Consider the following 55761-nt stretch of genomic DNA (forward strand, 5'->3'; position numbering starts at 1 on the left):
TCCAGCTGTGGAATAAAGCTCTCATGGAGACATCGTCCTGGTCAGTGCTTGGGGTTGGGAATGGCTGCCTGGGTCAGTCTCTTCCAGACCTTCTCCAGACCTTTTTCAGGGCAAACCCAGGTTATGGACCCTGTTAAAAGGTCACTCCTCCTTTTAACTGCGCTCAGTGGCATTCATATCTCCCAGCATGCAATCTGGAGCCAGCTTTCCAATGGAAACATTGTTCTGAAAACATCAGGTGACAGGATGGAAACATCTCCTGCCACAGTATGTTTGTTACCTGTTAGATATATATGAGCCGGATCAATACAATTTACCAAATGGGATGGAAAATAGTTGGATGTACATGAAATTTGTATCATGCCTGTTAGATTTCAGATATGAAGCAAGAACAACAGACAGACACCAAGGATTTCAGGGAAAGATCATTGCTGTTGAGGAAGTTAAACGATCAAATGTAACAGAACACAGGCAGTTTTAAGGATGGGCTTTTTCTGAAACACCAGATCCTGAGTTCAGAATGTAGTGTAAAAGGCAATATCGATTCACAGGCTTACTAATTTCTCTCCTTTCCACTTACACTTCAGGAATTTTTTTTAATTTCATTTTGAAATGTCTGAGATCTGCAAAACCAGGTGATTCAGGGAATAAATGGGAGACTTACATAACATCTAGATGATGCTCATGTCCTGCAGAATTGCTTATTTTATTGGAACAAACATGATGGCAAAAAGAGGGGTAGGCCCCAATATAGTACAGATACAGGTCCAGAGGAGTCACTTTGCAGCTCCTTTTGCAACTTTACATTGAATTTTTTAAACAAACAAAGATTATGTAAAGTACTAGGGGAAAAAAAAGAATAAAAAGGAGATGGCACCATTTACAGGAAGACTTAATTTTCTTTTTGCATGTGTGTACGTGTCCAAGATCTTTCCTACCAGAGGACAGCCCTGAAACATGTATGCCTCTTCATTGCTTATTTTCTGTCTTTCCTCTCTGGTTCTTTGTCCTTCTGGGTTTGCTTTTCTTGCTAAACTGTGAACAGCCCCGTTGTACAGCTCTGGGGACTCTGAGAAATGCGACTGAAAGAGGACATGAAGTTCAGTGTTGCACATTTTTATAGAAGTACAATCACAGTTCCACTGTCAAGGCTAAACTGAACTCAGAGCAGATACCTAAGCTCTTCATTAAACATATGAAGTTGCTCCTTATCCTCCCTATAACACCTTTTGGGAAGTAGGCAAAAAAAGGAAAAGGTGCATAGATTTTTAATGACGGGATGGTTAACAGCTGGAGCAAATGACTGAAAGAAACAATTCTCTATCTCATCCTTCTCCCTCCTGCAGCCCTCAGATCAAGGCTTGATGCCTTACTGAGGGATCTGCTGCTGTCACACACAAGATATCAGGCTCAGCACTAAATTGAGGAGGTAAAACGCAATGGCTGTAATAGGAAGGCGCTCAAACAACTCGATCAAAGGGTGCCTCCTACCCTCTCATTCAGTGACTCTATTAACCAAAGATAAGCAATATTTTAGAGGATTTTCAACTCAGTCCTCCATTAGCTTGTAACTCATTAAAAATGGAGTCCTTAAGAAATGTAGCATTTGGTGTATTTCGTGTTTTAAATGAGCTTATCAGTCTTCTAATTTATTATTAACATTCACTAAAATTTCAGAGAGAGTTGCACACTGGAGGAAAATAGCTCTCATATCTATTTGCTGAGATTAATTTGCAGTTAGCAGTATATTAGGAATTTAAGTTTGCACTACAATTCTCCTTTTCATTGATTGCTACACTCGTTCTATTTTATTTCTCTAAGAAACTAAGTTAGAATGATACATTTGAGTTCAAAACTCATAGTTTACAGTTTTGAATTTCAAGAGTAATAATTACATCTTTCAGATAGCACACTCCCACCTTTTTTGGAAAGGCACTCCTCAGGTGAGAATCACAGAATGCTGTCTCCTCAAAAGGCTCACACTGCAGGGAAATTACATTATAAAACTGAAAAAAAAACCCTGAAGATGGAGGCAACGTTAAGGCTACATGGCAGTGATTTACAGTAAAATACATTACAGAGAGAACGCCATTATTCAAACCCCAAGAATGATAAACCCTGGAAATTCTAAGGTAAAATTAAATTTAACAGGAAATCCAAATAATGCATGAAGAAATGAAGAGTTAAATATCTAGACAATCTTAATTATACTTGGAGAAAATCTCTGATAAATCCCTAACTAGAAGTCACAACTTTTTTTGCATAATATATGTGTGTTTTTATATATGTACTAACACACACATGCTTTTGAAGATGAATCACACCTTTCTACTTTATACTGTGTAACTGAAAGTTCATTAGAAACCTCTCTCTGTTCTGCAGGGAAGGGCAAAGAATACAGCATGCCTTTAAAAATCTCTTAATCTTATCCAAGTTCACAAATGCAGAACTATCTCAATAGGAACTGTATGTTTTTGCCTGGTTACAGTCACCACAGTAACACCCATGTAGCTGTTAAAAAGCTCATCTCCTAGAAAAGAGAACCGGGTAAAGCATAAATTAGAGAGCAATATACATACCAGATATCTGCAATGCATCACATGAACCTCAGCGGTACCTTACGGAATCTGACAACATGTAACAGGTCAGCGCAATGAGCACATCGGAGGCTACGGCTCTGTTGGCTGCAGACTGATGCCTCTGCAAGTCTGGAGACAGAACGGTTAGAAGGACAGTCAGAGATTTAAGGCCTCTGTGACAGTGGCAGCTGCCTGGGGATGCAAGGACTGGAGATTCCTGAGCTGTCAGTAGGGCCGTGTCTCTCTGGCCCTCTGAGAACAAGAAGACGTGCTACTGGGCTGAAGGAGCACATGCGTGGTGTGCAAGGAGTCAGCCAGACCCGGATCTACGGCAGTTCCAATCCCATGACAGGAACTTCCCTAATCCTTGATGCCATGTCAAAGACTATCCAAGAGGCAATGTAAAAAATGTTAAGCAGTTACTAGATCAAAATGGTATCCTGAAGGCACATTAGGACAACGGCACAAAAATGCCAACACAAAATGACAAACTTCACAGAGGCCACTAAATAGAAATAATTGGTCTGCCAAAAGGAGGGTGGAAAGGGTGTTCTTAGGCAGTATCAGTTGCCCAGTTTTGTGGCCTGGTAAGAGACCTGCACTGAGAAAACTTAAACCCCCACCCCTTCTGTGCCATTAACAGCTGTGCTTTCTCCAAATGACTACAGTGCCAGCTAACGCGTCCCCAGCCGAGATGCAACACTATTAATTACAGAGGTATTGCTTGTGGCTCCCATAGGGAAAACTGATCTTATGTGTTGCCCTCTGTGTGCACATTAGACTAGTAAAACTAAGTATATTATCCCCAAACTTAAAGTACGACCTTTCTGAGTAAAAGATTCACACAATAAGAAGTTACCTGACATCTGCTAACTAATTCCTAGTACAGGAGTCAGACTGCTTAATCTTAACTTGGATCAGCGGCCAATCCCATTTTGCATTAATCTCCCAAAAGTGCACATAGAGGAAGAAGCCTCGTTCTAAGTGGGAATAAAAATAAGCTGTGTCTCTCTTCCTTTCAACACAACATTTTTCATATCAGCCTGATTTACTGACAAAAAGCGCGGTGAGCCTATTTCCCTGGAAAGAATGGCATTTCAACCACTTTTTTTCTGAACTGCCAACTTCTCATAGTTGATGATCGAACCACAGGCTGAGTGCACCGAATCTCTGCTGCCATGATATTCCTGCCCGAATCATGAAAAAAAGAGATTCCTTTAAAAAGCCACAGGCTCTTCATGATCTTGAGAGTAGAAGACCAACACAGAGCTTCAGTCACTGTCAGTTCTGGCCCACCACAGCACATCTGAGATCAGCATTCCCAAGAAGCTCCCAAACGGAGACCTCACATTGCTCCTGCAATGCTACTCATTTCCCCAACATCCAAGGGGCAGGAACATATTGAAGCCTACAATAGCCATTCCCACTCCCCTGGGTCTATAATCAGCTTTCTTGTTAACTTTTTCTTTGCTCAAAGAACTGGTCATCAGGCTTACCCAGACAGGAATTTTTTTTCTTTGCTATTGTTAATGGATAACTCTGTCATGGTAGTTAATAAGGCACACATGGTATGAGTCAGCAAGAGAAGGTGACACACATGGAGGACCTGGAAATTCTTCTCTGTTCCATTCTGCCCATCTTTTGAAGAGCCTGCTTTGGTTAGCCAAGTATCAGGTGGTGCATCAGAGAAAGAACCAGGTGGACTAAGGCATAACTTGTCCCAGGAAGACAGGGGTTCATTGCTCTGCTTGCTGCTAATGAGGAAGGCTCAGAGCTGGCAGCCAGTTAAGACAGCAAGACAAGCTCCAAGAAGGTGAAAAGAGCTGAGGGGAGAAACTGAGTGCCATTGAGCCCACCGTGTCTCACTATGCATTTTGATTATTAATTCTGCTTCAAAGTGTAACTTACTGTTACAGCTCTGAAATACAATGAATTTTGTAAGTCAGACTCACTCCTAGAGCCAGTGTTTTGAATGTGTCTAAATGATGATTTTTAATCAAGTAGAGGCTGAGCATGCATGTAGGGAGCACATGTAACAGAGATGCTGTAATGATCTCAGAAAATTATAAACTTAAATGCAGTTTAGATCTGCATACTAATGAAGAGATGCCTATACAGGCTTCCAGACAACTCAGTTTAAAAGACATAAAAAATGTCAATTTATGGCAGTGCAGAGTTTTGTTATCCAATTACGCAAAATATTAAGCATCTCATCATAATTAAAGCGTTTTCATCATTTATCTCATACAGATTTTTTCCTAAGTATAACCCTAACTCTTTTTGCTTTATGGTAATTCTCCTGGGAGTAATTACTAAATTTCCATAGCAGTAACTTGGGTAGTGTAAGAGCATGTAACCTCAGCCTCGCTCCCTCCATAACGATGAACGTTTTGCCTAGAAACCTTGTTCCCCTTCACGTTATGTAAAATACGACACATGATCAATAATATGAAACTGCAGAAAACTTTCTCATATGATAATTCCATTGATTTTTAAAAGAAATAATTAAACTAACTGTTAAGACTGAGTTCATCAATACCATCTGACTCCTTTGTTCCCTCCTCTTGAGCTGGAAAAATCAATCAGGTTCTCCTGGTTAGCATAACCAGTTTCCTGGAGCTATTACATTGCTCTGACAACATACTGAATAGCCATTTCATACCTTGTTCTCTCCTTGCTCTCACATCCACCTGCACACATCCCCCCAGCTCCAAATCACACCCTTCTCCTGAATCTTCTCAATTGCATTGTACATTCCCAAGAACCTCCATCTCTATTCCCTTTCACATGCTCCCTCAGTTTACTTCTTCCTACATCAGGTTCCTTTGCAAAATAATGAACACCATTTCAGGAAAGACATATTGCATTTTTCACAGATAACAGAGATACAGTGACAAATTGTGTAAAATGCCAGATTTCTTTCCACTTTGACAACAGAAGCATTTCTGCAAATTAGCACCTCTGCTCAGACTGTACTTTAACAACAGGACTTTACCACTAACTAGTTCTCTGCGAGGCAAAGCAGGCCCCTGGTAGAATATGAAACGAGAAAGCCAAGAAAAGCCTCCTGGGCTTCCTCTGAAAACAAAGCAGCTTCTTCATAGGGATGGGCTGGCTCCGATTTGAAAATTTTCTCTTGTATTCAGATGCCCTTTAGTCCTGTGCCATAGTCACAATAAAATCTCTCCACCTGTGAACGTGCATATACCTCAAATTCTCTGTTGCTTCCAGTGATCCCACCAACGCCCTCATCAAGCAGCTGGCAACTTGTGCCGCCACTGAGAGCTGCTCCTGCACCCAAGTGGCTGGAGAGAGGAATTTCTTCTCTGGCAGAGACCGATCGTAAATCTAGCTGTACAGGATTGGCGACTGGGGAGGTTCGCCACGGACACGTGCAGCTGGAGATGGGATTCTTCAGCGTTTCTTGACGGTCATGTAAAACGTTCATGAGTTTGGTTGTATTCAAGGGACACTGCAGCATACACGTAGGTCCCAGATGATACTCTGATTATCCACCTTTGCAACAAGTGAGGAAAAGTCTTCAAAAGCATAGGTTGGTAAGACTCAAATTTAATACAATCTGCAAAATGCACTCTTTACATGGAACAACAGATTCAACACATTAGCAACTGTTTATGCTGACGAAATGGCTGAACACTGTGGAAGAATTACAGAAAATGGAGCAATTCAGACACACTTAGCATGGTGGGGCACAGCAGCCCTAGCAGATGCATTACTCCCCACTCAGCAGAGCCACAAACGCTTCTTTACCTACAGAAACATTCATCCGCCACATTCCTAAGACCTATTGGTGTTTGCAAGTTGCAGGATTTTCCTGAGAGGAGTAGGAATTAGGGTGTGCCTACATTTGACAAAGTTACTTCAAGTCCAAGATAGGTTACAGTTAATTTATAAATCTTGAAAAACAGTGCTCTTCCTGGAGTTGCTTATACCTATTCGACAGCCATGCAACTCGATGGCCTGAGAAATTACTTTCTACAAATTATTTTATTTTAAAAATAACTTTTTATATGTATTTCAAAGGCTTATTTACAGTAAGTACAATTATTAACTCTCTTAGGTACACGAGTAGATGTGCAGATCAGCACACACATGTAGGTCTCAGGTTAATGTTATTCTAGGCTGCTTACATAGTTCCAAAATCCAAGATTTGTCCCAGTTGACATAGCTCTAACAGGTGAAATTGGAACAACAAACGCGTCACAGATCAGAACAATATCAAAAATATTCATCAGTTCTGTGTCCACACTTAACAAGCCTTCATCCTACCAATTTACACTGTACATATCACTGCAATGCATGAGCATCAAAGAATAGCAGATTCTCTTAAATAGGTGAAACTTGATACACTAAACTCTGTAAAAGCATTTATTTTTCATCATGTTTAAAAAATAAAATTACATGTCTTGGCTGCTTTTCAAGTGCCAAGTTCAAACCCCAGCACATGCACCCAGCTCCCATTAAAAGCAATGAGACTCTTCAGTTGGCCTTCACTAAGTGAAAGGAAACATAGAAAAGAAAAAAACCAAAAACACACAAAACCAAAAAACAAACAAACAAACAAACAAACAAAAACACAAAAAAACCAACCCACCCAAAAAAGCAGATGTCACTAGAGGTTATACAGCAACAGAACCAGAGGTTGAACTCAGGAACCCTGACTACCTCTCTCAGACATGTTAAATAGCTGTTTGTCAAAATATTTTCATTAAATACACAGATGCCATGTTTGCCTCTAGTAGGTGTATTTCCTACTACATACAATGGCCTGGGTGGCAAGCTGATGTTGAGGAAAGACAACCCTTCTCTTTACTCCTCATCCATCCTAGCCCCTAATCACATTTTCAGCTGCCTCAAAAATATTATCACAGAGCATTAGTTACTGAATGCGCTTGGCAAAACCCAAAAGGCAGCTATGATCATGCCCTCAGTGTTTTGAAACAGAGAAATAATTCAAATTCCATATAAAAGCCGTACAAAGACTTGAGACTCACCATAGGGCAGATTCTTCAAAAATGAACTGCTGAAGTTGCTGGCACTTAGAGCATAAACCAGAAAGGTGCTGTGACTGTCCCAGAATCGGACATCTCACATCTAGGTGACAACCAGCAGCTCACCAGTGCAGTCCAGCACAGCCAACACAGCCCTGCTTCCCAGCGTAGAGGCGGGCTCAGAACAGAAGACTGGAATGGACATTTGGGACAAAAAGAAAGGAATCTGGAAGACAGCAAGAATGTGTATGTCCAACCTCCTGAGCTCTATTTGTCCTTTCTGAAATTACCAAACACTCTAATAAGCTGAAAGACCAGACGACATGTTTTTCCCTGCTGTTGGCCTATTTTGCATATGCCTGAACAAGGCCCAAACATATTTTTATCCTTAAATACTAAAAGCGTTCTCCACAGGCTTCAGATGACACTACCTCCCAACGAATTCCATCTTCCTGACTACCAAAATCCCTCCTTCCAGGGCTTTATAAAAATCAAAGCTGTCTGACACACTTTATTCCCCTAAAACAGCATTTATCAAAGCCTCATTTTAAAAATCTGACTGTTGTGAAACTACTGCTAAAGAGGAGAAAATGTGGCCCTGGTCTCAGCAGTTACAGCTATGCATCTGGAGAGGGACCAAGCAGAAGCCCTGCTGGTGGCACTGAAAAAATTCATCCCTCTAAGGGCACCAGAACAGATGGATCCACACAGCAGAGGGTTGAATCCACTCCCATGTCCTACAAAAGGTCAATATCAGCACTAATCAAATCAGAAGGAAAACACACACAGAAAAGGTTGCTTTGCTTTTTCATTCCTCAGTACTCAAGCCTTTTTTTTGCATTCCACTTCCCAGCCCCAGTCTTGGAAACAGCCATCAACTGTCCACACCCTCCATCACTTGACAACTAGAGCCAGCTACAGGAGATCTGCATCCCTGAGGGCTGCGTCTGCCGAGGAGGATGCAAGAGGCAGAGAAGGGGCATTACGAGCTGCGGCCACAGATCTGCTCGATGTGGTAGATCTCCTTGGGACAGTCGGCAGACAAGATGAGAGGCACATCCTCTGTTATCACAACATCGTCCTCAATGCGCACACCAATGCCACGAAACCTCTCCGGGGCACTCACATCATCCTCAGGGATATAAATGCCTGAAAGAAGAAAGGGAATTAAAACACACAACACTCTCCAAAACACCACCGTTCTCTTACTGCACCACCATGAGAGCAAGGCTGGATTTTCAGCAACATAACATGAGTTTGATCCTGAAAAATTTTAATAAGGAAAGCTGCTCTCTTTCCTCTCACTCATGGCAGTTGGTGGGCTAAGAAAGGAAAGTGTCCCTCAGTGCCTGCATACACTAACATGTTAATAAAAACTTCCACAATTACAGCTGGCCTTTCTGCACTTCTTGCTCCCAATGATGCTTTTAGCAATGTTCTGAACAGAGAGAGAGAAGAGCAAAGCGTTAAGTATCAGTTTCCAGCTGACAGCTCCAAATCCAGTGACAAGCAGAAAGAAAGATTCATCACAAAATGCCTAATTTGCAAAGCTGAGCTGTGAATGCCTGTAACTGCAGACTGCAACGCTTGAGACTTGCACTACCAGTGACTGGTAGTAGTTTAGTCATAGTAACACAGACCATAGCACAAGTGAATTGACCCTGCTTCTCTGCACTGCGATTGACCTGTGTTGCTGTGGGTCAAACACCAGCAGTCTGAGGTCTACACTACTCTCCCTTCTGCTGCACAGGCACTTTCTGAGAGTTTACTCCCATAGTTTGTTACCTTAGCTGTGTTTGGGAGGGAAATAATGTTTTCTAATACTGTAACGATTTTGGGAGGGAATAACTTAAGGTTTTCTAATAATTTTCAATTTCACCAGAAAGGACCTGAATGCTTTGGTCTGAGGGATCAATTAACTACTTAAAGCAATACTGTTATCCTCAGTGTTGGCATGTTTTTGTCCACCACTGAGTGCATCTCTTTTTACCTGGTTCAATTGTTATGACCATGCCTGGTTGGAGCGGGAGTGATCGGGATATATCTGGGGTATCGTGAACATCCATGCCCAAGTAATGGCCCACATGATGTGGACAGTACTTTCGAACAGCCTAACAGAAGACAAAAAAGTGTCACAGAGCAGTTAAACACAGCCCAACCTCTTGTTCCTACACAAAAGGTGGGGAGAAGAAACAGAATAGTTGTGTGCTTAACTAGCAATCTTACTGCCATGACTAGGTCACCTTTACCAGAACTGATGGCCCTCAAAACCCACCCATACCAAGTGCCTATTATGAGTATATTGCAGACTGCCTTTCCCCCTCACTAAAAAGAACAGCCCAAGCCCATCACCACCTCGGCATGTCAGGCAAGACTTTAGTTTCCAGCTCACTGAACTTTGCTGCCCCATTCCTTTCCATCCCTTAAACATCCAAGCCCTGCCTTGCTCCCATCAGCAGATCCTGACAACCAGCAGCAGCTGATACAGCTGCTACGTGATGTGGCAAAGAGGTCTCGTATGCACAACAGAGTGGATGCTGGGCTGATTTCACGCAGCAGCTGGAGCAGAATTTTAATCCACGTCTACAGGGCACTGTCACTGCCCTCCCCCACATCATCCTTATCCCCCTCCCTCCAGAAAGGAGCTCCCTGACAGCAGGAATCAAAGAGCTAATTCCTCCTTTGCCTCACACTCCTCACATTCACTAGAGACTGAGCTGCAGACACTGGTCTCATCTGGCCGTGCTGCCGCCTGCCGAGAGAAATCGGCAGGGTAGCCTCTGATCACAGGCAAAAACACGTGCTGTCATGGCACTGACACTGCAGGACAATTAAATCTGGCAGAAATCTGTACTACTGCCAAAGGGGTAGTTCTGTCACCTGGTTCTGCCATCTTTCTTGTATCGACACCAGCGATCATGCGAGTTTGCAGTGAGTGAGATGAGACAAACTTCTCGAACTGCAAACCAATCTTATTTTATCTGCAGGTCCACCTCTAAGGAAGACCAGTTACCCAGTCTGTTCACTGGATAGCTCTGTAAATCCCAATACTGACATAAACAGTGCAGAAGAGGCAGCAGGTGGAAGAACTGAGAAGAATGGGGCGCATCTTTTGGTGGCACTGCAGATTTATGCTATGTTAAACGGATCACTAAACGGTGACTAATTGCCTGCAGTCAGCCCCAGACCCAGAATTTTGTGCTAGCGCCAATGTCTCTATAGGTTCCTTCAGACTGTCTGTACTCTAAAGCAGCATCCACACTAAAAAGTACTGCAGACCAACAGGAATGGATCTGCAGAGTGAAACAGCAAGTGTTGAGGAACAAATATTCACACTATGTGTGTATAAGTCTGGGGGGTTACTTCAGACCAAATTGTGCGCTGAATGGTTGAAACATATCTTGAAGTTCAATCTTGTTTGAGAGAAATCCAGTTCTGTGCTGAGACCAGCCCACAACATGAATGGAACTGTAGTCAGTGGGGACAAGATTAATCTCAAAAGCACATTCCTGTGCCAAACTAAAGCCACTAACACAAACCCAAGGAGAAAAAAGTCAGGCCTAGTAGGGGGGAAGCTAGTGTAAAACAACTTCAAGTACCTTGAAGAAGTGGCTGTCAGTGATGCTGCTCTTTAGGACTCCCAACTCTTTCAGTTTCTGTCCAATAAGACTCAGCATGAGGCTGTAGATATTTTCTAGACTCATGCCTGGGGAGCAGAGGCTCAGGCAGGACTTCTGGATATCCAGGACAGCCTGGTATAGTTCTGCTTGGGGTTTGGTGAACCTGAAAATCATTGAGAAAAGGAATAAAGGACATTTCTCACAATTAAACACAGACCCTGTTTTGGGTACAGATTCAGTTCAATGTTGGAGCAGGGAAAGTCAGAAAGGAAAGCAACTGGCTCCTTATATGAAAGGCCAGACAAGGTATCACTGCAACATGCCCTTCAATACACCAGGTAGAGGCAGAGTTTCCCAGCTGACAACCTGACCTGAAAGCAAAGCAAGACAAAAGTACTGCAGGAAAAAGAATACACTTGAGCCAAAACATACAGCAATCAAACACATAACCACAATAACACCACACCAGCAAATTCACAACTGATAGTTGTCAACTAAACTTCAGGTCAACTAAACTTCTCTTACACACAACCACAGTCAGCCACAACAGAATGCACAAAAGCTGTCTCTGCTCATTAGGTGTGCTGTAATAGCTGAAAATAGCAGTAATCACACATATTCATGCAGTAATTAATGAGGCAGTGGGGAATACAGCTTCTCGTCCTGAAAGATTGGTTTATATAATTTGATTACTCTGAAGAACCACAGAATGAGACACGTTAAAACTACTCACACAGAGATTAAACACACATACACTCAATCCATCAATTATTTAAGAGTTTAAAGTTCTTGAAAACAGCCCTATCGCAGCATACCTTCCATTGACAGGCCAGGTACGCGTGATGTCACTTACGTAGCAGGAATACTCACATCCACCATCTAGTAAGACCAATTCACCATCCTGGAGAATAACAGGAAAAAATGCCCTGTGAGTCAGTCCAGCTATTAACTGAATTGATTTCTCTGTCTGAGAGCAGGAAAGGAGATTATGCATTTATTTTTGCAAAGCAGCTGCAAAGATGTGAATTCCCAGAACGACAGAACAACACCCCAGTTGCTACTATTTATAAATAGGCTACTCCAGTTGGATTGTTTCTCTGCAAGGTAATCTCTGACTGTTATGCTTATCTACAGCCTGAACTCCTAACACGCTGATTTTCAAACACTTTGAGATAAAAAAAAAGACGTTTTCCTTGAACTATTCTGTGCTCTGAGACATCAGTCCCATTCACATCTGGATTGTTTACTCCAGCAAATTACACCAGTGACTGCTTTCACTAGAAGTTCTCTGCTAGTGACTGAGACAGAATGGTTTTGCAACAAAACCATAGATTTCCGAGCTACCCACAAGATCACTAACAGCCTGGTCATAAGGTAGGAGGATCCAGCAAAATCACTTCTCTGACAGTGTACCACTATTGTAAATGCGCTATTGAATAGTTTGTTCCATCTTCCCTGTTCTCGTCTGGAAGTTTCTTGACTGCTCTAAGATATACTTTTGAATCTATCTGGTGATGAACAAAAAACTTTTGGACGTGTGAATCTCGAATTCAGTTCAGCAAAACTGTTCCATGTCAATTGAGTCACTGACTGCATGCACATCTTCCAAAAGCCATGAAAAAAAGACAAAGGGCCAGGAACAAAACCACTGTCTGCTTTCCCTCCTTAAAGGGTCTATAAACAGAGCAGTGAGATCTGCAAAAAGTTTGGATTAAATTCTCTATGGATTTACACTACATGTATTCCAAGGCCTTTTATAGAGATTCACTCCACAGATCTGCGACTGTGCCAGCAGCCATGATGTGGAATGATAAGGAATAATTCTAGCACGTTAAGAGGAAGAATAATAATAAGAATTTCACTGCTAGCACTACTTCCAGTGTTAGCTACTATCATTATGTACAGTTAAGTGCCACAACCACTTACACAGGTAGATAAAGTAGCAGTGAACAGATCTCACTATCCCACTGAATAGTCAGGCTATTAACTATTCATTTAAATTGTATTTTTAACTTTTTCAGAATAGCTGATTCAATTCTTTGAGTAAAATATGAAATTATAGCATCTGCCCTCTTCCAAGCAATTAAACAAGCTAAGTAACAATTTATTGGCTAAAGGAATTCAGCCTGTGGCTTGACTGTCCAGTAAATGCCTTATGTCATGCATCTTGTCCTCTTTCTTTAAAGCTGAGTCCACTAAGTGGTGGACTGAATGAAGTCCATGTGAGGCATAGCAGCCTTCAGATACCTTCCAAATTAGACACTTTGTTTGCCTATTTGGCTAGAAGATCTGTAGGAAGTAGCACACAAAGGAAAAGAAAGAGTCAAGTTTACGGATTTAACCTCCTACTTAGCAGTTTTGAAAAAAAACAAGTGACAGACATTTAAATGAACAACTTTAACAGAAGCAACTGGAGTTACATGAGCGCGCCTGACCTTGGATGACAGTACAACAAAGGAGGCTTCTTTCTGCCAAAAGCAGACTGTCATATCTTTTGTACATCTGTCTCTGCAGATCATTTCAAGGTCTGCTAGCACGCCAGCCTCAAGAAAAGATAATGCTAGTGGGAAAGTTTCATCCTGCATTAAGACAGAGGAAAAATACGCTCCTCTGAAAAGTGAATTGTGAGTAGAGTAGTGGAGGAATACTGCTCTTGGAAACACTTCTCTGAATCTAAAGGGGTATTGGCAGGAAAGCTGGAGAGGGTTCAATTCAGAAATGCGAATCTTCAAAACAGGACAAGACATGTTAATTTACCTACAGCCATCTAATCCATCTCTCAACATTTAACACTGATCCCTTCCCTCCTTGTTCCCTTTCCCTGCTTTGCTGGCCTACATGGAGTCCGAAATGCTTTTCAGCTTTGCCAGAGCAGGAACGCACTACTGCACCTTATGTTGCAAAGCAAGGCCAAGCAACACCAGTGACGGCAGAAGACCTCCCACAGTGTCTTCACTCTGCCTTCTGCAGCAGTCCCTCTCTTTTGTGAGGTTAGCAACCCACCCAGCACTGCACACTGCAGCACATGGCACAGGAGCAGACATGCTCGCTAAATGAAGTGATTTGCAAGTCTCTTTGCAAGTCCTTCCACTGTTCAGAAAATACTTCAACAAGTGCAAAGAGGAGAGAAAGAGACTAGATGAAATGAAGTTAATCTGTCATTGACAGTAAAACTAAACAGGGCAGGATTCCTTTCCCCTGCTCACTTGAAAATATATAGTTAAGTGTTTTGATCTGTTCAGTCAAAACAAAGAGCAGCTAGGGGACACATATGGGGACGGTGTGTCACAGCACTGCATTTTAAGTTAACGGACAGCATATGGTTTACCTTGATGAGCTGATTGTTCTTCACATAGTGCAAAGTGTTTGATCTGTTGCCACCAGCAACAACAGGGGGGTAGGCCAAGATGTCAGCACCACGAGCCCGGCACTCAAATTCAAACTGGAATACCAATTCAGAGAGGAGGAGATAGTTAGTGCTGATTCAGGTGATCAACTGCCCTGAGGCTATTATAATTCATGTCCTACAACTGTTTTCTTGATTTGTACAACACAAAGTGAAACCGGAAAGCGAGTTCACTAAATGAAAGCAGCTTTGAAGGTTTCCCAAAAACACTGGAGAAAAAAAATACAGAACTATCCACTTTTTAAGAGAGTGTTTTAGGTCTGCATCTGGTCTCATGGAAGATCTTTCTGGTGCAAGCTGTTCAATACTGTATCAAACATTCATTACGTTGTCATAAATCCAGGTGAGGATTTGTTCTTACATAAAGTAACGCTCTTAGTCGCCATATGACTTTGCAAATTTTCAAAGATCCTAAACGTCAGCATGACAACAGCCGTGTTTTGTTATCTTTTAAAATTACAAGGTACCAGCATATTTACAGCAGAATCTACTTTCATGACTGTTGAGCTAAGAAGGTTTGAAAGCATGCACTACCTTGATGTCTGAGGGAAAAAAAAGGGAAAAAAAAGGCACTATAAGTCTCAAAATCTTTACCTTTCTTGAATGTTGAAGCTGATGAAAGTATGGAAAAGAATAAACTTAACATCTATAAAGACCCTCTATATCCTCAATATATTAATAACATGTCTTTTCTATAATTACCAAAACCACATGGGACAGAACACTCCAGGATGCCTACACGTAGTAAAGTAGGCTTTACGATCCTGATCTGGAGCGACATATTGATCGTAAAACACACTCTAATTAAAATAATTTTCTTTACAAGTCAGTAATGCTGCTCAGTGCCATCTCAGCACAGGCCCATCTATGTCATAACAGAGGGTCAAATCCTGCAGATGTTTCTCAAACAGGCATCTCACTGCAATGGTTTACAAAATTCCTTACCAAATGTGCAGGCCAATTAGTCCTTATTTTGTAACTGAGAGGCGTCTACACTGCTTCAAGATAGCTGTGGTAATCTGATGTAGTAAGAGGCTAGAGTCAAGACAAGCAGGCTTTACAAATAGGTGTTATAACTACTTAAATTCTGTACGATAGAACCCTAATACAGAATAAGATAATAACTATATCTCTGATTGTTTAGCAGAGTTTATATTTAAATACAGAGGAAAAAAGACATCAATAGCAGATAAACTTAGACAACCAATACGTTCCTTAAATAAGGGTATGGGGAGTATAGCTGAAGAAGTCCTCACACTGACTTTTCTGCTTGTCCTAGGAACCATAAGAGTTGCGTGAAGGAGAAATGTGCTACAGTGGGAGGAGGCACATTACAGAGAGATCTGACATTTCTAGTTTCCTGGAAGAATAAACAATATCCATCCCTTCTATCTCACCTCCAAACACGAAGTACTCACCTTTGCATACAAAAAGGCTTCATCCACGGGGGATTTGCTGGCAAACATTGTCTCTGTGAAAGCCTATGAAAAAGAAGGGCCTTTCAGTTAGCAAAGGAGCCTGAACTGGAGGGAAGTTCTTTTTTTTCACCCGCTGTCTTTTGAGGAAGGCCTAAAATCAGCTGGCCCAGAACACGGAAACCAGAGGCAGCTGAAAATGCAGACCGCTGTCAAGACTAGAACCTAGTAAGCTCTGTTCCGCATGAAACTCTATTTAGGTGCTGACTGACTCTAGTTTTTCAAAAAGGGTTGGATGACTGAAGCTGATCCCATGGGTTTGCATTTTATGAGTTGTCTCACCTATGGATCTCCTCACATATAACAGGAGTGCCTTATGCAGCTCCTCCTTCAGAGAAAGACAAGCTGTGCCTCTCTTTTCTGTTTGGCTATCTATTTTAATAATGTTTACAAAAACATAATTGCATTTGAGGTATCTGTCAGATTTGTTTAAAATTGGCCAATAGTTCAAAAGATATTTGAGGGAGAAGGGGGAATACGGAGACATACCTAGGCAATGCATTCACAAAAATCCTGTTTCCTCAAAATCAACAGGATAAATGGGAAAGAAAATGGCATGGGGAAGGAGAGGGGAAGTTGGGAAGAGAGTGAAGAGGTTACCTCTGCTCCTGAATAGATACTGCTCTTAAACAAAATCTAATGACTGTTGGCTTGTCTTCGATGGAGATACATTTATTGAGAAGCTGGTAGTCCAAGCAGTCTTCCTGTTTCAACTTGTCACAGGGAGGGAGCTGAGCCCAGCCGATCGCTGAGACACAGCAGTTCAGTAACAGATGAGACCAAAGCTATCCTTCCAACCCATGTCACCCCATCAACAGCCCTCCCCCCTTTCTTCTTTAAAGGAATATACTGGTTCATTTGGAGAGCACACAACCCATACCTCTGCTGTCATTCGCCCAGCTATCTTCATCCTTTCAATCTCTGCAGGAGATTTGATGAGCCGAAGGTTTTGCACTAGATGTCGGATGCCCTGGATCTGGTTTTTCTTCCGAGCTTTTATCTCAGCCAGGGGCTGCATGTAGTCAGAATGCAGGTCTCTATGCACTGGTTTTCTCAAGTCATACCAAACGATGCTTGACTCACCTGGAATACAAAATAAAAGCTGACACAGCCTGTGCCCTCGATGCTGTAAGGCAATTTACCTTTTACCCATCACATAGAATCAGGGTCATTGTCAGCTACACTTCAGAATATCTTTGGGGAACAATTGCTCATTTTAGGTATTCAGAGAAGATGAACTTACTGGGGACAAACACATTTACCAATGTGGAAATTTATTTAGAACATCAGAATTAGCACCCACATTTTCCCCACAGGAGCATTTTAAATGTGAATGAGTAGAAAAGCCATGCTGAGTCACACCTAATGTCCACCTAGGCCCTCCTTCTTTGGTGACAGTAGCCATTAGCAGGTGATGACAAAAAGTGTGTAAGAAATTGGGCATTTATGAAAGAGTATTTCCCTTAGCATGTCCTCTCTACTTCTTTATTTCTTCATTTCAAGGCTGCATCTTCAGAACTGTGATTAGTTGCTTTTCAAGGACCTCTCCCCCATGGAACTAAAAATTTTTGAACCCATTTATACTTTTGACATACCTAACCTTCCATGAATGATCTACAACTTAAAACTTAAAAGGTGTCAAAACCTGCCATGTGATCATTTCATTCAGTGTTGCCTTTGTTTGTAAATGACGAAAAATGGCAACTAATCATTCCTACTCATCCCCTCTGCACTTTCCATAACCATACACATCTCTCATACCTTACCCTCCATTTTCTCTTTTTCAAACTGAGGTTTGTCCAGCATGCATCTCACACACACTCCCTACTTCCCATCATTCTTGTTGCCCTTTCTGTGACTTTCCTATTTTCAATGTATCCTTATTTGAAACAAAATAACAAGAATCCAAGATGGTATTTAAAACTCTAGCATTCACTCTATTTATTTGTGTAATCCCCCAAGCATTTGCCCTTTTTATATTGTCATAAGACTTCAACTTCATTTTATAATGCACTAAGTTCACCCTGGATTACAAGTATTGAGGCCACATGGTGATGTTCGAGCAAAAGAACGTATCTAAAGGACATCAATGTTTGTATTTCAAAAGTAAGTTAACATGTAGCTAAAAAAGGTGAGTGGACTAATAAGTTCCCTGTGTGGATCATTTTCCAAGTCTATTATGAATAAAACACCTTCAAGTTTCCTATGCTTCATCTGGTTCTGGGTCTGTCAGCAAGACGATATGACCAAAACAGTTACACGGTTTGCAATGCTGTCTTGCTTATCCTGTTCCTTACATTTCACAGATGTGCACACTGGCGTGTTCACATAGGTACACAAGAAATTCAGAGAGGAGGAAAAGCTGTTATTTTCAAAACTACATGTCCACTGATGACCCTCAAGAAGCTAACAAGAACTTCCAATTGTCTTTGTCCTACTGTCATACCCCCTGCACCTCCCGAAGTTCACAATAGTCTTGGTGTCACAGACCACCTTCCAAACCCATACCACTCAGACCCTGCAAACCATGTCTCATTTCATTCCCCCTCCATTTTTTGTTACCTTTCAGCTTGGCCACCAAGTGGCTGAACTCCTCGATGGGGTAAGCTTCATCTACTCCTGTGAGAGCAATTGCCCCATCTGCACCTGATCTGGGCCCATCCCACAACTCTCGGCTTGGATCTCTCCGGGGCACAAAAAGTATGGCCTTGTGGGAGGGCAGTGCCTTGCCAGGAATGCTCTGCAGCACCAGGATGCTGTCAGGCTCCTGGAACCCACAGAGGTACAGGAAATTAGTGTCCTGGTGGAAAATATAGGGGATGTCATTGCTCATGTAGTATGTGGGGTTGGATAGCAGAATCACTGTGTGGTCCAATCCATCCCAGCCATGGGCTTCCTTCTGGATCAACGCCATCAGTTTGTGTCGGCGAAGAGCATATTCCACCTGTGACAATCCTGGGGTTACCTCTCCTATGAATACAAAACAAATCAGATTGAGAAATTCAAAGCATTTACGATATTTTACTAGTTGCGTGCCCGATTCCTGCCTACTCCCTGAAGCCTTTTACATACGTGGTTTCATTGTGGCCCCTCATTAACCTTTCCATTACTCTCTCACATATCTCTTGAGCTTCCATCCCTATAGCACATCCTCACTCAATCTGCTCCTTCAACAGGCAAAGACAGAAATTTAGTTTAGCAAATCGAATTTTCTGTTACGTATTTCCATGTAACAGCAGAAATCACAAAACCTGGTACATTTAGACAAACATCTGAACAGATGGGTATTTTCAGAAAGACATGTAAGAAAAGGGGAAGGAGCAACGCAAACTGAACTTTGACTGATGAAAACTAATGGGTTTTATGGCTTCTGGACATTGAACAGAAGATTACCTCACGAGGTTGAGCACTAGTTTCCCCAGATAAAGCTAGAATGTCTATTCAAATACACACTAAGTCAACTCATTAAGTGACTAGTTCTAAACCATAAGGGGCGATTGAGTGTTACAGATACTGAGAGATCAGCCAGAAACACAGAGGTTGCAGAGTCTAACCAGTCACAAGGTTCCAGGCAGAAAGAAACCATGAACTGCAGGCTGGCAGCAGACTCTGATTAAGAGAAGGAATCTCTTCCAGGGCAGATGTAGCTTTTCTCAATAATTAATAATTTGGATTTTTCCAAAGTTAAATACTATATTCCTAATGACTCTAAATAAACAAATGATCTCTTAGTTAAAAGTATGTTTTAAACTGCTCCAGTCACGAAGGATATGAAGTATGGCGATGAAGATACTCACCAAAACCAGACTGAAGTTGAAAGAACTGACAACAGCTTAAGTATGTATTTTTAAAAATGTGAGATTCCTTAACTATGATTTAAATTAATATATGAGCCTTAATCAATACTTTGGCCAGTACCCTACTTTAACATAGATTACATTTTCTTGTTGTTAACTTTCTACTTTCATAATATTTCCTCCTCTTTATTGTATTACGCAGTGACAATTCTAGAATAAAAATTTAAATTTAACTTGTACTGTAAGTGTATTCTGGCATGGGTGGGTGGGAGAGGAAAGTCCTATCCAGAATGTTTTTCCTTGACGAAAGAGACTTTAAGAAAATCTCATATGTTGTATTTGTATCAAACTTTATACCTTTTCAACTCCATACATCCTCAACACCCATTTGGCATAAAAGTCTATTCTTTTTTTAAAGACAAAAACAAACCCACCAGATTTGTTTTACTCTGTAGATCTAGAAATGACAGAGAACACAGAAACTGTTTTAATGCAATCTGACTCCACATTTCTGCAATATTATATTGCAAATCTCCTACACTCCGCTGCATTCCAGTCAGCTTTCTAACTACTGCAGTAGGGTGGAACATGGGAATCCCATTTGTCTTCTGACTGCAAGGCCTGGAAATTTTCTTTGCCTTAAAGACACTTGCTTTTTAAAACAATAATTGCAATAAAACAATGTATTATTTTAAGGAAAACACCACTCTTTTATTAAATGGAAAATTACTATGGGCAGCTGGAATTAATATCCAGTGTTTTAGCTGTGAGTACTTTTAAGGTGTCAGTCTCGTTTACTGAGAGCTGTTCATCAGTGCCCTAAGCAACCTGATCTAGTGTTGAAGTTAGCTCAGCTTTGAGCACAGGGCGGACCTAATAACTTCCTGAGGTCCCTTCTGATCTGAATTATTCTAGTTAAATATGTAAGAGCATGGTTATATATTCATCTGTTCTCTCTGTATACCTATCTATGGAAAAAGAACACAGAACCAGAATGTTTTCCTGAACATATTCTTGAATATGTTTTTACTTCAATTTTTTTTTAGATTTAATCATGGTCATCTCATACCTACATGTCAATTTTCATTAATCTCATATAACCACACAACCTGAGCTCCTCTTTCATCACTGCTTTCTGATAGCCAGAAAGCTATCTTTGTCTTTTTCTTCTTTTCCTCACAGCTTGAACACTCTTCTGAAGGGGGCATGTTCTTTAGACAGGTGGTGTCCAACTCTCAGTAAGTCTCTCTGTGATCTCCTTTTCCGAATTACGCCTTTATTTTGTGACCCATGAGACATTAGATATGAAGCACTCTAGCAGTTCAGCTTGCACAAAGGAGTCCTCCTTAACATGAACTGTACTGTATTCACAGGACAACGCGCTCCCAAGATGCCACTACCACGAAAGGTCTGCAGAACTGAAGTCAGCCACACCAAGCACCCCATGAGAAAAAGGCAAAAAGATAACATGTGAAGCCTATTTTTGGACTCAGCATCGTATCAGACAAGGAAATTAACTACTAAATGTAATTACTGCCTAATGAAGGTAATCATAAACAGCCGAAATCAGAGACATCTGTCCGATGCAGCAAATCAATACTCTGTTCTAGACATCTCAGTAAAACAGAGACAAGAAAGAATCGCAATGATTGGCCTGAACCTAACCTGGTTTGAGAAGATGTGGGTGTGTGAAGGGGCTGGGCTGGCCCAAATACCGGTTTGGAATCTTCTTCTGCTGGGCAGGCTGGATGGAAAATCTTCGGAGAACACATGACTTGCAAACTAGAGGAAAAGAAATGCACCATGTCAAGGTAAAAGACCTTTCCAGTTAGCAAACTGCAGAATTATACTCCAGTCATCTGATTCTTAGTAGCATTCGTTGACCTTATATGACACAAATATCCCTCCCTAACTTCTCAATTTGTTGCTGTACCATAATAGTTTATGAAATAATCTGCACACAACTCAAATAATGCTCAAATATCCATAAAACAGATTGAATGAAATTAACGTATGCTAAACCTGACGATCCAGCAAGAAAACCCAGAAAGCTATGTCAGTTTCCACAGGCCCGATTTCTATACTTGGCGTTCGCCCTCCCTTGCTTCCCTCAAACATCGCAGGGCTTGAAGTATAAGACTTGCATATTGTCTTTTCTTGACTATGTCTTCAAAAATACCACTCATACAGAACAATTATACAGTTTTCAAGGTATTTCCAGTTCTTTAACAATGCCACAAAGAAAACATCAAATAACACAGGTTTATACAGCAATGCAATTTTTTTCTGTGTGAAAGATACTGTTTATGTATTTCACTTAGTTGACAGTAGCATTAACCAAAACAAAGAAAGTTCTTCAGAAGCATGGTTACGTCTCTCTCTTCCAAACTCACACACAGCCAAAGCAGACAAGTTTTAAAGAGAATTATAAGTGTGCATTTTGGAGCTGGGAGTGTGCATGGTAAGACAAAAAACTAAAATTAATTATAATTGCCACCAACTCTACTGACTTTGGAATTCTCAGTCCAGCCTTTTGCAGCTAAGAATTGGTCATGCCTTGATACAAATCATCAGACACATGGAAGGAAATGGTAAATCGGCTTCCTAACATCTATCAGGTGATGTTTGGGAAACTGGTTCTCTTTTATGTCACTTACTACGTGCCTACTATGAAATCAATTCATGCTGCTATAAGATGGCACTGGATTCTTGGAACAAATGATAATCAATTCTTCACTAGCATAAGCAAGTACAAGACAAGCAAAACAGCTGCCTGCCTTTCAGGGAGCTGAGACTGAGACTTATAGCAGAACATATAGACCATGGATTTTCTGTTGCAGCCAGTATGATTAGCCACTAATTGAAGATTACTTAGGCAGGACGATTAATATTCATAACATACAGCATCCACTATGCGATGACTGACTGAAGTAACAGTCTGGAGACTTGGGCAGCAAAATATAATTATGGCTTTTTGTGGCATTTAAACACAGAGGGTTTTCAGTGTCCCACAACCTGCACAGAAGACAAACAGGATACCTTGCCACGAGACAAAAGAACACAACGGGCATTAAATAAAGCAGTACTTTAAAGACAGCAAGGGGCTTTCCACATCGTTGCTTTATTTTTCAAAGAACAAGCCCTTCTTCCCTCGGATTCGACTGTGACCAGGGCTACACTTCGCTGCCGGGGAGAGCTGCCTTCCTGCGCCCCTAACACCCGCAGCGACACGGACACGAGGGCGGCCCCACGAAAACACCAGGTTGGAAGGGTTGAGGTACTTTGCTTCTGGCAGAGAACTCAAAGAACCCCTGTATTCAGCTGGGTACCTCTTCTTGGCTTTGGTAGCCACAACACTCTGTTCTAAAGAGCTCTGAGAAGCGAGGAAAGTCCTTGCAGGTACACGTTTTAGGAAAGGAGAAGTTAAAAGATTTTTATCTAGCGGCAAATTAGGATTTGTTTCAGGAAATTTGCTTCAAATTTTAATCTGAACGGACGCGAGGGCGGGCTCGCCCGCCCCTGAGCGCTGCCGCGGTGTCGGGGGGTGGGAAAGAAGGACTTTAAGCGGCGATAACGCTTACAGTGCCCCGGGCAGTCAGGTACCGCCGCCCCGGGGACGGATGCAACCGCAGGTGCGAGGCTGGACAGGTGCGGGCAGGGCCCGGCGGCACCGGGCCGGGCTGCGCCGGTGAGAGGAAGTACGGCGCGTGGGAGGAGGAGTCTCTGACCTGAGAAGCCGCGCCAGCCCCTCACCGCCGCGCCAAGCCTTCGAGCCGGCAGGCTCGACATGTCCGGGGGACACCGCTAGCACGGGGCCCGGCTGACCGCCCGCCCTCGCTCCGCCAGGCCCGGCCCCCCCGCGCTGGCCCGGCCCGCGCATGGCGGGGCCTTTCCCGAGCGCGGCGCCGCGCGCCGACAGCATCAACACGCGCCCCGCCCCGCCGCCAATGAGCGGCGCCGCACCGGCTTAGGTGCCCGCGGAGGCTGCCTGTCTCGCCTGTCGGGGAGCCGCGCAGAGGAACCCGCGCCAGCGGCTCCTCCAGGCCCCGAGGGTGGGACTGCGGCAGCAGGGGGAGGTGGGCGGCAGCGCCGGGAAGGAGGCGATGTCGCGCTTAGCCCGGCTCGGCCGCTCGGCGGCCACCTCTGCTTCTAGAACGTTCCCCCCGCAGCGCGGCGGCGGGACGGCGCCAGGCCGCGGGGTGGGCGGGGCGCGGCGGGAGGGGGCGTGGCCTCGGGCGCGGCGGGGCGGGCTGGGCGCTCCTGCGGCGCCGCGCGGCGGTTGGGCGGGGAAGCGAGCGCGCCTCGGCCGTTGCCGCTGCCTCCCCGCCGCTCCGCCATGGACTCGCGCAAGCTGAGCGAGCTGCGGGCCTTCGTCAGGCTCTGCAAGCAGAACCCGGGCCTGCTGCACACCGAGGAGCTGGCCTTCCTCCGCGAGTGGGTGGAGAGGTCGGTCACGGGCCGCGCCGCCGCTGAGGTGGCCGTGAGGGGAGGCGGGGGGGTGGTCTCGCGCGGGACGCGGCGGCGGGGGAGGGAGGGGGAGGGGCGGGGGTGATGGCGGCGGCACGTGTCAGCGCGCGGCCCCGCTGCGTGGCCGGGAAGGGGGGTTGGGGGCGGGGGGGGTGCGCCGAGGCGGGGCGGTCGCCGCCGCGGGTCCGGCCCGGTCTCATTCGGCGGGGAGCGGCTCAGGTGCGCTGCCGCCTGCCCTCCCCTCTGCTCCCTTCCCGCCGCAAGGCGCGGCGTGGTTACAACTCGAGCGCTGAAAAGAGTATGTTGGGTTTTTGTTGTTGTTTTGTTTTGTTTTTAAACTCCGGGTATTCCCGTTGCTAAAGCCTGCCCTCCGGCCATCTCGGTGGCTCAGCTTTCCAGGCTGGAAAGCCCCAGAGTAATTCTTACCGAGCTAATTCTCGCATTATGCAGCAGAGCTGGCTAGCCTGGCTTAAAAGGAGCCGAGTTTGTAGGGAGGTAAGTGGCGTTGATTTACGTCCTGGTGCCCGAAAGCATAAAACACCTGACAGTTCAACACGCGGAGCGGTTCCTGGCCAAAACGTGTTTTGCCCCTTGAAGTTTCGTGTATCGAGCAGTTGAAGTCTCGCTCCCCTGGGGGGCACTTCAAACGTCTGCTCTTTGCGCTGCACAGGGTCTTCTGCGTACGTGCGGCCTGTCATAGCAGATGCTGCTCGATGTAAAAGTGTCCCTGGGCTCCACCCGGAGTGCCCAGAAACACCAGGTTGGAAGGGTTGAGGTCCTTCGCTTCTGGCAGAGAACTCAAAGAACCCCTGTGTTCAGCTGGGTACCTCTTCTTGGCTTTGGTAGCCACAACACTCTCTGTTCTAAAGAGCTCTGAGAAGTGAGGAAAGTCCTTGCAGGCACACGTTTTAGGAAAGGAGAAGTTAAAAAGATTTTTATCTAGCGGCAAATTAGGATTTGTTTTAGGAAATTTGCTTCAAATTTTAATCTGAAAGTATTTTAACTGTACTTTCTGCTGTATAATACTTTAGTTGAAAAACTAGTGGGGTTTTACTATGTAAAAGTAAATGCTGGCATTTCACAATATGTCATGTAATGAAAATGGCTGCAATGAACTATTTATTTTGGTTTTTTTATAGCGATGTTTAAACTTTTTTATGCATCTGAATATTAGCATGGTTGTAAAAAGACTCCTGTTTAACTTCACTTGGTTTTGCAGCACTGATAGTAGCTGCACGTATGCCTAGGAAGGAGATGCGTTTTTGTTTTATCCTACTGCAGGTCTTTAGTTCCTTTTGCTGCTGTGTAAAAGGCTTCAGTGCTTCACCCTAGGTTACTTCTCTTCTTCTGTTGCGTAATTCCTAAAGGTGTGAACCTTGGTAAGGAAAGAACACTGGCTTCTTTTGACCAAAGAATGGTAGGGAATGGAAAGGTGATCATCTGATTTATAACTTTCTCCCTGTTAATGAGGAGGGTTCTAACTTCCAGATTAATTTTTAGAGTAATAGAAGGGTGCTTGTGTTATAAGTATAAAAATCGGGTTTTGTGTGGAATTTTTTTTCCATATGAAGTTTTCAATGGATATCTTTATCCTAGAAGTTAAAAAATATTTCAAAGTAGAACCTCTTATAGAGCTCAAGTTTTCTGGTTTTCCTCACATATTTGAGCTAAGTATTTGGGAAAGTTACACACTTGGATATCGGGAGTGGTAGCCAAATTACTTTTAATGTCAAACTGTCTGAAAGTCTGATGCGTTTCCCTCTGCTCTTCCATAGTAGTGCTGTCTGCAGTAGGACTATTAAGTGCATTTATAGGGTCTTCTCATTCTTTGGAAGCTGATTGAAACTTAGCATGATCTGGCTTCAAGTGGAAATAAACTCGATGAATCTTTATATTTCTGTCAACAGGCTTACCTGCATTAATCTGAAAGACATAGGTTTAGTCACCAAGGTAATGTTGGGATTACAGAATAATGTCTATATGATGCTGAAATCCATCATGAAATTTTTCTACTAAAATTCTGATGATTTATTTGATTTTTTTTTTCCTTAAAGCTAATGATTCTAACTTAAATGATGTTAACTGCTCATAAAGCCAGAATGGGGTTATTTCTGACAAGCTGTTGATATTGCATCAGAAACCATAAGTCTTACCTGTTTTCATGCACTTATTATCTTCTGGCTGTTGTATTTAGTTTCTACATAGGTGCTCTCTGTATAGAAAGCATACACTAGTGTACGATTATGTTTGGAAAGTGTTTTGACATCCCTTTTAGTCATGTCTGCCTTTTCATAATTGCATAAAAATACAAATGTTTTGACTTGATTTATTATGAAATGAGTTGTTAAAGGGAACGTGTTTCAAAAACCTGCAATGGAGCAAAGAAACAATAGCAGTCCTTAAAAGAAAAGCAGAGAATCCCTAATTGATGAACAGGGCTTTTTGTTGTTTTGTTCAAATAGATTTTGACCCTTTTGAATTCCTGGTAATGCAGTTTCTCTCTAAAGATAATTTTGCTGTCAGTGATGAAAGTGGATGCAAAAATAACAATTGCAATTCTTCCAACAAGTCATAAAAGCAGTGTTCCTCATCATTCTGATGAGTGGAAGCATGGAGCCATTGTTGCAATTGAGTCTTGACAGCTCCCAAGAGTTGTTACTGGGATTGCACAAATCTGTTTTAGCACAAAGATTTAATTTCATTTTTTGAGTGTGTGTGTGTGCTATTTATACTTGCCTTTTCCTACAAGAGTCTCTCGTGTCTGTATACCATTGAGGTTAAATACATTGCAGACTTTGCATATATGCTTGTTACGCGTTGTAATCGTTGTAATTAAATACTGGTTTAAGGGATTGTAGAGTAATTTGCTTTTGTATTGTTTTGGAATTGTAACTCGAGTTTAAATAGAGGATAACTGGATAATGAAAACATTTTCAAGGACTAGGAGTGAAACTGTTTAGCCTTGCCAGTTCATGAAATAGCATACTATAAAACGTGCATATATATGAGTTAAACATGTTTAATTGACAGTTCTAAGCTTGGATAGTTTTTAGGGGGGATGTGAAGAGGGCAGAGAAGACTGACCAAGTTGTTTCAGGCTTGAGATGATTCAAGGTGTCAGACTTAAAACCAGCTGATCTTGAGACCAATAATTTGGAATTGCTCAAGAATTTGATTCCTGTGGTTTTTTAGCTTGAGCTGTTCTTAAATACGTGATTGGGGTAAGCCAGGCTTTGAAACAGTCTTACTGTTTAAAAGAAAGAAAAAAATGTTGCCAACAAGTATTAGATGGATCTTAACTTACGAGCATTGTATTACCCTGGATATTAGCTACTAGCACTACTAAAATGCTTCAGAATTTGTAGTTTCCTTTGCGCAGAAGAAGAGGGGTTCCACAGCTTCCCTAGACAGTCCCTACAATCCTAGAGAAAACGCATTGATTTTACAGACTGGTAGAGAATTATGTGCCCTGTTGTCACCCTACGAGGGTAAAAATTTAGGAGAAAAAGTTACTACATGTACTATGTTTTTTGCCTAGCTCTATAACGATTTGTCAGACTGCAGTTGTTTAGTCCTTGCAGTAAAACTTAGATTCAGTAATGTCAGCATGCCAGGGACGCATCTAGATTTTTGCAATAGCTTCAGAAGATGCTGGTTTTTGTAACTTGTGGCATTTTTTTCTTGGCAGTTTATCCTTGTAACCTGGAGGTAGTGTAGTGCTGTTTGCTTGCCTTTCGCTGCACGGCCTTGTGCCAGGACTTGTCAATCCTGCCACCTCCTCTTCTGTCTTCTGCCCTCTCTCTCCCAATTTGTCCATGTCCCTATCCTGTCCACCCACCATCCATGTTTGTTTTCAGCCAACGTGGGGCCTGGCTGTGAAATGGTGCTGGTGACAGGAGGTAGGAGAGAGGGGAGAACGGGACTGCAGCAGCCTGACTTAAGAAGCTATAGGATCTCATCCTTAGGATGTAGTTTTATGTTGCACTAATTCCTGAAAGCAAATATCCTACACCCTTCCAGTTCCTCCTGCCTGTTTGCCCATTTCCTTCTCTCCTGTGCATCACACTTAACCAGTTGTGTGGGGCTCCAAGGAGTTGGTCAAGCCTGTTGCATTGATAGAAGCTTTTTTTTTGTTTTAAACTTTGGAGCGCGTATGGCCAGAGCAATTGAAAACTATCAGTAGATGGGAATGGTAGGCAGGTAGGAATGGTAGTCCTTGTGGCAGCCTGCCATTAGGTATGATTAGATGTTACGTGAAATAGCTGGAGAATTCAGCCTATGCTTATTTCTGGCTGCTAACCAAAGCCAATATAATACAGAAGTTTATTCTGTACTGATAGAATGCTATCTATACATAGAATGTGCCTTAACTTGTAGCTAGGGAAGAAAGACATGAATATTGCAATACATGAGAAATGAATTTTTTTCCTAGGCAGCAGTTTTTTAATAACATAAGCATTTTTAGGCCGTTAGGGTTCTCTTAACTTGTTTGACTTCTATTCCAAAAATAATTCTAATTTTAGTAATGTGTATAATAATAACATTTTGACTTAAAACATGAGTTACATTTTAAGGAGAAAATCAGTTTCAGCCAGGGAGGTATCTCTTGTGAGAAAGGATGAGTGGGTGATGTGTGATGTGCACGAGTACAAGTGATGGTGGGGTTCAAGGTGAAAGACCTATCAGGCACAGCATGTGTTGTGTTACACTGGGAAGAGCATGTGGATGTGTGCTTTTTATTTGCTGGTTTTACAGTGAACTGGATCATCATGTTTTGTGTCACAACAAAAGGTGATAATATCAGCAGGATTTGAATCAATAAAACACATCAGTATTTTGATAATCTTACTGTTTTGTTTTTTCTCTTCTCTGTTTTGCTGAAAAGTATGGGAGGCACAATACCGCCTGCTCCAGCCAGTGCCTCCACAGAGGAGACAAGTAAGGTGAGATATGAAGAATTTATCATTGAAAACAAACATTTGGATCCTCTGCAAAAATTACTGAGTAGGAGGAATGAAAAATTACTGTCAATTTTCACTCAAATAGGGTCGGTGAATATGCTAGGGTGAGTGATGGGGAGAGTTCAGTCTGAAGCCTGCCCATTGCATGTTGTAGATGACTTGTTACAGACAGCTTCCTAGTTTATTTCAAATGTTGTCATGCTCCATTTCACTAATCCTGAATGCCTGATGTTCTGTGCAATGCAAATGCCAAAGTCTTGATTTCTTTTTTTTATGTTCCCGCTGTCTGTTTATACACTTCTTCAGTAGCCATTAGTGGATTAAATTACGATCTTTGCATGAGAAAAAATATTAGCAAGCATGATAGGTAATGAAGTGAACAGTTGAACTATTGAGTTTTTAAGGCAATATTGTGGAAGAGTTTTTCATTGATTTTTGTTCATTTGTTTTAAGGGAAATAATAAATTTGGCTTGTACATTTATAGCAGGATTTTTCCAAGCTTGAAATTCTTTTGAAAAAAGTAGAATTTTATTTCCCGCCCCCCCCCCCCCCCCCCCCCCCCCCCCCCCCCCACTTAAGAAGACAGTGGATGCTGGAATTACTGGCTAGTTAGAAATGTATGGAGGGATTGTGTACATGTAGTGAGTATAGTGTGTGACACTGAGTATGAAGACAAGCAGCTTATGTCTGTGAAAAAGCAGAATGTGCTAAATTATGGGATTCAGAGGAAATTAGTGATGTAGTTAAAAGTTGATAGGAAAACATTTGAAAAAAACATTCTAAGTATGTATAAATGGCAAAGATCTCTGACCTTGGCAAATGGAAACAATATTTTTATAATTGACACAAGCTTATTGTTCACTGCTAAAGGATCTTAGCTTAATAGTATTAGATTGAGATAATTTTTGATCCAGAGAATGTGTGAAGGAAGGCAGGAAGATTGGAAGGGTTGGTTAGTATTCATTGCAAAGCTGGTTCTGAATTGGATATTATTTGTATTATTTGGCTTTGATTATTGAATTACACAATTTGAAGGACAGACCTTACCAATAATAAAAGTTCACGAGTCAAAATTTGGGCTCTGAATTGTTTGCATGTGTGATAGACTTAATCTGAGAGGAGGAAAAAGGAGGATTTTAACTTAAAAATAAAACACTTTAGTCATAGAGCAATCTGATGCTCTGGAGATGAATTTTGGATTTTCTTATACATTATTATTTGTTAGAGTGGGAATAGAGTATCAGTCAGAATAACGCATGCTTACAAATACATTTTTCTTTCAGGGCAAAGCAGAGGAACAGCCAGAGGAGCCAGTTAAATCCCCTGAACCAGAAAGTGAAGAGAGCGACTTAGGTGTGGAAAATAAATGACTTAATCACATTTCCCCAATGTGAACATGATTCTGGAAACCCTCTCTGTTTGTAGATGGCACTTAATCTTGCTTTTTGTTTCTCCCTCAGAAATTGACAACGAAGGAGTGATTGAACCAGACAATGATGATCCTCAAGAAATGGGAGATGAAAATGTGGAGGTAAGCACAATATTTTCAATGTCTGTGGCAGTAGGAAAGATAGGGAGAAGTTTCAAGTTTAGTCAAGGCTAGCAGCTGAGGAGGGATGAGTACTATATTAGCCAGGTAGCCAGCTGCTGCTTTGGCTCTTTTTCTCCTAAATAGAAAACCTACTGGTTTAAAACCACAGTCCTTTCTTATTCAAGGTTGTAGTCCATCAAAAATCTAGTGAAGAAAATCAGGTCAGGAACCCCCAAAAAAATATTATCAAAACACCCATGACAACCAGATATGTAGAAATCTGCCATTATTCAACTCAAGCTAATGTCTCCAAGCTGAAAGCAAAGTTTGTTTGTTTTTTTTTTAGCTATGATTGAATGCAAATTAAAAACAAGATTCTAGAATCGGAAAACTAGAACTGCCTTTTTTGGCGCTGTCTTACTATGGTAATTCTGGCCTGGACTCTATGGCTTTTGAGTTTTGAATCTGTTTTTCATTATCTTTATTTTTGTAGGTAACTGAAGAGATGGTGGATCAAGCTAATGAGAAGAAGATTGAAGCAATAAATGCTCTAAGTGAAGGTGATAAATTATTTTTTAGTACATACTCAAGGACATTAGGTTTGGTTCTCCTCTTAAAAAAGAAGAAAATATCTTGGACTGTTTTGAATGCTTTCGAGGAAGAGAACAACTCACTTGCTGTTGGATAGCCAAAACCGTCTAGAACATGAAAGCTACTTTTAAGTGCTGTCTTCCCAATGTAGCTATAGTTTTGGGCAGAGTTGAGGGTAATGAGGTACTGCAGCATCTTAATTAAAATCGATTGTTATAGTACTTCCCTACATATTACGGTTGGTTAGTGGTTGTTCTTAATGCAATGAAAAGCTGTGTAATAAAGAGATGACTTCCTATTTGGTTGCATACAAAGTTAAATGTACAAATTTAGCTGAGAAAAGTCTCCTCCCCTTTAGCATTAGTTTTGGAGTTTGTACTTCAGTAACATAGGAAGAGGGATAAACTGGTTTTCTTTTGTTGATAATGTTCTGTTTAAGAACATAAACAGACATAACATAGGGACATAACACTCCGTAAAGCAGGTTTGGCAATTTGGATGTAATTTCATTGTGTAATGACTGAAACTTTACTCATATTTAGGTGAACTTCAGAAGGCTGTCGACTTGTTCACAGATGCTATCAAGCTGAATCCTTGTTTGGCCATCTTGTATGCCAAGAGGGCGAGGTGAGTCATTACAAACTAGTGATTTATGTCTCTGCCTGTTCTGTTATTTTGCTTAAGGAACCCAGATATAATGGCAACCTGAGAATCTATGTAAACTTCAACCACATAAGGGAAAGGGAAAAGTACACAGTGCGTTGTATCTTATATGTGATTAACCAGATTTGCTGAAGCAAACGTGTAAAGAATCTTGACAACAGAGTAACAGAATGATGTTCCAAAATGCATTGTGGTAATATGGCTTTTGGTATGTTGAGTTAGAATAATACTGGGTAACAAACACTTGCAAAATCTGAAGTTTATTCTGGGATTAAGATGATTATTGAAATCATGGCCTGTGATGCAAAGTTAATTGTGGATCGTGTGAATTCTCTCCCTGTTGTACCTGCTAAATGAATTCGTTCACTGTGAAGTAGACTTGTTTCTGTTCAGCAGTCCTGCATTTGAACAGGACACACCTGTTTCTCAACCCATTCAATACCACCTTACTGCTAATTACATCTGCCAGACTGCAGATAGTGTGTTTGGAACATTGTCAAATTCGATGTGTGGTGGCCCTAACTTCATAATGCACAAACACGTTTATGTTTCTAATTCTTGAGGAAGGCTGGACAAGTATGGGTTGCAGAGCAGAAGTTTCCACAGATTTTGTTTTTCTTCTTTTATGCAAAAAAACCCCACTAATCATGGATGATTTCGTAGTTTAGTAGATCGTTTTCATAGCAAGGTATAATTCAGCTTTTTATGACTTTCGATTAATTAGTGTCCTTTAACTGTTCCATTCTTAGTACATCTTAAGTGGTCTATGCCTTGCTATTTTTTCCTTTCCATATCAGAGTTCTTGCGTGTAACACTGTTTTGCGTACCTTAATACACTATTGTTGTCGTTGCCATCATAGTAGTATTTTTAAAACCTCATATAATGCTATATTTTCTCAGGACTGCAATAAGCAATGAAAATTAAAAGTGTTAGGAGAAGTTTAAAAGTTACCTCAATTTGGTCTATTGTAGAAATAAGCTAACAGTATATTATAGGATATTGTAAAACAGTAGTGCTGATCAAGTGCTATGAGTGATCTGCCTCTCTGGTGGACTTGCATTTTAGCTCGGCAGGGTTTGTGTGTTTTGGGAGACTAGGATTTTTGTGCAGTCAGCAGCACTGGAATGTCTTTCATCGGCGAGGCATAGTTTTGGGACAGTTTCCTGACACATGGTTCACCTATTTGTTTCTAGAAGACAGTGCATGACTTTGTTCTTGCTTTCTAACAAGCCTTAATGATGAAGTTAGTTACAAGCACTCTAATTGTTTTGTTCAAATTGCTAGTTGCCATTGGCTATAGACTCCAAAGATCATGGAGTTGACTGTCTTTTGTGTTTATTTGTCCTTGTGCGCTGAAGTTTTTCTCGCTGGCAAGGCTTGAGTCTGAACAATGAACACGTTCGTTTCTTGCTAATGATTCACCTACAACAACGGGCCGGGGAAACTAAATTTCAGTGACTTCATTATCACTACAAAATCTTTTTGAACTCAGCTTTTCAAATGTATTATCTCAGTAGCTTGCCTGTTAGTCATCCAAAATTATTTCCAGCTTAAGTTAGTAACTTGGTATTTCAATATGTATAATAAATGTTATTCCCACAGTGTTTTTGTGAAACTACAGAAGCCAAATGCCGCCATTAGAGATTGTGACAGAGCCATCAAGATTAATCCTGACTCGGCACAGACCTACAAGTGGAGGGGGAAAGCACACAGGTAGTGAACTACACCTGTACTTGGGGGGAGCAGTTTTGTTTATGCATTCTCTGCTTCTCTGTGCCTCTAAACTGTCTGGCTCCTACCTGAGAGCAGTAATCATGAACCAAGAAACATTGTGCTGTGAAAGAAAGGACTATGGTGATTTATTCATGGCAATTCATGAGTAGTCATTCTGGCAGTCTTTTTTCTTTTTTTTTAATTTTTTTTTTTTTTAAACATATCTTCTAGTAGCGTACTGACATTGTGAATAGCATTTTCTAATCATTTGCTAAAGATGAGGTCTAGGACTTGTGGGTTTTATTTGTTTGGTGGTCTTTTGTTTTAATGAAGTGTTTCTCTGTTGCTTTTACTCCATTAGATCGTAGAGCTCTTTTACACAGTGAATTAAACAGCCTAGGTATTAAGGGAAACATTTGTTGCAATTGAAGAGTGATATTAAGCAAACAGTGTAATTATTTAAAATTACATTATACCAATGGGCATCCCCCCAACTGTAGGTAAACTCTTTTTTTAAAATGACAATAAATCAGACAAAAAAGAGATGACAACACTTCTTATGGTCCATATAAAAGTGGAAAGAGTAAATGCTAGTAGAACCTAAAAAAAAAAAAAAGGGGGCGGGCATTTTAAACTGTGTGCACAGAGTAGTTTGTTCATGTCTACGGTTTTAATAATAAATTCCATGGAACCTGAGAGCAAGAAGAATGGAGAATAGTTTGGATTAACACCTCTGTCTGTAAGCAGAAGTGCTTTGACCTCTTAGGAATACCATTTGCCTAAATGTTTTATTATCATGAGTTTGTATAAATGAATAGTTAAGAAGTGTGCACAGTAGTCTGTATGACCTCTTCAACTAAGACATGGTGCATCCAGTTAGCTAGGGTGTTTGAGTGCTGAGTAAAGACGGTCCTCTTAAGCTTGACGTAGCGGTGGCGTAGACTTGTAAAGAACACTGAACATGTAGCTCTACACTGAACATGTGCCTAGTAGTGCAGAGTATTTTTATTAGTGTGCTTCATGGGTTTAGGTAGGGTACCTTCTCCCTGTTAGACCCTTCTTGTTTTTAGCAAACGTTGATACTAACTGATTGAGGGTATTTTTCCTCATTTTTACTTCAAGCAAATGTTATTGTATAGGTGTGAAGCGAGCAGGTATCCTCTAAGGGCATTGTTGTGTGCAGGTTACAGAAAACACCATGATTATTAAACTTCAGAATTTTGTAAGTCCATATAGCTGAAGGTAGAAGTAACTGAATGCTGCATGGTTGTAAATATTTTGAATATGAGTTCAGTTTGCTTTTTCTTTCTGAATGTTGATGTCCTCTAAATTCCAGACTTCTGGGTCACTGGGAGGAGGCTGCTCATGATCTTGCATTGGCTTGTAAACTGGATTATGATGAAGATGCTAGTGCCATGCTGAAGGAGGTGCAACCAAGAGTAAGTGGGGAGGCATGATGGAGGTTCCTCCTCTGAGTGACATTGCTGCCTTCAAATTCTTCCAATATGCCTTGTCTTGTGAGAATGTGTTCATGTGTCATCTGACACTTCAAACTGAGTTTATAAATATTTCTGTCTCCAATCCCAGCTGTTTATGGCTGCGTGTAGAGAAATTGAGTCTCTGAGCTAGGCATGTGACCGAACTATGAAATAATAATGTTCCTTTTTCAAAATCTTAACAAAAGAATCTGAAGTAGTTGAAGTTTTGCCAGGCATTTTAGAATCTAGACTAAAACATTCAGAAGAGCAAGAGAACACTCTGATGATGGATTTTTTTTTTTCAAAACATTTCTGAATTGTTCAAAGCTTTATCCCAAAAAAGTTTTACAAAGGAAGCATTCTTTGCTGTAATTTGTACTTTCATTGATCTACCTCATGAGGGCAGCATCATCTCTTTAAGAGTGATTTTCAGCTTTTCTCAAGTGACTGACCCCAGCATTCTTCTCAGGAAGAACTTTGTTGTAACAAATGTAAGACTGTTGATAGCAGGCTTTTTTTTTTTTTCCATCTGTTTTGCATGTTCCTTTAAAGTGGCTGACAGACCACAGATTGCAGCTGTTGCATTGTATTGGGTTTAAGTGGTGAGGTTGAGGGGAGGTGGAGGCTGCAGGGCTGGCCTCTTGTAAGAAGAGACATGGGGCTGTCCTTATGTCAGACGGAGCCAGTTCCAGGTAGCTCCAAAACAGACTCACCACTGGCCAAAGCCGAGCCAGTCAGTGACGCTGGTGGTGCTTCTGTGATAACATATTTAAGAAGGGGTTAATAAATGCAGTGCAACAGCTGTGAGAGAGGGGAGTAAAGGGAAAAAAAAGTGAGAGAAGCAACTTTGCAGACACCAAGATCAGCGAGGAAGGAAGGGGAGGAGGTATGCCAGGCATAGGAGCAGAGATTCTTCTGCAGCCCATGGAGAAGACCATGGTGAAGTAGGTTGTCCCTCTTGAGTCCATGGAGGTCCACGGTGGAGCACATATCTACCCTGGAGCCCATGGAAGACCCCACACCAGAACAGGTGGGTATGCCCTGAGGGAAACTGCAGCCTGTGGAGAGCCCACATTGAAGCAAGCTCATGGCAGAAACTGTGGCCCATGGAGAGGAGCCCATACGGAACTTGGTTTTCCGGCAGAAGCTGCAGCCCACGGGGGACCCATGCTGGAGCAGTCTGTTGGACTGTGGGGAGAACTCATGCTGGAGCAGTTTGTGAAGTACTGCAGTTCATGGGAGGGATGCACATTAGAGCAGTTTGGGAAGGACTATATCCTGGGGGGGCACCCCAGGCTGGAACAGGAAAAAAGCATGAGGAGGAAGGAGTGCAGAGGTGCAGTGTTACAGACTGACCACAGCCCCCATTCTCCTGCCCTGCACCACTCAGTTGAAGCTGAGCTTTGGTAAGAAAAGGAGTGGGGAGAAGGTGTTTATAGTTTTGTCTTTGTTTCTCATCATCCTGCTCTTATTTTTATTTGACAAAAAATTAAATTAATCTCCCCCATGTTGAGTCTGTTTTGCCCATGATGGTAGTGGATGAGTGATGTCCTCGTCTTTATCTCAAGCCAGGAGCTTCTCCATCTTATCTTCTCTCCCTGTCCTGTTGAGGAGGGGGAGTGAGAGGGTAGCTTAGTGAGGACCAGGCAGCCAGCCAAGGTTAGGCCACCACATGCACAAACATTCCTATGTTTAGTAACTTGGCCTTTCAGTTTTTCCTACCACATCTTTGTAGAAGACAGTCTCCAACAAAACAACAATGGAAACCATCTTACAACCTGTTAGTCTTCTCTTTTGGAGACTATTGATCTGTGGGAAATGTAATTAGGTCTTAGATCTCACCCTTTTTTATAGCAGGTATACTTAATGCTTGGCTGAGGGGGAGCCTTTTATTTCCAGTTAATCTGCCCATGCACAGAAACAGCAGAGTATGAGAAACAGCATACATTGAGGCGTAGTTGCCAACTGTGAGTATTTGTGTATGTAGCTCAAGGAAAAAGTGTACGAGATTTTAATGGGTGACGTTTTAATCTTTACTTAGTGAAGATGAGCTGTTCACCCGATTTATTGACTTCCAGCTTTCCTAGCACTCTTTAGTTTGTGGTATTTCTAGCTGAAAGTCTGAGTCAAATTCTAAAAATGCGTATTTCATTTTGAGAAATACTTAGAACCAATGAAAATCAAAACTTTGGAAGCTTTTTATGCTTCATAAAAAAAAAAAAAAAACAAACCCAAAAAATACAAAACACTCTCAATAGTTCATTAAGAGAGAGGAGAAAGGTAACAGCCATAACATCAGGTTCCGATAACACATACTGCATTCAATATCGGTCAGTCCTGCTGCCTGCGGTGTGTTTTCTCTGGCAGGTAAGAATGATGTGGTGTGGAATGGATGTCTCCTAGCTAAAATGAGTTGTATTGAAGCTTCAATACTTATAATTTCTTTGTTTAAAGAGTATTCTGAAAGAATAGAAGAGTATCCATTGTAGTAGTAGTTAGTATATCTGGTTTTGAACCTTGGTTTTGCTATGTTTTTTGTTACAGGGTAATGATCATACACAGTTTGTGAAATCATGAACTGTTTTGCCATGCTGTGCAAGGATACATTCTGGTTTCAAGAAAGCAGTGCTACAGTTAGTGTTCTGTTGTTAGAATGAGCCCTGACTGAGGAGCCTTGGGGAGTTCATTGCTGACTACTTTCTTCTGCTGAGGCTGTGGATTTTATAGACTTGAGAAAAAGCTGATAATAGGAAACAAACTTTTCCCCCACCAGCCCTTTCTTGGTTTGGTTCAGGAATTCTTTGAACTGATTATGTCTAGCTGTATATGCCGCAAAGGCATATGGAACAGCAGTGACACTATTTAAGTGTGTGTGTGCAGGGGGAATTTCTGCTCTTGTGCCAGTGAAGATTCCCTTTTCTAAGGCAGTTGCTGGTTTTAGCCCTGGAGAAATAAGTATTTCAGCATAAAATCATGAAGGGACATGCAATGATAACGTGTTTAAGTTCTAACTAAGATGCAAGTCCCAGGGCTCTTTAGCAAAACAGAATACTAGAGTGCATGTTCTGGTGAGTCCAGTTAGGGCCAAGTAGACATGAAAAATTGATTGCCATAGAGAGGAAGCAGCAAATGACTCCTAAAACAAAGGGGCTTTTAGAATGTGAAGTCAAATCTTATTTGTAAGGACTGGTAAGAACAGATAGTTACTTGTATGGATTTTGTATTGAAATGTTGTGTGGTATGCTAGAAATGTATATGAAATCTTGATATTCTATTGTAACAGGCTCAGAAAATTGCTGAACATCGCCGAAAATACGAGCGGAAGCGTGAAGAAAAGGAAATCAAGGAAAGAATGGAAAGAGTGAAGAAGGCACGGGAGGAGCATGAGAAAGCACAAAGGGTGAATACTTAGCCTTTAATATTTCTTAATAATTTGGAGAGCATCATAGTTACTTTGTTTAAAATGAATTGCAGAGAAGAATCGCTTTTATTTTAAGTCTTAGAATTAAATTTTAGAGAGTTGGTTTTTGTCTTAGTTACTTGACCAATAATGAAATTTGGAGAAGAGGGCATTGTACTGCATCTGCTTTTATTGCTGATGACAAAAGCAGGCTCTGGAATCTCTACTAATCCTGTGTTTCAAGAAGTCATTTACTGTATAACTGTACCAGAATAGTTTTTACTTCAAGTACTTATGTCTCCTGAAGTGGGAGGTTTTAAATTAAAACAATACTTTGCTTCTCTTCCTAACTCCTGACACAGTTTGCTTGCTCTTTCTTCATGCTTTATTGATATATTTTAATAGGGGGGGGGGAGTTAGTTCTAAAAATGTGAGCTGACGATCTAAAACAAATCATGCAGTTCATATTCAGTAAAAACATACTCTGCGTAACCTATCTGCAAATACATACTAAAGTAAGAGTAGACATTACTATTTCTTGTTGGTAATTTTGTACACATTGAAGTGCTTTGTTTGTTTATTGTGGTAGTCTACCTGCCTGAAACAGTTGCAGCTATTTTTTTTTTCCTCCTAAAACCAGTTGAGCGATAGAAAACAGACTGTAGCTCCATTGCTTTGTGTGGACTGATGTGCTTTCATCTGCAGGAGGAAGAAGCAAGACGACAGGCAGGAGGAGCTCAGTTTGGTGGTTTCCCTGGTGGCTTCCCAGGTATTTTATTTTTAAGTACCGATACTTGAAGTAGAGATGACTGTTGGGAATCTCATATGTTTCTGTGTGGAGTATTATAACCACAGTTTTTATAGCATTTGTTCTTAAGAGAGAGTGAAAAATATTTTATGAAGTTTAGAACTTGTCTACAAATAACTCCTTGAGCACCAATGAGAAGAGGGGTGGGATTCTTTCTCTTAAAGATAATTGATGTTAGGTAGCAAGTAGAGGGAAGACAAACCAGTAATTATGGATAATAATGAAAGGATTTAGGTCTGAGAAAACAACAAAGGTGTAGTATTTGCTTAATAATATGTGCTGAAAAACTAGTATAAAAATGTTTTCTAAATTACCCAGGGTGTCCTGGACCCATTCTGCTTAAGAACAATGGTTTTAAAGTTGAAAATTTGTATTGAATATTAGAGAAATCTGTGCTAGTCACAATCTATTGTTGAACAGAATAGTTTCTCAAAGGAGGTAGTGCAATTTACCTTCTAGAAAAGCTGTCCTTGAACAATTCAATGAAAATTGGGCTTCCCATGTTATTTTTGGGTACAATTAATTGGGGAGAAACAAGGTAAGTATTAATGCTCTCGAAGATTGAGATGTAGCTGAGGTAGGCTGTATGCATACTCAACTGGATCAGCTTTTCAGAGGAACCAAATAGAGACCATGTCTACCCTGCTCAGCACAGCTAGGGTAGCTGCTGATTAAGGTTTTAAAAACAACCTCAAGCATTTTGCTTCAGGAATTTTTTTTTTTTGGTGTTACAGTTTTTTCAAACCTAAAGTTCCCGTCAAATGTGGAACGTGCCTGGGACGTACTGTTGCTGATCTGCTTTTGTCCAGAATTGTTCACCCCAGGCATTCAAACTCCTTATGTTCCTGGGCTTGACACCTACTGAATTTAAGCTAACCAGAAAAATAACCGCATCTGTGTACAAGGTGCTAAAACCTGACACTCAATGCAAACCTCCTGTTCAGTTGGGTTAAAAACATGAGTGAAATAAGATGTACGTCTTCACACAAAGAGAGGGTGAAGACCCTGCTTTCCATTCAGTGAAGACGCTGTAGCCTTACGGAAGACATGGCTTTAGAGGTGTGGCAAAGGAAGTATATCTTGGTCTCTTTCTGAGCCTCCTGTATAGATGAATTAAATGCCTCTCATCATGTGGTGTTCTTGTCTTGGGTTTCCAGGTGGATTTCCCGGGGCTATGCCTGGAGGTATGCCAGGAATGGCGGGTATGCCAGGTCTCAATGAGATTCTCAGTGATCCTGAAGTCCTTGCGGCCATGCAGGTGAGTATTTGTTATAATCAAAGCTAAACATTTTGAACAAGGGAAGAACAGCACCCGTGAGCTGAGGGAAGGAGGAAAGATGTGACCTTCTGGATAGCAATGGGATGCTTGCTTATTTCTGTTGCAAAATTCTCTCCTTGCATGCGAGGCACGAGACTGTCTGGAATCAATGTTAGCTGTTTTTCAAACTGATGGGATCTTAATTAAAAGTGCCCCCCAGCCCCGCCGGCCCCATACGTGCTTATGATAGGCAAAACTGTGCTGTATAGAGATCTTCATCTCTTGAGTATCTTGAATGGTTATTTTCCACATGGTGTAATTCAATTGCTTCTTTTTGAATGCACACACATTGTGGCAAGATAATTGCACACAAACAAAAAATGATTATTAATATTGTTGCAACACAATATGTTACAAAAATACTGAGAAGAGAATTGCCTTTCTATTTAGGGGATTAAGTGTTTGGTTTTTGCCAGAGGCAAAGTAGTATCCGAATAGTTCTGCGTCTGGCGTTTTCTAAATTCATGTTCAGAGATCTTGCTTCCCCAGTGAGCTTGATTAATGGCTCGGTTATTTAATTGCTCAATGTCATGACTACTTTTACACAAGAAAAATATTCCAGCAAATTAAATAGAACATATCTGACAACATCAGTTTTAGGGGCAGGTCGGCTAGGAAAAATCTGAGCTATATAGTTTTATTTGCATGCCAATATGATCAAGTATAAAAGTGTTTTGTTTCTTTGTCTGGATTGCTGTGGTTAAACTAGAATTACGTGTTGTTCTCAGCTCATTGAACAGCCATGGTCCACATCTAAATAAAAGCATCACAAGCAACCCTTATTTGGTATGCCCTGAAATCACAAAAAAGGCATCACTTTCCATGCAAAAGTTCGTGAGTTCTCTTAATGGTTTCTGATGGTTGGAAACACACCTTTACTTTGGCTGCCACAGTCAGCCATGTTGACTTGCATCCAAACCATCAAAAAAACCCCTCATGACTTGTAGCTGTATTCATTACCTGGCTAATTTATGATGTAATACAGGAGTTTAAATTAGAGTTGCTAAAAACAGAGCTTTGAGGTGCAGCTAAATATTAAGCACTTGCCACATGCCTTTAAGAAGACTCCATTGCATGCTGGTTATATATGCCCCAGCATACTATAGGATGTTGCAAGAGCGTGTGTTGACGGTGTTTTCTCATAACACAGGCAGGCTTTCACATGTAGACCTGTCAGCAAAGCCTTGAGTGTCTTGCTGACTTCTTTTGTACAAAACTTTACATCTAGATACGATTTATCCCGCATTTCACCTATGTCTACGCTGTCTTATTTTCCTAAAATGTCCAACTGACTATGGTCTGTTCCTCTCTGAATTGGCAGCGTAAACCGTAGTCTTAAAAGACAGTAGTTTCTACTGCTTGGCTTCTGCTCAGTGCAGCTATGGAATATGTTGATGGATAATGGTAGCTGGTACCTATTACGTAGGTTATCTGAGGTGTTACAAAAAAAGTCTGAAGATACTGAATCACACAGTTCTTTCTCAAATCGTTAATCTTAAGATACTGTTTTAACTGACAGTATGTAGAGGCTTTTCATAGTGAAGAATTACTACTGAAACTGGAGTATTGCTTTTCACAATCTCTCTAGGCTTAGTGACTGTTACCTCATCAGCTTTGAGACTATTCTCCATGAGCTAACATTGAACTGTGCCTGAGTCTGTTAACAGCTCCCTAAACCTTGTAACTCTGTGTGCCTGAACATAAGCTAGATTAAACTGGTTATGCTGTCAACTTCAGCTTTTCCTCTGTAGAAGCAACCAAAGAGCAGGAGATGACTGCCTATGGACATGTTTGTAGACGTTACTGCTCATCATTGGCATAAAGATTAGAATCTCTGCAAGCTAGTATAAAAACTTTTCTTGATAAAGATTCCTCGTTCCATTACCTGAAGATTTACTGTCTTCAGGATAGTGTGTGTTTGTTTGTTTGTGTTTAAATTGTGGCTGGTACTAGTCTTTTATGCATAAAAGACTCAAAGTGGCAAAGCCGCTGCTGCATTTCTTTTCATAGCTTCTTAACTGTAATAGTTGTGACCTCTTGGAGTGACTTCTAACGTGTTATTTAACTCTTTTGCCCCTAAGCTTTTTAGTCTCCAGAAGAATTGGCTGAGACTTTTAAAAGTTTCTCTTATTTTACTATTTTGGCTGTCTGAAGGGTTCTGTAGTACCTCCTGTCTTGCATGTGCAACTGCTCTCTCTGGACACAACATGACATTTGTGTTTTGGAGGGCTGTTATGGGTCAAGTATAAGTTCTTTTGAAAAGCAGTTATGTGTAAGATGGACCTATGGATTCCTTATTTGACCTATAGTCATATGTTAGACCTAGACTTCCACGAAAATATGTAAGTTGGAAAAAAGAATCGTGATAACTTTTTTCCTTGGAAGTATTTTTCATCCTTCTGCAACTAAAGACTAGAGCATTGGAAAACTGAATGTTTCACTAACGCTGTTTACAGAGTGGTTCCCATTCCACCTTATGTGCTAAATATTTCCCTATGGAAATGTTGATATCTTCAATCTTAAACTTTATTCTGATAGTGTTGCTCATCAGTGTGAAACCTTGGATGTGTTAGACTCTTTTTATAAAAATGTTTAAGATTGAGGGCTTCCAGGGAGTTGCACAAGTACAGAATAACTTACTTGCTGTGAATTTATAGGATCGTAAAACACGTAGCAAAAAATTAGATATTTAACATTCATTTAAGTGTGCTTTGACACAAACCAGTGAGTAAGCTTACTCAGCTTTTTGTTCCAGATTCATATTCTACAGGTGAAAACACAGATTTAACAATATGATATGATCTTTATAGTCATGAGCCCTATTTTGAAATCAGAAATTCAAGAAGTTTGAGGTTGTGAAAGTCTTCTTTCTTTCTTTACATACAAATCCTGTAAAGTGGAGAAAACATGTCTGTCTTCTGAACTTCAGCATCCTATTTTTTCAAAGACTTTGCAGATTCTCTTTTGTGAGAGAGACAAAACACTTGTAAATCCCTCTAACAAAAGAGAAGACTTGACTCTTGTTTTCCAACATGTATAAAACATGACTGAAGCACGTGGGTGATTTCAGTGGAGTCCACACCTACCAAACACAGTTTTGGATCAGACTTGTTAAACAGCTCTTGTCTGTGTCTGATGCTAGAATAGATACAGGGTGGTGCTATTGTAGCACAGAGCGCTCAGAGGACATAAATTGGTTTTTGATGGTTTGGAAGAATACATCTGTGGTAGCAATGGGCTAGAAGTCTAGGGAAAATTGTATCTTTCAGTGAAACTACTTAAATGCGCTAGAAAAAAACAGAAAATGAAATTACAGCTGATGCAGATGATTTGTATTGGACATAATAAACTGCTTGCACCGTAGCTGAATTAAAGAAAACTTGGATCTTTGCAGAATTTGCTTATAATGGAAACATTTTTCCAGGCTGAGATGTAAAATCAATCTATACAGATTTATTAAAGGGCACTGTTCAAAACATGCACATGTAAAATGAGTAAAAACAATTCTAGTTTAACAGAGGTCAAAGGTGTACTAGAAGTACAGAAAAAAGTATTAATGCTTCTTATACTAAGTAGAGAAGATGCCGTTAATAAATACATTCACATGTACATTACAGTCAGTGGTCAAAAGAATACCAACTTCAACAGTTGTAGTTGATGAGATATAACAAGGTTCTCTTCCAGTTGTGATTTCTCAGAGGAGCTGGGAAAGGACTGAGAATCAGAAGCGTTTTCAAAAGCCACACGTTGCCACATCATCTGCTCACAGCCTAGCAGATGAAAGTTTCTGCTGCTAGAGGGGACCGAGGTGAAAGGGAGGAGTAGCAGCTATTGCTCAGAGGAGGGTTATCCTACCGTGCGTACTACACGCATGGAGCTTCTGCCTCCTTCAAAATGCATTTGGGATGCCTGAATAGAAATAAACCAGTAGGTGTGGCTGTGTTTGGCTCCTTTTTGGGGGAAAAATAATTCTTACCTTATCCTCCTTCTCACATGTTGTGCTATTACTGTAACAAGTTCAGTAACAACCCTGGTGTTTACTGATGCAGCGTTAACGGCCTGCACTGTATCCTTGTTTTCTCTTTAGAGACCTCTTGCCCAAAACTCCAATCTAGTCTTGTCATGTGAAAAGCTGAGCAAGACTGGATTCGTGTTGAGACCACATAACCACTAACTTTTGTAGGCTTGTTTTATAAATGCCCTAATTTCTTTCTTTTTGTCCTGCAGGATCCAGAAGTTATGGCTGCGTTCCAAGATGTTGCCCAGAACCCAGCAAATATGTCCAAGTACCAGAACAATCCCAAGGTCATGAATCTCATCGGTAAATTGTCTGCCAAATTTGGCAGTAAACCATAATATCCCTGGTCCTTAAAAATCATATCTGAATGGGAAGGATTGGATTTGGCTAACCAGTGTTGCAATAAAACAAACCATTGTACCTCTGATCTTCTTAAGAGAAATAGGGTGTTCTAAGGAGAACTCTGGCCCAAGTGTTGACTTTATTTAGTGATTGGTTTATAGCACTCAAATTATATTCAGGTGACGTAGTTGAAACCATCCCTTCTTGTCCAAGAGTTGCAACCTTTTATTATAAGTATTACAGACAGTTTCCTTTAAATGAACACTCCTGTAAGAAATCATAGTATTTCAGGAGTGTAAGATAAAAACCTGTTGTTGTGTTGTTTTGGATTTTTTTCTAGAAAATTACTCTCAGTGAGCAAAGAGGAAGGAACTTTAACAGTTTAAGTCTGTCTTAATCTCCTTAGGACAGAAAAGTTGGCCTAGTCACAAATAGCAAAGGTGGGACAAGTCTGAAGAATTAACTGGATAAAGGAATTGTCTGCAAATACAAGTCCTTATGTTGTTTATTTGGGTTTTTTTAAATGGGTGACTGACTTTATATAAACTATTAAAATTATCAACATAACCATGCTAGCTAGTTACACACTGGAACTTCTGGCAGTACTGCAAATAATGTAATATTTAGATCACAACTGTGTAGCAAAGGTACAGTCCTATCCTTTGCACAACCTGGCATGAAGTACATATTGCAGGGGCCACAGAGGTTTTGTTCCTTGCTCAATTCTTGTCCAGCGCCTTTACACGTTTTATTTATCAGTCTGGGTATGGGAGAGCAGCTTTACTGTCTGTGCTTGTGCTCTTGTCCTTTCGCAGTTGGCAGGTCCTCAGCTGGTTGCGCTCGCCCTTCCTTGGGGCCATGCTCACCAGGTTTCATCTATTTGGAAACTTTAGGGAAGGAATCTTGTTCCCATCACTACCTCTGTCCCACTGAATGCAAGCTATCCAGAACAAGTAAATGCAGAGTTACAAATCAGCTCCGGCTTCTGAGTCGGTTTGAGTCCTTACTGTTTAAAATTTCTTGGCCAAAGTCGTTCTGTCTCTTTAGAGGGGATGACTCTTCCTTCACCGCATACTGTAGTCTTCCATCTTTTCTTGTATCCTTTTCTTCAAAAAAAAAACCCAAACAACCCCCCACCCAAAAAAAAAAAAAAAAAAAAAAAAAACCAAACAAAACCAACAAAAAGCTGTTGTCATGGTTTCGTACTTCCATGTTTTTGAGGCTTGTGATACAGAAGAAAACTTGAAGTAATTGGAGCAGACAGAACATTATTCTAACGTTTGTGGATTAACAGCATAGGTATCCTTGAAGCAGTGTCTGTGCTGATCATGTTCGGTTGATCTGTCTACCAATACAGTTAGTTGTTGCTTCTGTTTGTCTTAGCTAAAACATTGTCTTTCTGTGGAAAAATGACCATAGTTACCTGTTCACCACTTGAGTCTCAACGTTTGTGTTACTCTTTTGTAATTCTGTATCTTAAGCCATAACTGATGTTTCCAATTTTAAATAAATCTGGATGGGTGTAGGAACTCAACAACAGTTGCAAAAAATAAATCCGCAAATGCTTTTTCTCCTACTAATGACCCTGCAGAATGAAATGTGAATCTTTTTGCTTAAGAAATATAGTTCTGAATACTTCTCTTAGTCTTTAAAAATAAAGTATGGTTTTGAAAAATAAATCTTGTTGGGTTTGTGTAACTTTCTGATAAAACCTATTTTGTTTAAATTAAATGGGAAGTGCTTCATTTAAACTGTGCGTATAACTAGTGATTTAAATTGAAACTAAATGCTTAAGGGCTTGTCTTCATGACCAAATGAGCTCAAGTTATGATTGAGTGTTGCTGTGTGTCTGGCCTATGATCATACTCTTGAGCTCCTGTTCCCAAGAGGAGATACTTGAAGTAGGTCACTCCTCAACATAGGCTGAAACTCCACTTCTTCATTCAGGCTGGTGCATATGTTCTGTGCTTGAACTAGAATATCCTGAATACACCTGTATTCCCTACAGTTTCCTGGTACTGTGTCTTAGCTGCTTGTGTCTGTCTACCCATGACTAGTCAAAAGCAGGAAGTTACCCCTAGCTAGTAGAAATGGTTGTATCTGTGTCCTGCTTGCTTGCCTACACATCAGTTTCCCTTATTCAGAGCTGATTGACTCAAGAAAACCATTCTCCCTAATTTTGGTGTTAGCGTTGGCAATCTGGCTGAATTCTTGTGATCCTTTGGGAATGCACAACCATGACTCCCTTGGTGTGTGGGTGTTTGTCATTTTTTTGGTTTTAGTGTTATCTTGTAAGTTAGCTGAAGAGATGTCTAGACCTCGTCTCAGTTGGCATGTGGATATCTAAGCAGCTAAACTGGTTTGAACAGAAGTACAAGTGCAGAAAGTTAACTGCCCAGGAGATGCACAAAGATGATGAGTTCCAAATGTGGGATGTAAGTAGCTGTGTGAGGAGGTTATTGTTCAGTGCTTGCTCCAGTATTTACTGGCAGCTCATTCAGGTTATTTGTTTCCGTTGCAGCATAGAGTTGGGGTGGTTCTTGTAAGCACAGTGGCAATAATCAGCTTAGCTGACACTTTGACTCTAAAAACGTTTGAGCTGCCAGCTTGAATGAGCGGTTCAGCCAGCACAGCATGGCGTCTGAGGTGCTGACCCATGCTCAGATGTGTATTTCCACACGTTTCCGTGCGTTTCTGCCATTTGAAGCAAGTCATTTACTGCGGTGTTTAGCCAATCCAGTGCCACAGATGAGATGACCTGGTGCGCCGGAGAGCATGATGACCTACCTGCAGCTGACTGGTAGTGAAGGGTCATAATCTTGTTACGGTGTGTGTGAGTCTGCGTGACTTGTCTGTCTTGCGTGTTTCAACTGCTGCCCCAAGGGAAAATAGGAAGTGTCAGGTCAGATGTCACTTCCAAACTCGACTCTACTACTTCACAGTGAGCCCTATTGCACAGTAATGTGGAGAATGCAAGGCTTGGTGCCTTTACCAGATTTTTTTTGGCAATTTCTCTCATTTCAATGTTGGGCTGTGGATAAAAGCTACTTGTCAAAGTGGCTCGGTTTGTCTTTGTTGGAAATCAGTGATCAGATGGGCAGGAGTCAGACTGTGTCAAAGTTGGATGGAGGCAGGTGGGACAAGACTGGGCAGAGCAGTCATAGGCCAGAGGCAGAATGGGTCAAAAAATGAGTATTAAAAAGCCATGTAAAGGTAAAACCATGTGGTAGAAACAGCTTGTTGTGAGTGGCCAGCAGCAGTATCTGTGGTTTAAAATATCTGTAGGTTAAATACCACTTTTTCTCGTTTGTAATCTTCAGAGCCTTTGCATAAAGGTTGTATGAGCCACACTCTCGCGTATGCCTGTATACCTCTTCTGTGAGATGTAAGAGCAAACAATATTGCTAGGGGAGCTCGTAGTAACTGCTGTCCAAGCAGAATCCCTCACCCAAAGGACGGGAAGTTGTGGACCTAGCTGGGATGAGCTGGAGCCAGGTCAGCTTTGGCATGTACCTTCCTGTGGACCATGGCGTGCTCCTGACAGGAAGTGTTTGGAGCCCTTTTGAAATCCCACAGGGCATCTAGGCTGAGGGATACTGCAGTGCTTTCAGAGTTGTAGGGCAAGCGGGTTGTTGGAGTAGTGGTAGAGGCGATAGAGGGTTATTGCATTTCATTGGCTGCAGGGTAGTCTGGTAGTGGCTGGTATTGTTACGGAAGTGGACTGGCATCCTTGAGCTGAAGGGTGATTCACTAGGAAAGTGGTAGCAGTATTTTCTTCTCATGTCTAGAGAAAGGTGTCTCATGAACCTTAATCTGAGCTTTGCAGAGATGGGCCTCAACCTTGCTTAATACATGATGGAGTGAGGGCAGCATTGTAGAAGAGTAATTCTGGATTACCAAAGAGCTGAAATGGAGTAAAAATGGCAACTTCCAACTGGATGCAGAGACCACTACATTGAGTACTACAGGACGAGTAGGAGGTCAGCAGTATGGTACAAGCAAATGCAAATACAGGTGAAGCAGGAACAGTTTCAATGTGACAAAGAAATTAAGCAGGTGGTGGCTGGTGGATCTGTGCTACAGAGCAACACAAAAATTCAGGTGACTTTGGGCTACAAATAGTAGATCACCTTGTGAATCAGAGCTTAAGTAAGTCATTTTCTCCTGGTGTGGTTCTCACAAACAGGAACTTTATGTATAGAGACAAACCTTACTTCACCCCCACTGACTGGAGGAGGTCCTATTGAGTGTAAGTACTGAGGACTTTCCTGTAAATCTGAACTTGATGACTAACCAAGTCAAGATGTTAATTTGTAATCTTGCTGACAAAGTGTTATTGCTGTACCTGTTTTTGATGTACAAATACGCTTTTGAAATGTATATCCTAGATGGACAGTCTCCGACAAACTTGAGATCTTGTCAATAAATAAATGTATTTGCAGAATGTGTTATGTGTTAAGTTTGGGTAACAAACTTGGGCATCTTTGTTGTTGCACATGTTAACTAAAACCAGAGTTTTTTTAATGTATAAACATTTTGGTGGCTACAAGGAATATAGGTTGCTACTACGTGTAAAGAAACTACATGTGGAAGATTACAGCATTAGGGGTAGCAGTTTATCTTGGAATTTGTTCCTGAAGTACAGCAGCTGAAGCAGTCAGATGGTAACCATAATTTGTGTAGAACAAAGGTATTCAGAAAGACAAGGTACTTATTTGTGAACTATAAAGTAAATAACAAGGAGGTGAGGTCTAAGTCAGTTAATAGTAAAGGGAATTCCATTATTGAAACCTTTAGTTTTCTAAATCTAATGTGCTCGCTTTGGAGGGTAGGAGTTTCTAGAAATTAGTTTGCATTTTGCATTTCAGAAAGAAAAGTATCATAGCAGAAAATGAGAGCAGTCATCTAACCACGAGTGCAGTGTTTAATAAAACTACCTTTTACAATAGGCTGAAGGTGCAAGTTACTAGGAAGTCACCAGAAGCAGATGGAAAAATACCAAAGTAATATATTGAGAACGAGGTGGCTGAGTTGCTGCCAACTGCACTGCCTCTCATTGGAGAAAATGAGATAATAATCTCTCCATAGAGAGATGTAATCTCTCTGTGGAGATTACATATAGTATCTCTTTAGATTTACTATGTAACACATAGTACATGTAGAAAGTTCTACTTTCTACAAAGTAGGCAGGGAGCGGTAGCCAAGGCAGCGGTAGAGCAAGAGAGAAGAAGGCAGAGGGGAAGACGGAGTAGGAGCGAAGAGTAGAGAGGAGAGGTACGGGGTGACAAAAAATAAACTAAACAGCATCATGAGAAAGAGGAGACAGAGGAGGAACAGACACGCAAGAGGGGCGACAGGGCCCCAACGACCAGGTACCCACTGCTGCTCTCACTCTCGTTGCCACCAGGAGAATTTGCCAGTTCAGGTGCTTCTTCTCTTCTCTGCGCCGTTCCTCTTCAGTAACTCAGATTGCTAGACACCGAGACAGAGAAGGAGGAATCTGAAAAAGGAAGGGACCGGGAGCCATAGGGCAAGAAACAGAGAAAGGGAAGATAGCGACGGGTTGGAGGGACAGCAAGGGAAGAATGAAAAAGAAGGGACAGGGCTCAAGCCAGACAGAGAGAGACCAAGAAAGACAAATAATAGCATTGGATTGCAGGGCCTAGAGGAAAAAACTGAAAAATAGGTACCAAGAGCAAGAAAAAGGAGGAACGGAGAAAAAACAGCAACAGGCCACAGGACAGAAAGGGACCAATTTAAAAAAAAATATGGGATTGAGAGCAGTCTACAGAGAGACGTCGGGGAATGAATATTTAGAGTGACGCATACAGGGCAGCAAGGGAGGAATTTGAAAAAGAAAGTAAAAATAGGGACAAGGAGCTGAACAGAGAGATGCAGAGAAAGAAGAAAACGGCAAAGGGCTACAAAACAGATGGAGAGGGATTAAAAAACCCTGGCAGGAAACCAAACAGGGAGAGACAGCGACAGAAACGGAATCGCAATGTGGCACGGGGCCGTGAAGGACAAAAACAAAGAACAGGGCCTGGGAACTGGAAAGGCAGCCAGAGAAAGACAAAACTAGAGATGGGCTCTAGGGCAGAGAGGAAGGAACAAAAAAACACGGGCGGGTAACCACAGAGACTGAGGTGGGCAAAGCGACAGGCCACAGGGTACAGAGGGAGGAGGCACTAAAGAGAGACCGGGAGCCGGATGGAGAGAGGTGGAGAAAGAGAACTTCCACAGCGATGGGCTACAGGGCAGAGAGGTGGAAATTTTAAAAATCAGGGTCTAGAGCCAGACCGAGAGAAACAGAGAAAATAAAAATGGTGACGGGTAACAAGGCAGGAGGGAGGAACTAGAAACCAACGAGAGGGATCCAGACAGAGAGACTGAGAATGGGGAAAATCCTGAATGGCCTCCAGAAAGAAAGAGAAGGGAATTAACATCAGAAACAAATAGTCAGTCAGAGAGACACAGAGAAAGGCGGAAGGGGGGGACTGCGGCGAGCTACCGGGCAGAGAGGGAGAGCTGAAAAGCAAAGAGAGCGAGACAGAGAGGGAGGAATGGAGAAGCAGGGACAGGGAGCCAGACAGACACAGAAAAAAGAAAGAACAGCAGCAGACAACAGGACAGCTAGGCAGCAATTCAAAATCAGAGGCAGGGAGCAAGATAAAGAGGGAGGGAGAAAGAAACAGATGCGTGACTTGCTACAGAGCCGAGAAGGAAGACCTCGAACAACAGGGAACCAGACAGCGAGAGCCACAGACAAGAAAAATAGCGACAGGTTACAGGACAGAGGCAGCGGATCGAAAAAATAGTGGCCGGGAGCTGGACAGGGGAAGAGAGAGAAAAGAGAGAAAAATAACCACAGGCTACATGGCAGAGAGAGTGAAGACAGGGACACGGAATGGCTCAGAGCAAGACGGAGAAAAGAGGACTGGGGTAGCAAAAACAAAAGTCGCAGCAGTGTGGGAAAGAGAAGGGGCCAGGGGACGGGCAGGAGATTTGCCAGTTCAGACGCTTCTTTTCCCTTCTCCTCTCCCCTCTTCTTCCATTGCATCGGTCACTCAGCTGTCCTCCACCTAAGAAAATACATGGGTGTCTCTACAGCTCTTACCAGATGAAGCTTCCTAGATACGCAGCCTCGCTGGCATGCTACGTGCACCATTAGGACAGAGGTAGAGAAAGAAAGAGACAGACAGAAAATGACGAGCAGGGAGCAGAACAGACAGGTCGAGAGAGAAACTGGAGGAGAGGAGTAAGGAAAGAGGGAGAGAGAGAGAAAATGCAAGGAACGAGTTAGACAAACTGAGGACAAGAGAGACAAAGACAGATGAGCACAAAGAAACGGAAAAAGAAAAACCGGCACTGGGCTGCAGGATGAGAAAAAACGGCCAGGCAGCAGGGCAGAAGCGAGTAACGGGACAGCGAGCTGGGCAGGGGGACACAGTGAGAAACGATGCGACAGGCAGGGCTACAGAAATATATGGTGGAAACAGTCCAGTAGCTGCCTGGCCTATGTACAAGTACAGGGAGTTGGGACTACCAGGAGTGCCCTAACTGCACCTCCAACTCCTGCTGTGAGCTCCCGGTGCTGTGCCCACTCTGTCAGAAATGGCTCGGGGGAATCCTTCCTTGCTGCAGGGACTGGCTGTTCCTGGCTGGAGGCACCTGCCTGTGAGACTCCATAGATTCACTCCTCAACCACTTCCCCTCCATCAGCCCTCACAGTGTGCCCAGGCAGCCCCTTTTATAGCCACAGCCCCACCCTCAGCCTCACTGGCCACACTTGGGGCAGTCCCAGCCCCAGCTGGAGCCAGTTGGGAAGAGGGGCCATGGCCAAAGCCCCACAGCACATGGCCCCCTCCCCTGGACCTGGCCACCAGCTCCACATCTGGGAGCTGCAAACACATCCAGGGGCTGAAAACACACCCATCCAGGAGCACGGAGGAGGCAGGACCAGTTTCCTCCTTAATGGGCAGAAGAAATCCCGGCAGCGAGTCAGCTCCAAGGCTCAGAGCCCAAAGGCAGCAGGACAGAGGGAGAAAAAGGGAAGAGAAAAGCAGGAGGACGCTGTGATCCAGAGAGGGACGGGGACCGGGACAACAGCGTGGAGAGCTTGAGCTAAAACTCAGGGACAGAGAGACGGAGGAATGAAGAAAAGAGGGAGCGGGAGAGAGAGGCAGGAGGGACTGGCAGGAAAAGGAGATGGAGCTGAGACAGGGAAAATCCTGAAGTTACCGTGGGAAAAGAAAGAGAGAGAGAGGAAATAAAAAGTAGAAACGAGGAGCCTCGAAAAAAGTAAAGAGAGAAGGAGAGTTTGGAAAAGCGACAGGGTAGGAGAAACATGGGCAGGAATGGAATTTAAAAACCCTATAGAGCCCTACAGACACCTACAGAAGCCCTATAGACCCTTATACAGCCATATAGAACACTATAAAAAAGTCTCTAGAAGCCCTGTAGAGCCCCATAAAGCCCTATGGAGCCCTATAGAATCTGAAGATTCTGCCCAGTCAGCCCGGTTTTGTGTCCCCCCTCCACCCCCCACACCCCGGAACTTTGGTTCTGCGTCACAAATGTTCCGGTCCGTCACTTTTTGGCGCGTCCCCCGGAAACCGCACCCCGGAACTTTGGTTCTGTGTCACAAAGGTTCCGGTCCGACGATTCCAAGTGCCACCTGTGCTTCCTTATTTCAGACTTCAAAAAATAGGTCTAAAAAAAAATGGCTTATTGCTAACAGTTTATAAGGAAAAATGAACACAACGGTTCCAAAGGAAGATTTGCTCTAGCTTTTTTGTGTATTACCCACAATAAGGAAAAGTGGTTGAAAAAAACAGATTTTCAGAAGCCATTTTGTGATCTGTGGTATTTTTTCTTTAGTCCCTTGAGTAAAAACTTTTCAAACTAAAAGAAATAAAAATCAAAACTGGAATGGATTACTAGCCGTTCTGGAAAAAAAAACAGAAGACCACAAAAATACACAATTAGAATAGATGTTAGACATGTCCAGTATCTGGGAAAAAACCCAGACATGAAGGCATCAGAATTTGCGTTTGACATATGCTTAGTCTATGTAAAACTAAAGGTGGCTAAGGAACATCTGGTCTGAACTAGTAAAACTATTGAACAAGTAGCATGATGGGAGATTAAATTTAATAATAGCAAATGCAAGTAATTTAAACTGAAAAGCCTTTCAACTTCTCTATGAAGTGTGAAAGGAAAACTCTGCGGCATTCCAGAGGCTCAGTCAAAATCCGTTCCAGCAAAACGCGCACACACGCGTACTTAAGAAATGGACTTTTAAATTCCTTTGTGATTACAATACTTGCTTCTGGAATAGGCTGGTCTTTCCATAGTCTTATACTTAAGTCCAATCTTGCCAAGTTTGTGTGATCAAACATTGCGCTACTTTATGAATTCAAATTGTCAGCACATGCAGGCTCACTTGTTAATCTCCAGTTGCTGTAATCCATGAGGTGCTGGGAGTATGATCCAGTTTATCAACGTTTTCTGAAAGATAAAGTTTTGCAACACATTCAGAAAGTCATTCTGAAAGTAGTAATTAAATCTGTCTTAACATGTTTTCGTTCTCTAATGAATTGAATTTCTAAGCAGAAAAAAAAAGGAGACGTGCATTTCTAAACTTTTTTTTTTGTAAATTAATGTTAGATTAGGAGAGTAGTAGGGTAAAACTGGTTTAATTTCAGAGTTCATCCTTCATTTGCTAAGGTAAGACAGTGCGGAGGCAGTAAATTTGACCTCTGGAGTCACTAACAGTGTCCTCATTCTTTGTCATGAATCAGAAACAAAGCTGTGGGCTGGCCCAAGAAAATCCATCCAGGTTAAAGTTTCTCAAGATCTGTTACCTCCTTGTACCAGAAGCTACAGAATTAAAATCACACAAACAAGAAATTACTAAGATACAGTTTGTGTACAGAGGTGATGTTCATACTTGTAGTTGCTTCACCTGGTTCATTTCTTCTAGGCTTTCTAGTAGAATTGAGGAGTTTGGGGAAAAGGAGGCAACTTGGACCTTCAGTCATTTGGTAAGCTCTGCTTGCACGTATTAATGTGTTTGCCTGGAGACCTGTTGAATTTACAGTGTTTCTGTGAAGACCTAAGGCCGTGTATTCATGAAACTTTTTATAGGTAGGTTCCATTTTCTTTCCACTACAGAACACACTGGCACGTCTTCTTCAATTTATGTAATGTTTCCATTCTTTTTCTTGGCCAGCTTCACTAGGTCTGTACGTTCCAACAACAAAGTTGGCTTTGGAATACTGCAGTTGCGTTAGCTGTTAATATTCTGGCTTACAATATATAAAAGGCAGAGTGTTGTATTAAAAATGGTGCTAAATAGAATAGAAGGATTTGGGTGCTCATTTATGATGGAAATCCACCCTGCAGTACAAACTGACTCTTGGTGAAAGCTTCCCTCTGCACAAGAGGAACAGAATCACAAAGAACAGAGGTAACATGAGTTTGTGTCCTGTGTGAGGTGTTTCTTCCAAAAGCACATGTCCCTGATTACGCAAAGTCACTTTGCGTTAATTGTTCCCTGGTTTTGTAAAGCCTAAACT

General features: G+C 41.8%; 2 protein-coding genes across 7 annotated transcripts; one reads left to right on the forward strand and one right to left on the reverse strand.

Annotated features, from left to right (window-relative positions):
* Positions 1–6269: 6269 nt before the first annotated feature.
* Positions 6270–23679, reverse strand: XPNPEP3 (X-prolyl aminopeptidase 3). The gene is made up of 10 exons (XM_086611037.1): positions 23618–23679; positions 21555–21671; positions 18655–19062; positions 16973–17175; positions 16036–16098; positions 14540–14653; positions 12027–12112; positions 11191–11374; positions 9582–9702; positions 6270–8740 (listed from the first exon to the last, which is right to left on the reverse strand). The coding sequence occupies exons 1-10, from the start codon at positions 23676–23678 to the stop codon at positions 8574–8576; spliced, it is 1524 nt and encodes a 507-aa protein (XP_086467163.1). The 5' UTR covers position 23679; the 3' UTR covers positions 6270–8573.
* A 517-nt stretch (positions 23680–24196) lies between these two features.
* Positions 24197–46351, forward strand: ST13 (ST13 Hsp70 interacting protein). Of its 6 annotated transcripts, none has more exons than XM_086611038.1 (12): positions 24197–24335; positions 29242–29299; positions 30602–30671; positions 30779–30849; positions 31343–31409; positions 31983–32067; positions 33707–33817; positions 35154–35256; positions 38579–38695; positions 39401–39464; positions 40661–40761; positions 45049–46351. In XM_086611038.1, exons 1-12 carry the CDS (start codon positions 24226–24228, stop codon positions 45175–45177), a joined length of 1086 nt encoding a protein of 361 aa, XP_086467164.1. In that variant the 5' UTR covers positions 24197–24225; the 3' UTR covers positions 45178–46351. The 6 variants fall into 6 exon arrangements, with proteins under 6 accessions (XP_086467164.1, XP_086467167.1, XP_086467165.1 ...); XM_086611041.1 differs by having other exon boundaries at positions 40688–40761; XM_086611039.1 differs by having other exon boundaries at positions 39401–39452.
* Positions 46352–55761: the final 9410 nt, after the last annotated feature.

This window comes from Tauraco erythrolophus, chromosome 4 (genome assembly GCF_009769465.1).
Source record: "Tauraco erythrolophus isolate bTauEry1 chromosome 4, bTauEry1.pri, whole genome shotgun sequence".
Taxonomy (NCBI): domain Eukaryota; kingdom Metazoa; phylum Chordata; class Aves; order Musophagiformes; family Musophagidae; genus Tauraco; species Tauraco erythrolophus.

What these genes read in the sequence shown, in the direction of transcription:
- XPNPEP3 (XM_086611037.1), bottom strand. Translation starts at nt 23,678, where the DNA reads ATGTCGAGCCTGCCGGCTCGAAGGCTTGGCGCGGCGGTGAGGGGCTGG. An exon ending in CTTGGTGGCCAAGCTGAAAG is followed by an intron (nt 17,176 to 18,654) that starts GTAACAAAAAAT and finishes TTTGTATTCCAG; the next exon opens with GTGAGTCAAGCATCGTTTGG. An exon ending in ACCTGGCCTGTCAATGGAAG is followed by an intron (nt 11,375 to 12,026) that starts GTATGCTGCGAT and finishes AATGATTTTCAG; the next exon opens with GTTCACCAAACCCCAAGCAG.
- ST13 (XM_086611038.1), top strand. Translation starts at nt 24,226, where the DNA reads ATGGACTCGCGCAAGCTGAGCGAGCTGCGGGCCTTCGTCAGGCTCTGC. An exon ending in TGGGAGATGAAAATGTGGAG is followed by an intron (nt 30,850 to 31,342) that starts GTAAGCACAATA and finishes TTATTTTTGTAG; the next exon opens with GTAACTGAAGAGATGGTGGA. An exon ending in AGCATGAGAAAGCACAAAGG is followed by an intron (nt 38,696 to 39,400) that starts GTGAATACTTAG and finishes TTTCATCTGCAG; the next exon opens with GAGGAAGAAGCAAGACGACA.